This window comes from Impatiens glandulifera, chromosome 1, assembly GCF_907164915.1.
Source record: "Impatiens glandulifera chromosome 1, dImpGla2.1, whole genome shotgun sequence".
NCBI classification, from domain to species: Eukaryota; Viridiplantae; Streptophyta; class Magnoliopsida; order Ericales; family Balsaminaceae; genus Impatiens; species Impatiens glandulifera.
Window position 1 is genome coordinate 39,228,510 of NC_061862.1, and position 56,610 is coordinate 39,285,119.

General features: G+C 31.5%; 5 protein-coding genes across 6 annotated transcripts; 1 reads left to right on the plus strand and 4 right to left on the minus strand.

Moving 5' to 3' along the window:
- Window positions 1-21,135: 21,135 nt before the first annotated feature.
- Window positions 21,136-22,304, minus strand: LOC124921303 (probable methyltransferase At1g27930). The gene is made up of 2 exons (XM_047461939.1): window positions 21,741-22,304; window positions 21,136-21,654 (listed from the first exon to the last, which is right to left on the minus strand). Exons 1-2 carry the CDS (start codon window positions 22,166-22,168, stop codon window positions 21,228-21,230), a joined length of 855 nt encoding a protein of 284 aa, XP_047317895.1. The 5' UTR covers window positions 22,169-22,304; the 3' UTR covers window positions 21,136-21,227.
- A 1,567-nt stretch (window positions 22,305-23,871) lies between these two features.
- LOC124921191 (squamosa promoter-binding-like protein 2) lies at window positions 23,872-27,481 on the minus strand. The gene is made up of 5 exons (XM_047461817.1): window positions 27,352-27,481; window positions 25,632-26,325; window positions 25,239-25,375; window positions 24,410-24,667; window positions 23,872-24,260 (listed from the first exon to the last, which is right to left on the minus strand). The coding sequence occupies exons 2-5, from the start codon at window positions 26,306-26,308 to the stop codon at window positions 23,971-23,973; spliced, it is 1,362 nt and encodes a 453-aa protein (XP_047317773.1). The 5' UTR covers window positions 26,309-26,325; window positions 27,352-27,481; the 3' UTR covers window positions 23,872-23,970.
- A 5,777-nt stretch (window positions 27,482-33,258) lies between these two features.
- On the plus strand, window positions 33,259-33,618 carry LOC124921092. The gene has a single exon (XM_047461700.1). The coding sequence runs from the start codon at window positions 33,333-33,335 to the stop codon at window positions 33,540-33,542; it is 210 nt and encodes a 69-aa protein (XP_047317656.1). The 5' UTR covers window positions 33,259-33,332; the 3' UTR covers window positions 33,543-33,618.
- An 11-nt stretch (window positions 33,619-33,629) lies between these two features.
- Window positions 33,630-34,835, minus strand: LOC124921091. The gene is made up of 2 exons (XM_047461699.1): window positions 34,251-34,835; window positions 33,630-34,000 (listed from the first exon to the last, which is right to left on the minus strand). Exons 1-2 carry the CDS (start codon window positions 34,645-34,647, stop codon window positions 33,984-33,986), a joined length of 414 nt encoding a protein of 137 aa, XP_047317655.1. The 5' UTR covers window positions 34,648-34,835; the 3' UTR covers window positions 33,630-33,983.
- Window positions 34,836-38,562: 3,727 nt separating this feature from the next.
- LOC124925776 (MADS-box protein FLOWERING LOCUS C-like) lies at window positions 38,563-53,829 on the minus strand. 2 transcript variants are annotated; one of them, XM_047465871.1, is made up of 8 exons: window positions 53,701-53,829; window positions 53,386-53,596; window positions 40,385-40,463; window positions 39,795-39,859; window positions 39,610-39,709; window positions 39,422-39,463; window positions 39,020-39,061; window positions 38,563-38,917 (listed from the first exon to the last, which is right to left on the minus strand). In XM_047465871.1, the coding sequence occupies exons 2-8, from the start codon at window positions 53,568-53,570 to the stop codon at window positions 38,855-38,857; spliced, it is 576 nt and encodes a 191-aa protein (XP_047321827.1). In that variant the 5' UTR covers window positions 53,571-53,596; window positions 53,701-53,829; the 3' UTR covers window positions 38,563-38,854. The 2 variants fall into 2 exon arrangements, with proteins under 2 accessions (XP_047321827.1, XP_047321836.1); XM_047465880.1 differs by having other exon boundaries at window positions 53,691-53,790.
- Window positions 53,830-56,610: the final 2,781 nt, after the last annotated feature.

Below are 56,610 nucleotides of genomic sequence, written 5' to 3' on the forward strand. Positions count from 1 at the left end.
TGTCTTTCTTCTTTTCATTTATTCTTTCCGGCGATTTTTTTCTCTTCTCTGGCGATTTTTCTCTCCGGCGGCGGCATCCCCGACTTCTTCAACTTTATTCATCTTCTTTCTTTCGATCGAAAATGGTAGGTCTTCTCCTTCGGGTATTTCCGTTCACTTCACTGTCTGCATTCGTGAATATCTTTTCTCTTTTTCAGGCTGGTGGTCCAGGTACATCTCCATGCAAGACTCCAAAATCTCCAAGGACAAGGTAAATAACATCTCCTTTAGAATCCTAAAACATTTTGATGATTTGAAGACCGTTTAGGTTTTTGCGGTTATGGGTTAGGGTTAGGGTTAGGGTTATGGATTTTGATGATTCTGCCGATTCTAATGATTTTAACGATAGAAATGGTTGATTATTTTGTGTTTATTTGCTTCTATGTGATGATTTATGTGATTTTTGATATGTTTGGCTGTTATGGGTCCCGAAAGTGTTGTTTCGGGGACCCGAAAGTATGATTACATAGTCCAGAAATTTGATTTTGATATGTTATTTGAATGAATGGTCCCGAAAGTGTGGTTTCGGGACCCGAAAGTGTTGTTTCGGGACCCCAAAATTGAATTTTGATATGTGAGGCTGTTATGAGTCCCGAAATGGGTGGTTTCGGGACCCGAAAGTGTGGTTTCGGGACCCGAAATGGGTGGTTTCGGCACCCGAAATGGGTGGTTTCGGGACCCATAAATCTGATTTTGTAATGTTTGGCTGTTATGGGTCCCGAAAGTGTGGTTTCGGGACCCGAAATGGGTGGTTTCAGGACCCATAAATCTGATTTTGTAATGTTTGGCTGTTATGGGTCCCGAAAGTGTGGTTTCAGGACCCGAAATGGGTGGTTTCGGGACCCATAAATTTGATTTTGTAATGTTTGGCTGTTAAGGGTCCCGAAAGTGTGGTTTCGGGACTCGAAATGGGTGGTTTCGGGACCCGAAATGTTGTTTCGGGACCCGAAATAAGGTGTTTCGGGACCCGAAATTTTGATTTTTAACTTGTTTTCTCTTGGTTTTTAACTTGCTTTAACTTTGTTTCTCTTAGATTATCTGTTTCATGTTTTTTAAATGTTTATCTTTTGTTTTTGTAGGGCAAATAAACGTAAAAAGAATGCCCAAGAAGCAGCATCTCCCAAAGCAGTTCACAAATCCCCAAAAGCTCCCAAATTAGTTCCGAAATCCCCCAGAGCAGCAGCTCCCAAAGCAGGCCCCACACAACCTTTTTTTAACTAGGACATCTTCTTTTGGCCTTTTCAATCTTCTGCAACTACTGTCTAATGATCAAAAGGAGGCTGTGAAGTCAATAGGCTTTGGCCATCTACTTTCATTATCACTTTCAAAATGCCCCGGGGAGATATCTCGTTATCTAGTGAGGCAGTTTGACTGTGATAAATGTTCTTTCACTCTAGAGAATGGCGAGGAAGTGAAAATCGAAGAAGAAGATGTTGAAATGGTATTAGGTCTCCCCAGAGGGGAGTTGGACATTGTAGAATATCAGAATAACGAGACTGATGACAAGCTGAAGGCATTTAGGACTCGATGGGGTAACCCTATTAATGACGCTCCTTTAGTGACTGCTATGCCGACGAAAATGATTGAGAACAAAGCTGCTGACAACAATTTTAAGATAGACTTCGTATTATTTGTTGTCAGCTGCTTTCTCTGGTGTGATCACCTAGGTCAACTATCAAGGTACTATCATTTTTGTTATTTCATTTGCATGACAACTTATATGACATGTTAATAAATCCTCAAATATGTTTTTTCCCCTTGCAGGTATAGAATTCTGAAATCTATTTCAGATGTTCATAATATCAAGAAGTTCAATTGGTGCAAATTTGTACTTGAAGGATTAGTTCAATCATGCGCAAAAGTGAAGGAGAATGAAAAACAACATTTCCAAGGACCACAGACGTTCCTTATTGTAAGTTATCCGTTAATTAATTTCTCTGTTTGCAAAAATAATTGGTTTTAATTAACATATGTTTGTTTTCAGTTGTGCTACGTGTATAGGGTGAGCAACCCACAACTGGGAGGAGTTAATGACCGTCGATTTCCAATACTGTCATGTTGGAATGACACGACTTTGAAGTTTATACTGGATACGGAGTTTGAAAAGGGAGGATTCGGACGCGGAAGCGTTTTGGGACGAATTCCACTACCGGGGATGTGGGGGGAGAACGATGAGGAGGATAATGATGTGGGGGATAATGATGTGGGGGATAATGATGAGGAGGATATGAATGAGGGGGTGTCTGAGACCCCAAAGGCGGCGGCGGCAGCAACAGCAGCAGAACCTAGGAATAGGTCACCACCTCGGATGAGGCCACCAATGAGGAGGTCAGAACCAACGCAATCAACACCTATGAATCAAGGCCTACCACCTATGAATATAACACCTATTAACACGGCAGGTCCGGACGTTGATAAACTGACTTTTACAAAGAATTTGGCGTGGATTGCTAAATGTACGTTGTTTATTGAAAAAGCCACGAGAAGACTGGAAGCTTTAACTTCAGGCTGGGATGCAACGCCAATGTATGACAACGCCATCCACGTAATTTATAGAGCAATGGACAGGAATAAACCTTTTAGGGATACCATGCACAGATACTTCAAAGATCGAACACCCACTGAGGATGATGGGGTAAACGATCAGGACGCTCACACTAAGGGGGCTCACACTGAGGGGGCTCACACTGAGCGTGCTCACAGTGAGGGGGCTCAAACTGAGCGTGCTCACAGTGAGGGGGCTCAAACTGAGGTGGCTCACACTGAGGTGGGTGTTCTCGAAGAGGAAGATGAAGATGAAGTACCTGAAAAAGATGGATCTCCAAAAAAAAGAAGGAGAAATCCAGTGCGACATATGAAAATTCCAGCACGCCTTAAATCTCCATACATGACGCAGAACAAGCCGACGAAGATCATCCAGCCTGCCCCTCAAACTCATGATGTCGTGGGAAAAGAATTGGTTGCTTCCAAAAAACCGAAGAAATATCCCATACATATGATGGAACTTCCAGCACGCCTTAATTCTCAATATATGAAGAAGAACAAGCAAAGAAATCTAGAGTTCTATCATTATGTCAATATTGAATACCGAGATGAAGTCGTTGTGGGATTCATTTATGCGGTTGATTCGAATGCCAGGTAAATCAATATTTCATAGTTTCTTAAATCATGTTTGTTTGGCTGAATTAATGGTCTCGAAAGTGTGGTTTCGGGACCCGAAAAGGGTGGTTTCGGGACCCGAAATCTTGTTTCGGGACCCGAAAAGGATGGTTTCGGGACCCGAAATCTGGTTTCGGGACCCGAAAATGGTAGTTTCGGGACCCGAAATAAGGTGTTTCGGGACCCGAAAATGGTAGTTTCGGGACCCGAAATAAGGTATTTCGGGACCCGAAAAGGGTTGTTTCAGGACCCGAAAGTTTGATTTTTAACTTGTTTTCTTCTTTATCTGGTTTCAGCAAGGAAGTATTCTATGTATCTGAGCTTACCAATATCAACATAGAGCAATTTCAATCAATGAAAAATGAATGCCATGTTGAAAGTGGGATAATTGATGCGTGGGCAAACATGATCACTCTTCACTGCAAATCAACTTCCGACTCGAAAATAGTTTTTTCGACAGTCGTTTCTGTAAGTCTCTATATCTTTCATTGTTGTTTAAACCAATTATCTCTTATTCTGATGTTGATTTCATTTGCAGGACTTTTGGAGAATGAAAGACCTTTTCATTGAAAGATTGGTTGAAGAAATGAGAATTTTCGAATTAACTCCCGAACACATGAAAACTGCTAAGCTGGTAAGTCCTTTTTTATATTATCTGATTTTTGATTATATGTGTCATCTGAATCTTGGTGATATTCTTGCAGATATTTTTCCCAATTTTATATGAAAATCACTATTATGTGGTTGTCATCAATATGCGAAACCAAGCAATTGAAGTCATCGACAACCTCCCACTGGACCCAGATATTGAATGGGATGATAAATATGTCACAACTCGGCAACTGGTAACGTTGAAGTCTTTTTTACACATAATGTATTGACTTTTTTGAAAGTGTTTATTAACTTCTTTGGTAAAACAGGTACAGAACGTTGTGGACTACTTCCAAACTATCGACCAAGGGATCGCGGATAAAATTGCTCAATTCCCGTTCAATGTTTTGAAATTACCTTGGCAAGACAGTTCAAATAAAACGGATTGTGGAATATACTGTATGAGACATATTCATTCGTACACGGGCGATACAACAAATTGGAATTGTGGTATAACGATAGAAAATGTAAGTTACATATTTTCACATTTCATTTGTTTTACAAATCTTTAATAACCGCTGAATTATAATTTCCTACAGGCAAGGAGAATGCTTGAAGCATTGCGAGTCAAATACACTGCAATGATCATCCGTTCAAACTTAAACAAAAATATCAAGAACATCTTACAGAAGTTTGTAGACATTTTAAAAGCAGAATGTCCTGAAACATATAAGTTGTATGATAACAGCAACTCTTAAATAATTTAGTACATTTTTTGTCTTCAATTATAATCATGTATAAACTAAGTTAAAACCCAAGTATAAACTAAGTTAAAACAAGTTAAAAACCAAGTATAAAGTAAGTTAAAACCCAAGTATAAACTAAGTTAAAACAAGTTAAAAACCAAGTATAAAGTAAGGTACAACCCAAGTATAAACTAAGTTAAAACAAGTTAAAAACCAAGTATAAAATAAGTGGTTTCGGGACCCGAAATGGGTGGTTTCGGGACCTGAAAGGTTGTTTCGGGGCCCGAAATAAGGTGTTTCGGGGCCCGAAATAAGGTGTTTCGGGACCCGAAATATGTGGTTTCGGGACCCGAAATATGTGGTTTCGGGACCCGAAATAAGGTGTTTCAGGACCCGAAATATGTGGTTTCGGGACCCGAAATAAGGTGTTTCGGGACCCGAAAGTTGGTTTCGGGACCTGAAATATGTGGTTTCGGAACCCGAAAGGTCGTTTCAGGACCCGAAATAAGGTGTTTCGGGACCCGAAATTTAGATTTTTAACTTGTTTTCTCTTGGTTTTTAGCTTGCTTTAACTTGGTTAGACTATCTTCGTTAGAAATGAAAGGACAAGAATGATAAAAATGTAAAAATATTCAAAGTTATAACATGATCAAAATAAGTATTATCTTCGTTGAATGTTATCACCACACGCATGATCTTCGACATATACTTGAGAGGACAAAAGTGATGTGAAGGATAATTGAGTTGAAAGTGGATCATTCCATTGTTGTTGTTGTGTTGAATCCAAAACTGTAGATGTTGTGGCCGTATTTCCCTTCTTTTTTGATCTCGAAGTCTTGGGGATTTTTTCAATTAAAGATTGTTTCCTCTTTGTTGGTGGTCGTCCTCGACTTCTAACTTTCTTAGGAGAGTGTATCAAAATGGATGTAGCGGGAGATTGAAATGGAGATGGAGATGGAGATGCTTCTGTGTGCTTTGGTCTTTAGATGCTTCAGTGCTTCCATGATTAAGTGACATAAACTGTTCCATCAAGCCTTTTATTCCGTTCATCCAAAAAGAACAAGTTATTTCCGATTTTACTCCAACTTGTTGAACCTCTTGCATCAATCGAGTTAGACTATTGTGACGTTTTTTTTCTTCCACGGACATATCTGAATCATAAATGTTGGTGATATTTTGATACCCACGCTTAATATCTTTACGCCACCGGTCCATTATATAATACATTGGTACCTCATTCACCCTCATTTTTTTCAACACAGCCATGATATGTCTACACAAAATACCTCTGAACTCAAACAATCGACATTCACATTTCACATTGCAATCCTTTTCGGTGTAATGTACTTTGTAAGAAACATCTCTTAGATGTTCTCCATGAACCCCCAACATGATTTCCTCAACTCTAAATATAGAAACTGAACCTTCCTCTTCAATGGCTGAGATGTCGCACAACATCAAACCTCTAACTTCTACTTGAACCAATCTAAATATATCTGGAGTGTATAAGTTTTGGTATTGCCTTTCGAAGGCAAATCCACTAACAGTTGGTATCAAAGAATTAAACGATTGAAAATCCAATTTCTTTTCTCTCTCGATATTTCTCAACAGAGCCCTATCATATTGCTCGACAAATTGTTTGAGGGATGTTTTGGACTGCACGTAGTCATCAAAAAAGGCGTTCATACTTTCACTCCGTTGAGATGTTGACATACCGGCCCAAAATTTGTCTTTGACATAAACAGGTATCCATTTAGATCTTTCCAAATACAAAGATTTCAACCAAACATTATCTTCCAACTGATAATCTTCAATTAGTCTATTCCAATCCTCTTCGCATTGTTGAATATTTATGGAATTGTATACAATGTTTTTCAGCCTCTTCTTTATTAGATGGTATTCAGTATGGCTTCCAAGTTTTATAGGAAGTTTCTTCATTATATGCCACAAACAAAATCAATGATGCGTTTTAGGAAATACCTTCTCAATTGCAATCGCCATGGATCGACATTGGTCTGTGATTATGGCATTGGGAGGTCTATCATGCATACATTCCAACCAAGTTCTAAACAACCATGTGAAAGAATCTGAATCTTCACTTGACAATAACCCACATCCAAGCAAAATGGATTGACCATGATGATTAACACCAACAAACGGAGCGAAAGGCATGTCATAGCGATTTGTCAAATATGTTGTATCGAAAGAGATAACATCATGAAAATCTTCAAAGGCAGCCCTGCACCTACCATCTGCCCAAAACACGTTTTTAATTCGGGATTCCTCGTCCAAATCAATAAGGTAGAAGAAGTTTGAGTTCCTGGTTTGCATTCTTAAGAAATAATTAGTGAGTGCTTCAGCATCCCCAATCCCTAACCTCAACCGTCGTGCTTCTGTAACGTAATTTCTACATGTCCTCTCATCGAAAGACATGTTTTCATACCCTCCAGCTTCAACTACAAGTGATTGAAATGTTTTGGCCACAGTTATTCCAGCTTCATCGTTTGTATCCAATCTTCTCTTTACATTTCCGTCAATTACTTTGTAGGATCTAACATGACGTATTCTCTTAGGGCTTAAAGAATGGTTGTGCTCAAGAGAAATACTTGTTATCACATATTCCCCTTCATTTCGAACAACAACATTAATCTTTGCTTTACAATCTGTCTTCGTTATTGGTCTAGGCTGATGAAACTTGTTTTTTGACTTCGATTCTTTCATAAACTCTTGGCACAACCAACGCTGAAGTATTTCCTCTTACCACCTACATTTTTGCTCCCTAATTTGGTAATGCCGAATCCCGTTAAGTGGGCATATGATGTGTAGAATTCAAGAAGTTGTTCTTCGGAGGAAAATGTCATTCCAACACTAGGAATGTGACTGCAAAAATTAAGTGAAACCGTAAGAAAAAAGTCCATAAACCACACATTTCGGGTCCCGAAACCACCCATTTCGGGTCCCGAAACCACCTTTCGGGTCCCGAAACAACCTATTTCGGGAAATAAAAGGACCCTTTCGGGTCCCGAAACAACCCATTTCGGGAAATAAAAGGACCCTTTCGGGTCCCGAAACAACCCATTTAGGGACAAGGAAGGACCCTTTTGGGTCCCGAAACAACCCATTTCGGGACAAGGAAGGACCCTTTCGGGTCCCAAAACTAACCATTTCGGGACAAGGAAGGACCCTTTCGGATCCCGAAACCAACCATTTCGGGACAAGGAAGGACCCTTTCGGGTCCCGAAACCAACCATTTCGGGACAAGGAAGGACCCTTTCTTGTCCCGAAACCAACCATTTCGGGACAAAGAAGGACCCTTTCTTGTCCCGAAACCAACCATTTCGGGACAAGGAAGGACCCTTTCTTGTCCCGAAACCAACCATTTCGGGACAAGGAAAGACCCTTTCTTGTCCCGAAACCAACCATTTCGGGACAAGGAAGGACCCTTTCTTGTCCCGAAACCAACCATTTCGGGACAAGGAAGGATCCTTTCTTGTCCTGAAACCAACCATTTCGGGACAAGGAAGGACCCTTTCTTGTCCCGAAACCACTAGATCTGTTCAGGGTACCTTTCGGGTTCAATAGGGGTGGATCTGTTCAGGTTAAGTTCTTCATCTACTGGGTTGTTCAAGTTCGGTGCTTCGGTTTCCTGAAAATTCAAACAGTTTAAATCCATAAATACTTATGTAAAATGTAAACCCTAGATCTGTAAAATCTAAACCCTAGATCTATAAAATCAAAACCCTAATCTATTCAAAAAAAAATAAAGATCCTTAAAAAGGATACCATGGAGAAGTAAATGCTGCCGTAGAAAGAAATAAATGCAGCCGGAGAAGAGAAATAAGTGCAGTCGGAGCCGGAGAAGAGAAATAAATGATGCGTTTCAGAGAGAGAAAGAAATGCAGAAATATGAAACCCTATTGGGTGAAAGAGGATATGCAGAAATGTAGAATTTTTTTTTTCTTTTTCTCTCTCCTAGCTGGCAAGGCCACGTAGGATTCGTGGCCTTGCTTTCGCTAACCCTTCGTTGGGTTTATCATTTCCCTTTAAGGTTATACTTTCTGAATTATTCATCATTTTAAGAAAAGAGACCAAACTAATTAATCATGATTTTGGAAGAGTATTATCTAGGAAAAATAAATGTATTTTAGATGATAATATATATGAGATGAAATTCTATTTGATAAGAAGACTAAGATTTGGGAACATAAATAAATTCCAACTACCAAACTAATCAACATAGTTAATTTTTTTTCAAACACATTTAATTAATTTTTACTTTTATTTATGATGGAAAAAATTGGAATATTAAATTTTTGCATAAATTTTCAATAACTATATATTGTCATAAATTTTATCAATCAATTAGCGAGTGTTCACATTGGTCTAATCATGAACAATATAAATATAACGTTAATTTTGATTATCTAGCTAGAATCTAATCAAGCATGAGAATAATTTGAAAAAAAAAAAATTTGATATTTGGAAAAGAATTTGAAATCACCAAAATAAAAAAGTTTATGTCCAAAATCTTTATTGGAGTAGTGACATAAAAAATTAATCTTTCAAAAAATAAATGTTACCACTAAGATGATGTGCAATGTAAAAATTCACATTAAATAACTAAACACGTTCTCCTTGATCCTTGATTGTGATTTTATCAAAAATATTTAACATATATCAACTATTAAAACAAGTATCTTCACAATAATAATTATTGGAATTTTTAAGGTCACTAATATATCAAATAATTGTGCAAATGTCATATTTAATATAAGTCAAAATAATGTGATTTAATGTGATTAAGTTTATGGTTTATAGGTGTATTTATCATGAATATAAAGTTAGGATACTTAAGTGAAATTTTTAATTTTATGAAAGAGCTGAATTATAAATAACATAACTATAATAACTAATTTAATGTTAGTTATATATAACGGTAATGATCCCCATTTAAAATAGGGTCAATTCTCCTTTGCGTCTCATCAACATAGAGAACCTATTATCGTACTCATCAAATGGAAGAACCATTCCATATAAGGAAAGTTCAAGGAAATCGATTAAAGAAAGGTACACTTTCGCATCATTCATATTTTAATTTCTTACATATTAAATTATGATATAATTATGATAATTCTAACCATTGATATAAAACCGTCCTAATTAATGTTGTTAGAATATATACAATCGACTTAATATATATATATATATATTTTGACAATTTCAAATCATATCAATAATATTATTATGAATAAATATATTGATTTTGATAATAATATTAAGAATATATATTTTATATTTGAAATTTTAAATCGAATTATATATATAAATATATTGATATATCTTTATTAGATTATATGAGTTTTGATAATTTCAAACCATAAGACCACCCACTGAGTGTCAAATAAGGTATCAAATGAGTGTTAAAATAATATCAAATGGTGCAGCAGAGTATCAAAATTAAGTGTTAAAATATGGGTATCAAATTTTGATACGGGACCAAATTTGATGTGGCTCAATCACAGCGTGCCAAGTGGCAGCGCTGGTGGTTACTTTTTTGTTTTTGTTTTCTTTTTTAAATACACTTTTGCATAATAATTGATCAAAAAAAAATATATATCATTATTTTTTATTTTTCGAGATCTATAAATAGAGACTTGGTTTGTGTCATTTAGACACCAAATTTTTTTTGAAATTTTCCACCATATTACCATCCTTGTTTGTATCATCTTTTTTTTGAAATCTTCAAACTCTTTCATGGATACTTCACAAAACTACAACTTCTTTCCAAATTACTTCCCAAATCAAGCTCAAAACCCAAATATACAACATTCGAACCAAAACATTGAACGTCCGGAAGATCCCATGAATACCGGAATCCATCATTGTTTGTTTTCTTCTTCGTTTTAAATAATATTTGTATGTTTGATTTACCAAGTGATGAATAATATTGTTTGTGGTTAAAAAAATGAAATTATGTATAAATAATGTGGAAGTGAGAGAAAGTGAAAAAGTAATTTTAATACCTTAAATAATATTCTGCTATAAGATATGCTAAAAAGTGGGTGTTAAAATAGGTGTTAAGGTGACGTGACAAGGTATTAAATGAAAAAATTTGATATCCTGCTGTGGATAGTCTAATATTAGAAATATATATTGATTTTGATAATCAATGAAGAATATATATATCTTAGATTATTATGAAAATTTTAATAAGAAAGATATATCTTTCATTAAGATTCATGTATTCTGAATTTAGATTAAATTTTATGATATTATATGATTACAATATATTAAGAGATATTTAAGTAATTATCGGTTATATATCATCAAAATTAGATTAAGGTTATATATCTTTCATTAAGATATATTTCTAGATTTATGGATATTTTAATAATATATATGCATGAAATTAATATTTATGAAATTTATATGCATGCCATTGATAATAAAAGCATGTTATTATGTTATTAGGAATATATACATTTGATGTTATTATGTTATTAGGAATATATACATATTAATTTGGATCCAAATTCCCAATTCTTTCGGTTTAGGAAATTTAAGTAAATATCTCAATTAATAATATGAAATTTCAGGATTGATGTTTAAATTGAGTACAGTTTAAATTGAGGAAATTGAAGATATTGTTCACTATATATTTTGAAGATTAATTAATTGATCTCTTTAAGTATTGTTAAGGAGGAATTTTACAATTTATAATATTATTTGATATAATATATATTATAAATTTAAAGAGATAATTAGGGAATAATTTTATTATTAGGTATATATAAATCAATATATTATATATATATATATATATATATATATATATATATAATGAATTATATCATTTATTTTAAGATTAAAAGATTAAGGTTAATGATTATTAATAAATTAATTAATAATTGAATTTCAGCCATAAAATATGATTAAGGTTAATGATTATTAATAAATTAAATAATAATTGGATTTCCGCCCTAAAAATATTTGAAATTTGATCAAATAAATCTTGAAGATTTATTATTTAATTTAATTATTATGAGATATTACAAATTTCAAATTCAAGAAGTAAGATTTGATATACGCTATAATTTTATTTTTTTTATAATAAAATAAATTATATGTTTTTGGAAAATTATATATTATTGATTTAGGTTATATACAATAATATAACATTTAAATTTAAAATAGTTATATTATTGTTCATTATTTGAATTGTATTGATTGATACAAATAATCATAAAGTGACAATGTTTGTTGAAATTAATTAAAGACAATTTTGAATTGTAGTATGAAATAATTAATGTGATTATATTATTTGGCCCAAAGGTTGATAATTAATTGACAGAATTACATTAATTTAATACTTGTGATGATAAATATGTAATAATTATAAAGTCTTATTTATGTGAATAATTAATCCATCCAAAGATAAGATTGATTATTTGACATGTCTTATTATTAATGTTTGATCATTACACCAAAATACTATTAACAATTAATATTACTGTTCAAGACTTGATATTAATGTTGCATTAAGTATTTTGAGATTGGATAAATCATTATTTAAATTTAGTTGTTACTTAAGTTTATAATAATTGTGAACAACTATTTTATTGAATATTCTAAGGGATTAAGGTCTGTATTTTTTATTATGTCAAGTTAAAGATAATTTCTTTTTAAACGAGACTGCAATTTTTTTTTGAGAATATTGAGTTTGAAGGGAGAAATGATTTTGTCTTTAAAAATGATTTAGATCAATAATTCCTATTGTGGAAGATTTGATTTATATCTCAGGTGTTTTTGACATTGATAAGGATTTTATTAATATTGATGATAATGTTCAAAAATCAAGAGTAACAAAACAATTTTGATCAAATTCATTAAGTACAAACTCAAGAACCTCAAAATCAAGTGTCTTTATGACAATCTAGTTTAATTGATTTACTCTTTAAGAACAATTTATGGTACTCGTTGCATATTTTGATATGGAGCTTCACCATAATAGATGTTAAGGGATTTTTCAATAGAGACAGTGAAAAACAATTTAGTGCAACTAGAAACTTTGTGTCGAGAGACCAAATTAATATGGTTTGAAAATTAAAGAAATTTATCTATGGACTTAAAGAAAGTGTCTCATTAGTGGTACCATAAATTTTACAAAGTAACAATTCTCTTTTTTGGTTTTGAGGTGAATTTAATTGATTATTTGTGTATCACAAGTTCAGTGGGAGTAAACGCCTATTCATGGTTTATATATGGGTGACATTTTGTTTGTCACAGACTTTGCTTGACACTAAGTAGCCCAATAGTTATGAAATATTTGAAATGAATTAAGAATTAAATGCTCACATATAGGAAGTTGGATAGTCTTGAGATCATTGAATATTCTGACTCCGATATTACGGGATACCAAAATAGTATGAAATCTACTTCGGGTAATATTTTTCGCTAGCTAGTTTTGCCGTTTCTTGAAAAAGTGTCAAACAAACACTTATGGCGTCATCCACTATTGCAGCGAAATTTATGACATGTTACTAAACATCAAATGAAGTGATATTGACATAAAGTTTATTGTTATGAAAGAAATGATACAAAGTTGATAAATTTCTATAAAATATTTATGTACAAACTCTATGGTTATGAACCTCTTGATAATGGGTTTATCGTCCAGTCTCTTTCATAAGAATATTGCTCGTATGAGTGTCGTAGAGATCGATAATCTCTAACTTTAGTGGAAGTTTATAGTTTGGTTGTCTTTCAGTTTAGTTATTTTATGGATGTTTATGAGGTTTTTTATTCTGATCAGAAATTAAGTATTATTCAGTTCATTACACTTTGTATAATTATGTTTAAAATATAATCTCACTAAAGTCAAGTAGGACCAGTTGAAAATTTACATGAAAATATCACCTTGCATGGAATTTTCATTCCTCACATTCATGATATGATTTGTCAATTAATTGTATTGATTTATGTGATCATTGTTGGATCTAGTTGTGCTTAAATACAACGACGAACTCTTTGGTCCTATATTGATATAATTAATTGATAAAATTGTTTATACAACATATGATTAAGATGACATTAAACTTCATGCGCATTATGGTTGATACATTTATTTTTTGTACATACGTGACCCAGTGGGAGATTGTTGTAACTTTTAGGATCACTAGTATAATAAATATTTGTGCAAATTTTATATTTAATATAAGTCAAAATAATGTGATCTAATGTGATTAAGTTTATGGTTTATGGGTGAATTTATCATGAATATAAAGTAAGGATACCTAAGTGGCATTTCTAATTTTATGAAAGGACTGAATTAGAAATAACCTAACTATAATAACTAACTTAATGTTAGTTATATGTAACGTTAATGGTCCCCATTTGAAGTACGGTCAATTCTCCTTTGCGTCAGAGAAAGAAAATCTATTGTCGTACTAATCAAATGGAAGAACCATTCTATATAAGGAAAGTTCAAGGAAAGAGATTAAAGAATCATTCAATCCACGAAGATTCACGATTCATCAAATTAAGATACGCTTCCGCCGCATTCAGATTTAATTTCTCACACATTAAATTAGGATCTAATTAAGATAATTCTAATCGTGTTCACATTGGTCTAATCATGAACAATATAACGTTAATTCTGGTTATCTAGTTAGAATCTAATCAAGCATGAGAATAATTTGGAAAAAAAATTGATAATTGGAAAAAAAATTGAAACCTTAAGTGTTCAACAAAATAAAAAAGTTTATGTTAAAAAATATTTATTGGAGCAATGACATAAAAAATTAATTTTTCAAAAAAATAAATGTTACCACTAAGAAGATGATGTGCAATCAATGTAAAAATACACATTAAATAACTAAACACGTTCTCCTTGATTGAAATTTTATCAAAAGTATTTAACATATATCAAATATTCAAATCAAGTATCTTGACAATAATAATATCAATCTGCCTTCAGAGGACTGTAAACGAATTAGAACCTTAAATCGATACGGCCTCAACCCTTAACATGAACTGATACTTTAAAATTTAGCTATGTTAGAAAAATAGCTAAATTATGGAAATATGGAGATATGGAAGGCAAACATAATTTTACCTTCAATAATCAAAATATGGATATGAACTGAATTATTACAATCATCGCACAAAGATTCTGAGCATATGGCCATACTAACCTCAAAGAAAATCTTCAAAAAGGAAGTGGATTAGAAGAAGCAAAAAAAAAAAAAACAAATTTACCAAAACCAAATCATTGCACATGTGGATGCGGTCATCAATAAGAGTACGGAGAAAAGTTATGTCACAGTGATATTTTCCAACAAAGTAGAGAAATGGTTATAGATGACAAAATCTATTAAGAGTGTTCATGTCATAATGGTTGAAATGGAGGTTTAAGACTAACAACAAAAATGGCAGAGAGGAATTACATCGATGTTATCATATTTTCTGATTGACTATTATAAATCTCAAAACGTAAAGTAATTGAACTCCTACTAAAAGGTGAGACCATAAAATTAGACATTCTATGATGTCTAGAAATTAACAAGGGTTTCAAAATAGCTTGAACTAAAAAGAACTCAACTCTATGCACATTGCATTGCAATGAAATACAAATAAATTGATTCACTGATAATTTGAAATGATCTTAACCTTCAACACATACAAAGCCTACTTCTCACCCACCATAGATTTTTTTTTGATGAATTTGAGCGAGTTATTTACTAATCTAATCATTAACAATCGAACTGAATCAAGATAACTCGACGGATAAAATATATTTTAGGGATAAAATATATTTTAGGGACGGCGTTTATATGAATAAAGTATTTGAGAGTCTTATTAATTTTTTTTTTTATTATTTCTCCCTTACACATATGTTTATTTTAAGAATTTTGATACATTTTTTTTTATTCTTTATCAATTGTGAACTATTATTATATTTTCTTATATGTAATATATTTCACTTTTAAAAATAAAATAAATAAATGAATAAATTAGCAACTCTGAGAATCTGTTTTCACCATTTCAACTTTAGGCCTGGTTAGTTTCAGGTTATTTAAATAACTTAGAGGGTGAAAACAATGATAATGGGTGATGATTTTAAGAAAATTATATTGTTTTTTTTTTATAAAAAGACCTAAAGGGTATTCATATATATAAATAAAATAAATAATAATAATTTTAAATATATATATGATATTTTAGTATTTTGGTTAATGAATTGATTGATTTGATGGATGAAAGAGGGAGTGATTTGATAATTGATTTTGTTGGGTTATTTGAAAAACCTGAATATGAACAAGGCCTTAGAGCATCTCTAGCGCATGACATGTGCCCGCATCGGACAACGTGGAAAAGGGTAAGTCATTGTTTTTTTTAATTTTTTGCATTATAGGTAAAAGCAAAAGGAAGGCAGTGCCCTCTATGCCGGTCATGTCCAACTCTGATATTTTATATAATATAATATACTCTATAATATAGGAATATTAGTTATATATTTAATTATATTATTTTTTCCTACTATTTTTTTAAATAACATTAAATAAATATATATATTCTAAAATTTTATTACAAACAAGGAATATTAATTATATATTTAATTATAAAAATATTTTAATATATTTTAAATTATAAAAATATTTTATATTTTATTATAATATAGAAATATTAGTTATATTTTCTATTAATTTCATAATGTTCGTCAAAATGTTTAAAATTTTATGTATTTTATTGTACTTGCATTATTCTTGTAATATTTTTAATATTATAATATATTTTAAATAATAAAAATATTTTATATTTTCTATTAATTACATTCACATATTTCAAGAGGTGAAATTCTCAAATTTTCTTATAATATAGAAATATTAATTATAATAGTATAAATTAGTTATTTATTTAAAATAGTATAAATAAAATTCACATTTAAATTAGTTAGATAAAAGGGCTGGCAGAATTGGAGTGTTTTGTCCAGGTATAACATGTGCCCGCTTTTTGCTGAGGTAGAAGATTGATTTGACAAAATAAGAGGGCAGAGGTCTTGTGAAGATTGATTTGACAAAATAAGAGGGCAGGAGTCTTGTGCGCTGCTGATGCTCTTAGAAACCTTCCAACTTTAGAGAGACATTCATCTCCTTTAAATTTGAATCCTATTCAAACTAACACTCTAAATATGTAAAATTTTACAAATTTTTCCATTCTAAAATATTGCCCCATTTGAAAATTACTTCTACATATATTTAGAAATTAAACTTAATTATTTGAATTCAATTCTCAACCCCTTTTGGAAATATTTAGTTTCTAAATTTCAAATTTAAGTGTTTAAACACAAATTTATACATCCTTTTTATGATTAATAATGTTTTTTTTCCTAAATATTAATTTATTATTAAAGTAATAATTTAATACTATTAGTTATATAAATAATTATTTATATTTTAAGAGAAATTTTCAACAGCCAAAGTTTATGATGCCATTTGAGTTTGGTAGGGATTTGAGTTATATAAATTTATTTAAATAATTTTGAATTTTATTAAGATAAGTTGAGTTATTTAGTTTAAAGATTTAAAGGTATATATATAATTTTTCTTTAGCATTCTAGACTCCAATTAACCTCTTTGTTTTTTTTTTCTTTCTTCAAACAAGTCCACATACTTCAGCCCAAATTCTTAAGCTCGTCAATATCTTCTTTTACAGCTCAATAAATTTACACAACAGTGATGAACCATTTCATTTTCAGCCTGTCATATTTATTGGGTGACTTAATTTGATAACTCAATCTTCAAGCAAAACCATGTATTTTGTTTTCTTTAATAGCCTCATCAAACAAGCACCTGTTCTTTTACTAGTCATCTATGCGGTCCACTTCATCCCAGTCATGTACCAACAATCTTCTAAACTTCTATTATAAGCCTCGAACCCAAATACTATTAACCGCGAAGAAATATACTATAAATACTTCCGATCAATCCACTTGCCATCACAATCCAAGCTCAAAAGGTACTCATGAGGTTAATAAACTATAAATACCTTAATGTGTACATTTTTGAGTATTTGAGTTATGTTGGATTAGTGGATTTGCTCGGAGTATTTATAGTCTATTTTCTCACTAATAACGGTACCAGGGTTTGGACATTACATCTATAAATTCAGACATTATAAAAAAAAAACAGCCTCTCCACTGGTTTAGTTATTTCTTCAAATGTGATTTAGTATTTCTTCAAATGTGATTTAGTATTTCTTCAAATGTTGGTTTAGTATTTCATCAAATGCCTAATTTATAAACTCATAATGCATTAATCATTTCCTCATTTGCTTCCAAAACTAATGCATAATTCTTGTATAACAAGGAATTCTATATAAACATATCCTGATCTTTTCCATTTATCTGAAAATATTGAATATTTAATGATTCTGAAAATAGTATTAATATAATGGGAATTGATGTGATTTAACTTTATATTATTATATAATTCTGAAAAGAGTATTAATATAATGGAAATTGATGTGATTTAACTCTATTAGATGATCCAACCGAAATCAATGAAAATGGTCAGACAGATTTTTTAATAAAACCTACTAAACAAAATAAGAAACTCAAAGAACTAACGAGAAATCCACTAAACAATAAAACATCTAATTGAGTTTAAGAAATTAATAGTTTGATAATAAAAGATATTTGTGAAATAAATCAATAAAATAAACCCAAAAACATTTACATCTTTCTTTCCTTCCACTATTATTAGTTGTTTCCTCTCAATAAACTCCTAATTCAGTCTTGCGTTTAAATAACGAGGAGCGATAGAAAAACGAAATTTGGGAGGGGGAATAGGAGGGAATGACGTGTCACCACATCACTGACTGGAAAAATGATAAACGGTGAGAAGAAAGAGAAAAAATATGTTATTTTTTCAGCGAATCAAATTGCTTACGTTATTTTCTCTTAAATTATGTTTCAAATTCTCTCTCCAAATCATTTCTCTTAATTAATTATCAATGTTTTTGTTACACAAATAAAAGTATGTAAAATATAATTTGAAATATATAGATATATATTTTTTACAAACTAGCCCGCGTATTTGTTGCTTTCATAGAAGCACGAGCAACCAACAATACCCGCACTACATCTATGATATCGCATCCACTTGTTGCTTCATGTAAATGTTATCCCATTAAGATTACAATTTGATTGATAAATGAAATTATTTTACTTTAATTAGTGGTGACAACTTTGATATAATATCAATTGATCAATCATATGTTTAAAATCGATAGGTATAACTTACTGTTGAACCGTTAACCGTTATTAACATTAATAACATATCGTAACCTTCTTTTTATAGTATTTTAATTAATAGCATGATTTACTAAAAGTTCAACAATATCTACTTGTCTGCAATAAAGTATAGTAGCACAATTTAATAAAAAAGGAAAAAGAAAATCAACAATTTAATAAAAAAAGGAAAAAGAAAATTAAAACAGTATATTGTAAATATAATGTTATTAGAGCAAATTAAATAAAACAAACCTACATCAGACGCAATACGAAGAGGGGTCTCACCCATTGCATTTTTATCGTGTAAGTTAGCACCCTTCTTTAGAAGTAACTACATGATTTAGATAAATTATTATATTGTGTTCAATTCAATGGTTACAACAAATTTTAAGGATACTTATTTTATATTTTACTTACCTCAACACATGACTGAGAGCTATATTTACAAGTAACTTGAAGGATTCAACTTGAAGAGCAGTTTTTTTTTATCTTCATAGAAAGGTTTATCTATACTGGAATTATCTATAGTTAAAACAAAACCATTAGTAAATAAAATTCAAGACTACCCTATTAGAGTTCTATACTGGAATTATCTATAGTTAAAACAAAACCATTAGTAAATAAAATTCAAGACTACCCTATTAGAGTGGTCCAATGGAAATAATCAACCTAACAGATTAATAGGTCACATGTTAATCTCTCTATATGGTATATTATTATGGAAAAAAACTCACTTAGACGTATGTACTTGTACAACTAACTCACTTAGACGTATGTACTAATAAAAGATCATGTACTATCAAAAATTGGCTCATTTAGTCTCTTTTATTAACTTTTTTTTGATTCATGGTTAACTTTTATTTTTAAATTTATATATTTATTAATTAAATATTAATATATTTTTTCTAAATGAATCCTTTATTTTATTATTTTTATAATTATTTATTTTTTTTATATGAGTATTTATTATTAATTATTTTAATTTTATTTTATATATATATATATGAACATTCATCCTTACTTATTTTAACTTTTTTTTTTCTTTTTTATATTTTTTCTTATATTCATATTGATTATTAATAATTTTAAAATTGTTTGGTCTTAATGATTGAATATAACAATGAAAATTCTTTCAACAAAATCCTTAAGCACAAAATTAAAAATTAAAAATTGGATAATAATAAAAACTCATTCATCAAACACCAAAAGAGTAATAATCAAATATTAGACAAAACAATGCACCTTATTACTACTATAAATTTATAAATCGTGAATAAAAATTAAATAAAAAATTATTAATTTCATTTTTGTTTATATTTAATTAAATATTACAATAAAACATAAAATTCATAAATAAGTTGTTAAATATTTTCAAAAATGAGAATTTAAGAAATATAAAAAATAAAAACTAATAAAAAAAGGAAGATGACATATAAAAGAATAAAAAAAAAATAAGAAGAATAAATAAAAAATTAATATTAAAATAATAATAAAAAATTAAGAATAAAATAAATTCCCTGATTTAATTAATAAAAAAGAAGGAGAGAGAAAATATATTAATATTTAATTAATAAATATATAAATTTAAAAATAAAAATTAATTATAGTTAATAAATTAATAAAAGAGGCTAAATGAGCCAATTTTTGATAGTACATATTTTTGTTTAAATGATATTTTATTAGTACATACGTCTAAGTGAGCTAGTTGTAAAAGTACATACGTTTAAGTGAACTTTTTTCCTATTATTATTATTAAATTATTGGGACAACACGAAAAAGATTGACATCTTGATGAGTCTCAAATGCTTCATTTAATTCTTAGAGGTGTGGAGAAATAATGTTATTATCTTCATTTAATTCTTAGAGGTGTGGAGAAATAATGTTATTATCGTGTCAACCGCCATCAAATTCCTTAGTTTTGATTGAGTTCAAATGATTTATTTAATATTCAAATGGAATTCGAACTCATGTAATACATGATTGACTTGTCTAGCCAAACAATATATAATATAATATTTTTATTAATTTTCATATCAAATTTAAAAATTAATATTAAAAACAAACATATCATAGTTATACCAAAACCTTAATCTTTAAAATAATGTGAATTTAAAATAATTAGTTCAAGTTTGTTAGACAAACACTACTTTCTAGATAAATTGTCTAGAGCTCGAGATTTAAGAAAAATCCTAAACCTAAACAACATAAAATTAATATTTATATCCAAAAACAAATAATTAAAACCCAAATTTCTCCAACACACTTACTCTTTTTCTATATATTTCATATTCTCACTTCACCAAAACCAAACTAAATATCATTGTTTTTTTTATTATAAGAGGAAGAAATAACAAATAAGAATAATAAAAACAAGAATTTCAAAATAGAATATATCAAACTCAGCAAAACGACGAGCTTTTTCCACCGCCGGTGGTATTATTCGCCGGCGGTATCGCAAAATGCCAAAGCCTTCCAGTCGCATTCACCAAATACTTCTTACACAAGAACTCTTCCGCATACATCTTCTCCACCTTCCTCTCAACATCATGAAGAAAAACATCAGTAATCCCCGGTCCTTTCCGATTCCTCGCCATCACCGCCGCCGAATAAATAGCTCCCATCCTCCCCGGCGCCTCCGCAAAATACCCTCTCGGAGCATCAATCATTATCAGATCCCATTCCGTATCATAGATCTCATCTGGTAAACCCGTAAGTGCTAACTTACACTTGTTATTCCCTCTCAATTCTGACTTTTCCGGTGAACATTCCGGTTCTGTTTTGTACCATGAATATAACTCATCCGCCTGCGATAGCTTCGTTCGGTATCTGTATATATATATATATTTATTATCACCATTCATCATCAACACCAATTCAATTCAATTCAATATAATCTAATATATAGTATGTACCTGACGGTATGGGCGCGGAGATCGGGGGCTTTTTGGAGGACAGTTTTGACCCATTGAGGATCTTCTTCGAGGAAGACAGTGTTACCTCCGGCATTGAAAGCGGACCACATTAGAGAATCATGGCCTAACCCAAAAACAAGGAAATTACAGGGAGATCGTTTTTGGAGGACGTCGAAGGAGATTCCGATCTCGGCGAAGGATTGCTGTGGGACGACGGCGGAGGTGGCGTAGTGAAGGAGGGCTTTGAGATGGAGATCAGGAGAGAGTGATTGTGTGTTGGATGATGATTTTGGGGTGCGGAAACTGGTTAAGGTTGGTCTGTCTGGCATGGTGCGAGTGACGGAGAGGAGTAATATTCCTCCGATTAAACCTGCCAGAAGGAGACACAGGAAGAGTGGTTTCTGTAGGATGACATGTCTCCCTTTCATCGATCGATTATCTTATCGATCTGGAATGAATGAATGAATGAATCAAAGATTGATGATGATGAAGATGAGAGAAATTTTCAGAGATTATGCTTTTCTGTTTTGGAGAGGAAAGGAAAAACTAACTTGATTCATAGATAGTGTGAGTTTTCTTCTAGAAGTTAGTAACTTCATTAATTAATCAAACTAATTATTATTATTTTTTAAATTATTGTAAAAAAAAATTTATTATTTTGAGGGAGACTTTTATAATGGTAATTAGAATATAGAAAATGAGAATTATTTTATAAAAAATGATTTGACTGAAATGAAATGAAATGATTTCTTCTTTTAGGTAAAGTTTGACACTTTCTAATTTTCTAAATTTAATTTTCCACTGCTGCCCGTAATTGCCTCCCAATTTATGTATTGAAACTTTCCAACATAACAATATTGACTGGGACTACAGATCTGGTGCTAATTTAACTCCTTAAAAGTCTAGTCTTCTTCCTTCATTTCCTTTACACCATTATTCAATCTTAATTATTTGAAAATAATTGAATTGAGATTTCTAATTAATAATAGGTTAATTCGATTTTTGGATGATTTAATTGTTAAGAAGATAAGAAATATGATTGTGATAAAGAATATATATAAATAATCAAATAACTTAAGATCAATCAAGATCTAAGTGTTTTCTAAATATCATCATTATTAAACAAATAAAAGAAAAAAGTGGCTCAAATCTCAATTTACCATTCATCTTGTCAGATGTCAATTTTTTTGATAATTTTATTTATAGTAAAAATTAGAATATAAATAATTCTTTAATTGATCCCCTTCATGTTTTTATTCAATTTTATATTACTTATTGCTGACACTATAAAGTGTTTTTATTTTTAGTGTGGATGGATGCATAAATATTAATTAAATTTTGTTTCATTCTATTACAACTAATCATATTTAATCTTTAGCAAATATTTTTATTATTATTATAAATCTATTTATTTTATTTTTTTGGTTACAAAAATAGTAAGCTAGCATGACCTCTTTTTAAGTTAAAATATTTCTTTTATGTGAAATTTGATATTTGAACTATATTAACAAATAATAATGTTCTGTGTTTTTTTTTCTATGATTGTAAATCTATTATTATTGTCTACATTTTGAACTTTATTATTTGTGTGAAGAATATTGTTAAAGTGGTCAATTGTCTCAAATTCGATCTATTTCAATTAAGAACACAATTAAAATCATGGAAAAATATATATAATTAAAAATGGCATATTTGATTTGTATGGTGTCGGCAATCGGCATGGCCTAATAATATGTGTATTCATTTGGTCCCTCTTAATGAATTTGGTCGTGGGCTTGCCTTTACCCACTCCAGATCTAGAATCTAGATCACACATTCAAGAATAGGCCGGCCCGTCTTCTGGGTAACAACGTCAATTAAAAAACTATATATTTTTCGATAATTTTATTATTTTAATAATAAGAGGAATAACATTCGGTCTCTTAAAACTACTCTTATCAATTATTGGGGTATAAATTGAAACGAAAAAAAGCTCTAAGATAAAACCAATAGCACACTTTTGTTCTCGTTGAGAATTTTGAGTTTTGGGCATCTTCATGGTAACTTTTCTTAATTTTTAGGTTATTAAATATTATGTAAACATTTAATTTGTGTTTTAAAACAATAAATACATATTAAATAACTTCTTCACTTTAAAGCACTCAATTAAGGTAGTTTCTTTATCCATATAAAAAAAGTAAGGTGAAACAAAAACAAAGTCTAAACATGCTTAAGCATTACAACAGTCAGCTTAGTTCAAAATACTAGTATAGAAATAAGGCTCAGTTTCATAGTACACTGGTTTGAAGAGCTGCATTTCCTGAAGATCATCTGCAGGCTGCCATTGCTGCTCTGATGATGGACCTTGAGGTAAACTGATACTACTGTAACAATGGATTCCAGTTTGATTACCATCATGATTGCGATGACAATCAAAACCGATACTTGTCGAATAATTGTTAGTTGACAGAAGAGAGAGAGCACCATCCATATTTTTCGATGTTGTGTCCAAATTACAAGACTCATCACCTTCTTCCTGACCTGTACATGTAAATAAATAACTAAATACTATTGCATTTCGGATAACTAGAGATATTGATGGTGTAATCATAATAACAAGAATACATTTTGAAATTAATCTGGAATAACCCAAATCAGAATATAAGACTTCACTAGCAAGAAAAACCAACCTTGATAAAAGACCTCGGCTTTGTCTACCTTATACTGTAAATGTCTATTCTGCCCTTGGACACTGATAGAAGAAGGCGCTAATCCATTGTCTGGCCATGTTGGATGTTCTTCTGTGACAACAGTTTTTTCAGTTTGTAATTCATATCCTTTTGTAAGTGTAAAATTGGAATTCCATCCCCTTTCCCATAGAAGTTCTTCGGATGTTTTTCCAACAAGAGGGACATTGTTCAATGCAAAACTTATCTGCTGACTTTCACCTGCACATATAAACAGCTTTTTTCAAATTAAAGATAAATTCTCATTAAGAAGCTGAATCTCTAAGTAGAGCATTTATTAGGCAGTATCATGAAAAGGACTAGAATTAGATATCATAAAGTGGATGTTAAGGAAACATAATCAAGGAAACAAGCCAAATCCGTAATCTTGGAACTCTTTATTGTATAAAGAAAACAAATTTTACCGAATGCTATGAAACTTAACAACATGGATGTCAAAAACTTGAGGAAACATTTCAATATTGTTTTTATCAAAGCATAACAGCGTTGTCTGCATCATCTAGGAATCAATCAAATCGTTAACACCCATCTTAGATCATGGCCCATTTAGAAACAGTCTGTGTTTGGACGAGAAAATGTCATTTGGATGTTGATTTAGATGAGATAATGTTATGCAACATAACTTAATTAGACATATAATCATGATCCAGAGAGTGTTTCCAAATGGGATTATATTTAAGATTTCCTAGTTGTCAGTAAAAACTGTCACGACAATCCACAAATAGACATTTTAAATTGAGATTAACATGAGAAAGAAATGTAAGCATAATACTTAAAAATGATGATGATAGCCTTGTTGACTTGAAGCCTATTGCATCTTGATGTGGTTTACGGCGCCTAGCATTATGGTCAGAAAGCCTTCTACGGCAGCTTCGCTTCTTTTCATCAAACTCCGACAAGCCATGGAACCTACAAATCATATCAAGTACAATGTTTTATTAAAACCCCAACATTTAAAGAAAGAGGTACAGGATCAATGACCTCAACATTATTTGTAAGTGGCATTTAAAGAGATGTCAGTTCTAGACAATACATTAAACAATAATCAGAAAGAGGTGAAACCAGTACAGAAAACCTTGACTATACAGTCTCAAGAAAATGCATGGTAAACATTTTGACAACCCTAGATTCACTGCTCCCAATGCAAGTCCTGGTACAAACATACCTGCTACATTGTTGGCAAAAGCGTCGTTCTACACCGCCTACAACCACTTTTGGACATTTTGAATGATTTTCACAGACCCTATGCTTGCGATGATATTCTTTGGCAGAAGATAGTTCAAGATTACAACCTTCGACTTTGCAGCGTGAAGATATCACATTCTGACAAAATGATTTGATTTTCTTTGAAGTAGTGGTTGATGAGACAGGAGATATCTGATTAGATAAATTCTTGGAACTGCTGTACATAGAATTGTTCTCAAAGTATGTCCTCTTACCAAGTCTCAGCCCAATAAGAGGTTCAGCAGAGGCAACTGAAGCATCAAGGGATGGAGAAGTTTCCGTTAGATCAGTCCCGGAAAATTGTTCTTTTCTGTTAAAGTCTCCAGGAAAGTCATGATATGTCTCGAAACTGATTTTTGTTGCCTTCGTGTCTTCCTTTAACGAAGAATCAGTTGAAACAGATAATGAACTTTTTACTGAGGAGCCATATGCATTATCTGATCCTGTAGCGGTAACTCCCCCTGAAAGGTTAAATGATCCTGCATCAATCTCCGAATCCACATCAAGACCCCAGTCTGACAGTTGCTTCTTAGGACTTCCAATGGTATTTGGGTTGAACATGACAAGGTTTTCCCAGTCCCATTTCCAAGCACAGTCCATGGAAGTACTAGTTTGCATTAAATTCTCACTTATATCTGCAATCATTGCATCCAGAACCCATTTACCAAACGAATGACAGCTTGGAAGATCCACAAAAATCCAGAACTATCATAAGTAAATTGAACCATAGACCAATGGTATGATATGTATGGAAAAATGTCAACTAAAATGTCAAACTGAAGATTTTAGGGAATAAATCATTATCCCTGAAATAATATGCTCTCTAATTGTACTGATGGAAGATAAACAGCAATTGAAAATTTTGATTTCTTTTATTCCATATTACATTTTCCTTATTTATCATAATCTCTTTGTATAAATCACACCCCTTTGTACACAGTTACATATATATCGAATAAACAGACTTTTGTCTACTACATACTCTCCTCCTCTTCCTTGATACTAAACCTCAATATGTATTAAACAGAAGAACTAGTGCCTTATAAGGCAACAAATTTTAATGCTTCATATTCAATCAATGTTTAGCAAGCACTACTGTGGTGTCACTGCTTCAATCAAATGCTCTAAGCAGAAATCTAACTACAAAACCAAATCCACACTAATCAGCTATATGTCTTCCCCTGCTAATTAAACACCATTGATCAATTCAGTGTAAACAGAAAATGATTGGAAAACTAGTTGCAGTTGGTTTTGTCATTTTGAGTCAACTTTTTATCGAATTTCATCACTCTTCAAACGTGAAACGGTTGAATAAAGGTAGGCACAAGTAAAAGGAAATATTAAGCATCTAATCGTGTTATTCAGTATCAAAGTCGAGGTAATTAAGAACTTCGCTAGCAGTTGTTTATAGTTGTACGAAATCGGAAATATAAACAACTTCTTCTTCCACATATGACATATATAAGTGCATATCATTAAATAAGAAACTGATTACTCTAAACAGTGAACGATTTCCTGCTATTGCGACCTTATGAAAGTGACGAACAATGATTGTGAGCAGGAAAAACAACTTTGCATCTCCATTTTAGAGAAAGGTAAAGGAAAACAATCAGAAATCAATACGATAAACGGTGTTCGTTTGCAATTGAATCGGAGCTTACCGATTGAAATCGAATCAGTGAACAATATCGTATGAAGAAGTGAAGAAATTGGTGGATTTCAACTTTACCAAATGGAGAAGGTTTTAGAGAGGGAACGTGAGCTGTTTTTCACTTAATAGTCCACTGCCACTGGTACAAATATGGAAAGTGGGATTAACCCATAATTATAAATAAATAGATCAACTTTTTAAATGGAACAAAATATTAATAACATTAAATATACTTAATCAAGTTTAAAAATTACAGATAAAAAAAATAGTAATAGCTAACAATTGATACATAGATAATGATTAGATTGATTGAAGATGTAGCTAGAACTTAATAAAAACAATTGAATTGAAACTATTAAACACGATACGATCCATCAGTTTAGTATAATTTAGACATGGAACAAAATTGATCAAAAAGATTTTTTAATTGAGTAAATGGAATTCAAAATAAATATTCGAATCACTCACTCAACAAGTCTTTAATCACGTGTTATTAGAAGGTTTAATTAAGATAAAAGACAATAATGCTAAAATAATAAAATTTTAGCTACAAAATAAAACATCCCAGTTTTATTTTCACCAAAATATTATAGTTTTAAATATAGAATCATGATTGACTGTGAAGGATCTTTGAAAAAATCCTTTACACAAATAAAAATAAAATTGGTAATAAAAATATTCAAAACAAAAAACACTATAAAGTGTAAAGTGTAGTAGTTGACCCAAATAAATAAATAAATATATATATATATATATATATTTATATATTTATATATATATATATATATATATTGTTCAGTTTTTTATCTACCTAGTTAGGTTGGAATTATTTAAATAACTCAACCTATTCAAGCATATTTTCACTCTTCCTCTAATCAATCACATCACTCAATTCATTACCCAAAATACTAAAATATCATTTATTTTAAATTACTATTTATTATTTTAATATTATATATCAATACCCTTTAAGTAATTTTACCAAAAATATTCTCATCTCTTCAAAATCATCACCAATCATTACTCATTTTACCCCTTTAGGTTATTACAATAACCCCAATCCGAACCAGGCCTAAGTTTTTTTCTTATTGATTTGATGGGTTAATCAAAGTTTGACCGTAAGTTGTGGTGAAGCTTTTGATAAGGGGATAAGACTTTGTTTCACAATATGCATTTCATCCATATCCTATATTAATGTATAGTAGTCCTTTTGATTATGTCAAAGCCTTTATATTTAATCTTCAAACTAAAATGGAGAAAATAATTATACTATAGACTATATAATTGCCCACATATAAAATCATGTTACAATAATTGTGGTATTGTTATTATTAAAGTAAAATGACAATGAAAGCTCAACTAGTCTTTTATCATAAATTTATATCGGAGAGAAAAATTATTAATATATATATAACTTTGTGTGAAACAAAGGGAAAAAAAACTAACAATAACATGGATAATAAAGGGAAATTTGACTAAACGGGCACGAAGATTGCCTTATTTGACCTGGTGGCAAGATATAATTTTTATTGCGTTCGTGGTCTTTTTTTTTTTTGACGAAATTGCTCTTGTAGCGAAACGCTAAGTGACTTAGCGTTTCGCTAAGTGGATTAGGTTTAGTATAAATACTCTAATTTTTTCATTTCTTTCATTTTCTTTCTCTCTCTTCTTTTGTTTTCTCTTTCACGGCGGCGGCGACGGCGGCGACGGAGGCGGTGGTCCTTATGCAGATACAGATTTATGTTCTTATTTACCTAATCTTTATTTCACCCTAACCTAAATCGATTTTTGTTTTTATTATACGATCTTCATTTTTTTCAAATCCTAACCCTAAACCTATTGTTATATAAAATAATCTGTTCTTATTTGGTTCATATTGGTTTATATTTGGTATTTGGTTCATATTAGTTTATATTTGTGGTTCATATTGATTCATATATGTCGATGATGATATTTGCAGATAATCTCGGATCATATGGGTTCTGTTTCAGGGAAGTTTCGCTAAGTGCTTAGCGTTTACTCCACCTGGCTTTAGAGGTGTTTGAATATATGAAAGACAGAGATTTTGACATAGATGATAGATCCTGCATAGTTTATTTACTTGCACTGAAGAAATGCAATCAAACCGATCGTTTGTTCGACTTCTTTCATCGGATGATGTCGGCTAAGGTAAACATTACAGTTTATTCATTGACAATTGTAATGGATAGGATATGTAAGCATGGAAAAGTTTCTAAAGCTCGGGATTTATTGATTGTGATGATGGGAAGAGGATTGAAGGCGAATATATACACATATAACACATTGTTGGAGAATGTATTTGCGGGAATATTGAAGAGGGTTTGAGATTGTTTGGGGAATTGAGATTGAAAGGTGTTGATAGGAGTTTGGTGAGTTATACTGCGATGATTTCGGGTTTGTCGAAGGTGGGAAGATCGGATGAGGCATTTGAATTGTTTGATGAGATGAAAGAAGTTGGTTTAGTTCCTGATGATACTGTGTATTTTCACTTGTGGGAAGTCTTCATGGGGGTGATTAAATTTTTATTTGAATGGTTGAATCTTCATGCTAATGATGTTGTTCATTATTAGTTTGTTAGTTGAATAAAATAGAGAGGTTCTTCTTATTTGTGTTGTTTAATCTTTCAACTATTGTAGAGAACCAAATCTTAAACTTTCAATCAATTTTTATAACAAAATATTGGTAACACATCTTATGAATTATGATGAATGGACCTTGGTTGGGTAAGAATACAAACTGATCCGAGCTATCCAACTATCCAATCTGAATTGAACTTTTGATCCTTTGGTTCAAGTCCGTGATATGACTTGGATTCAATTCCATATTTAAGACATTCATGATGGAGTATAATCGAAATTTGAAAAAAAAAATCACACATTTTTTGAATAGTTTTTATAAGAACATTACTTCAAATATGGGGGTTCACTTACATAAATTTGAATCTTGAAATGCCTCTTTAGATCTTGTTTTATCTTAACAGTATAAAGAACTAGAACTTCACTTCTATCAATGAATAAAAGAGCTCTGCATAAATGAAATTGTACCAAGAACAGATAGTCTTATCAAACATATTATTCTTTTTTACCACATGAACTAAAAAATTACAATTACAACTGTGAACTACATAATATATGTTTTCATATATACAAAATCTATTACCAATTAAAAAACAAACTTTTGAAGAGATTACTATATTTTTTCCCAGTAACTGAAATGAGAATAAGTAAAAAATAGCCTCTCCAATTAGTCTAGAATCCTTTCCTATATGACCAAGTTAGCATATGCATCAAGTCCTTGGCTGCTCCCGTTTTGCTTTAGCTTCTTAAAAGGAATAATATTTTACTGGAAGGTGGATCGTTCTAGAGTGCTGGAAAATCGCCTTCCTAATGGATTGCCTTATCCACTAGTATGCATAAGTAGCAAACCTGCAACCAGCTTGAGGCTTGAATTTCTCAACACTTTTCAGAAGACCCATGCTCCCTTCCTGCAACAAAAGACTCAGTTTAAATTGGCAAAAACTCCCATGCAAAAATGCCTTTCAAACTTCTTTTTTCTTATTGAGATGTATGCACACATGTATGTGAGTGTGTGGTGTGGGTCATGAAATTTTGGTATACTTTTGTCTAAAGTTTACATTTGTTATGTTTCCCAAAATCACAAAAATCTGAATTATGATCCTGAAATAATCTTAGTAAACTGAAGCAAAAAATCACATTATAATGTGTATTAGATTCCAAAGAATATCTTATACCAAAAAAAATAAAAAAATCACTTCCAATTAGAAATACATGCGGTTATGAATGAAAATGCAAGGCTTGAGAAATTATCTGATTGTTGGGAACAATATGCAGTTAGGATTGAAACTTGAATACCTGTATTTGATCAAAGAAGTCGTCTTCATCTTTTCGAGTCAAAAGTTTCTTAGTTTCCGGGCCCCACAAGAACATCCTCACAGGGTCGTTAAGGTCAAATGATGCACGGGTTTTCCTTGAATTCTCATTCAATGGGTTGGAAATTTCCCCAACTGTAACATTATATTTTGACCCATTCTCATAAATAAGCACTTAGCGAAACTTTCCTGAAACAGAACCCATATGATCCGAGATTATCTGCAAATATCATCATCGATATATATGAACCAATATGAACCAAATACCAAATATAAACCAATATGAACCAAATAAGAACAGGTTATTTTATATAACAATAGGTTTAGGGTTAGGGTTTGAAAAAAATGAAGATCGTATAATAAAAATAAAAATCGATTTAGGTTAAGGTGAAATAAAGATTAGGTAAATAAGAACATAAATTTGTATCTGCATAAGGACCACCGCCTCCGTCGCCGTCGTCGCCGCCGTCGTGAAAGAGAAAACAAAAGAAGAGAGAGAAAGAAAATGAAAGAAATGAAAAAATTAGAGTATTTATACTAAACCTAATCCACTTAGCGAAACGCTAAGTCACTTAGCGTTTCGCTACAAGGGCAATTTCGTCAAAAATAAAATAAAAATACCACGAACGCAATAAAAATTATATTTTGCCACCAGGTCAAATAAGGCAATCTTCGTGCCCATTTAGTCAAATTTCCCTATTTTCCGTGGTTATTGCATTATATATATAAAATATTTTAGATCCACACTTGGTGTGAGAGAATCAAATATGACATTAATAAAAAAAATTATTTATTTAGTTTAACATAACTAACAAGATTATATATCTCACTTTAATTGAAAATAACAGTATAGGAAAGAAATTGTATAGTAAAAGTTAGGATCAAATTATCAAATTGGGACTCATTAGTGTTGGTAAATTGAAATTTCAAACTTTTTTATTTTATAATTTAAAACTCCTTATTGTTAAAATTATATAAAATAATTAACGGTTTTAAAAGTCGTTAACTTATTATCTAAATGTCATTTATAAATAAATAAAAATAAAAAATATTGAAGGGATGATATATTGTTTCCTCCCTTGCCTCGACATGTTCCACTACAAAAAAAAAAAATGATTGTTTTTTTTTAATTAAGAGAATGAATGTGATTTTTTTTTATTGGTAGTATAAGTTTAGGACTCTAATTTAAGTACCATATTTAATATTTGATGACGATTTAAAGCTGTTAGATCAAAGTCGGTCATGCAGTAAGCCTATCAAACTCATCAAAAGGTAATTCATTTATTAAAAAAATATACAAGTTTTAATTAAATTTACTATTTCCTTAATAAAAAGTGTTTAGTAGTGTGATTTAATATGAAAGACAAACAATTTAATTGGTGATAGAATCAAATCTTACTTTTAAAAAAAACAATTTTAAAAACTAAAATTGAATAACCAAAATATTTGTTTTGCGTGGACCAGGGTGGGACAACCAATTTTTCGGTAAATCTCATTAAGACAAAACCTCGTCACCCGTAAAATTAACACTAAAAAGTTTCAAATTATAAAGTTTTAAAAAAAATTCAAAATTCCAATTAACCCAATAAAAAGCTAATATATATATGAATTCCGAAATAACTAATTATTTAATAAATAATATATTAATTAATTATAACATTTGAATAATTAATTAAAATATTTTTTATTAAAAAAAAGCATCATTTTCAATAAATTTAAATAAAACAAGTTGTAAGTGAGAAGGTGGGGAATCTTGAAAGAAGCAACGGACACGTCGTCGTATACAACATAAGAGTTGAAAGCTAAAAGGATAACGTCTCTTTTTTTCTTTCCTTTTTCCTTTCTTGCTGATAACTGAACTGGCGGTGGGGTTTGGCATCTCAGGCACGTTGATTGATACGATGCCCATATTCGTCTCTTTCTTTCTTTCTTTCTTCCTTACGCCACACAATCCCAAGTAAAGGAAACGGGAACCCAACAGTTTATATATATAACAAAACTAGCTACACCGAAAATACTACTTACTTACTACACACATATACCAAGAAATTTTACAGACAGACAGACAGACAAAGAGAAATATGGCTGACTGGGGACCGGTGGTGATCGCGGTGGTGTTGTTTGTGCTTCTGTCGCCGGGGCTGCTGTTTCAGATACCGGGAAGGAACAGGGTCGTGGATTTCGGGAATATGCAGACCAGCGGCATGTCTATTCTAGTTCACACCATCATCTATTTTGGCCTTGTCACTATCTTCCTTATTGCCATCGGAGTTCACATCTACGCATCCTAGCCTAGCTAGCTAGCTAATTCTATCTTGGCCCTAATTCCCATTCATTCTTAATATATATGTTTGTGTTTTTACTCTATTATCAAGACAAGTGACAACAAGAATCTTATTATTTAATAAAAGATAATTGTGTAAAACATGAAGCAACAACAATCCTTCTTCTTGGAACAGAACAAAACAGATACAAATTAATAGTACATATATCAAACTAGGTATATATATATATATATATATGTTGTTTGTTGGGCATATCAAAAAAGAGCCAAGAAATATGATACAAGTGAATCTTAAAACTCATGTGTGTAAGAAAAGAAAGAACAAATACCAACCCATTTCACTAATAATAATAATAATAATAAAGAATAACTCACATGTGAAAGAATTTCTCTCCATAGATCTTGCTTTTGATTTTCTCCATGTTCTATTTCTATGCTCAAAACCACTTCAATACATCTTCCACTCTGCAATTCGAGGAGGAATCAAAAACAAACATCAATTAACAACATTCATTCATTCATTCATAGATATCCTCACTCAATGAACTAGCTAGGCCATTTAACATCAAAACAAGAATCAATCTAACTCCTCTCATTTGGGTATTGAAGAAGACAACATCAAAAGAAAGAATGAAACTTTATAGATATACTTGAGGATCCAATTTCAATTAACATGTCAGTCGAGAACAAGAGAGATTAATAGTTAGCTACTTACCAGGAACTTCCTTGGTGGTCGGAAAAGGAGGAGGCGGCGGCAAAAAATGAGAACAAATAGCGGATCCAAGAATGGATAAAGAAGAAACAACTCCAACGACATAGAGAACAGCAAGTAAACCTACAACCCAGGGCATTAACATGAAACCGATGATGAACGTGACGGATCCGCATAACATGAGCGCCAAAGATACACCCAGAAGCAAGGAGGCGAATCCGGCGGCCGACATAGGAGGCATGGAATTAAGAGGAAGAGGACGGTTAATGGACGAGGGAGAGTAGTGATCGGAGAAGGAGATTGGCGTTGGCGTTGGCGTTGGGGGATAGCGAAGGAGGTTGAGAATCAAAGTAGAAAGGTCGTAGAAAGACCCAGACTGGCGCTCGTCGCGTCTCGTCATGACTGAACTTGATGATTTAGGACTAGCTAGCTAGGATTCTAGGAAGAAGAAGAAGAAGATTCCATGGATGGATTGGTTTATGGGTTTTGCTAAAATCGAGGCAATTGGATAATCTATACTATTATCTATCTATTTACCTGCCAAAAGAGTCGGTCCCTTTCCTTCTTCTCCTCTCTATTCTCGTTTTCTTATTTCTGCATCAATATCTAGAGTCTCTAAGGACTAGATTGAGGAATGGTTTTTTTTGGACTGGATTGAGGAATCGTTTTTTTTTAGGTTTTTTTTAAAAATATTTGTGAGTAAAAATTTGAAAAAAATTAGATTTTAAAATTTAAAGACTAATTTATCTTTTTACTTTATAGGATATAGTGTAAGTTAGGAAGCATGGATACGGGTGCGCAATGCGAGGATACGCCGATTCGACAAAATTTAAAAAACAAGAATTCGGGTGCGGGGATACGTCATATAAAATATAATTATATAATTATATAAATTATAAGTACACAAAGTTACAATCTGACTTCCATATTGCCAATAGTCTTAATCATCTTGTAAAAACATTGCTTCAAACTCCGACTCATCTAGTGAAAGGCTAGATATTTCAAGTTCTTCGGCACCATCAAGCGGATCAAATCAGTCACCTCCTACATCCCACAACCTTGATTGCCCTTGCTTGTAATGTTCATTTGTTTTTGAAAGAAGCCTAAGATTGTTGTGCACAAAAACTAAATTTTCCGCTCGTTTTGGTAGTATCTTATTCTTTCGAATTGAGTGAATAAAAGAATATGTGCTCCAATTTCGCTCACAACAAAAAGAAGAACAAGGTTGGCAAAATAGTTTCAAAGCTATTTTTTGGAGATTTGGTGTTGAAGCTCCACGAACAATCCACCACATTCGTGGTTCCATAATGCTTCTTTCTTCCACGGAATCGGGACAACCAAAAATATCCATTTGCCCCGAAAAGCGAGCAAATTCAATATTTACCGATGTTCTTGCTTCACTTGATGGAAAGTATCGTTTGAGGCACTTATTTCTTTCTTCCGATAGCTTAATATCAAGATGAGGAGAAATACGAATTCTTTCTCACACAGAAGAAGAAGAAGAAGAACTAGCCTGATAGTGGAAGAATGGTAGTGGAAGACAGGCAGCCGAGAGAGAAGCACCGTAGAAATTAGGTTTTTTAATTTGGGGGCTGGGGGCTCATAGTCATATTAAATATTTGGGGGGTTTTTTAATTTGGGTTTTTTTTAATATTTTGGAACTCATATTTACTGAATATGTCATTCCCGCACCCCTATTCTTGCACCCCCGCACCCCTCACCTTCGATTCTGGGATACGCCACGTGGCGCACCCCGTACGCACTCTCAGCCGCACCCCGCACCCTCGCACCCCCGAAGCACCCGGTGCGCAGTGCGCTACAGAAACGAAGCATCCATACTTCCTAGGGTGTAAGTAAGAGAATGATGGTTTAGATAGATGATAAAATTAAAGGGTAGTTTTGATATTTAAATGATAAAATTATTTGATTTAATGGTTGATAAGATGTTTGAGTTTTTGGATAAAAAGTGAGTTGTATTCCTAAAACCCCTTCATTAAACGAACTCTAAGGTAAGTTTGAATCATCAGAATTTATTTAACTTATACTCATCAATTTATAGTTTGAATTTAGATAGAGGAGAAAATACACGTAGAAAAGAAAATTATGCAAAATATATTAATTTTTTATTAAAATTATTATAACATATTATTACAAACACTTAAATTCAAACACTTCAAACACACCCACGGTTAGAAACTTCATTAATTAGAGATGAAATCTACTGTTTTAAAATTTATGTTTCACTTGGACCACCTTTATAAAAATTTTTTCTTTTTTTTTCATTATTTTTGACTTATTCTTTAAAATAATTAATTTTTGTGAAAGTGGTATATATAATAAAATATATAATTTGAAATAGCATATTTGAACTCATTCATCATCCTATCAAATTAATAGTTTAAATATGGATGGTGAAAATAAATGAAGGACATTTGAAGATGGTATGATCTTGGATTTTATCTAAGTTTTGTATAATTTTTTTATTATTTAAAAAAAAAAAAATAATGATCATTTTATTTTTTAAATAGATAAAATTAAAAGAGATAATATATTAAATAAATGATAATTTTATATTTTGATAGTTACAAATAAAGTGAAATGAAGAAAAATATTATATTTGTATAAAAATTTCAAAAGAAATCAATATCCATTAATTATTAATATTTTTTTTAAATAACTCATTACAAACTCTATTAGGTAGGGATTTAGAGTTTAGGATTTAGAGTTTAAGGTTTAGAGTTTAGGGTTTAGGGTTATGTGAGTTTAAAAGTATTTGAGTCAGTTGAATATATATTCAAATGATTTAGTGCATGTACTAAATAGGTTTATTTGGTTTATTTTGGTTAAAGTGGTAAAAAAACTTGTATGAAATATGAATACGTTTATTTGGGTATAATGGGTTTTGGGACATTTAATTCCCACTGTTGTTAAAAATTATGGAGCGTGTCAATGGGTAATAGAGTTTAATAATTTAAAATTTAGAAAAAATTGGTAAGAGTAAAATGATATTTTAAATAGAGATATAAAGTGATTGAAATGATTGAAGTGATGGAGAGGAGGAGAGAGAAAAATCAAATTTAATCTTAAAAAAACAAAAACAAATAGGACAGCCCTTAGCTAAGTGGATTAAAATTATTATTATTTATTTATTTATGTTTAGTGAATGGATAATTTTTATTTCTCAATCATATACCCTTATCCATATGAAAGTGTGGACTTTCGGACAAGATATAACAATTTGAAAAAAAAAAAAAAAAGAATTATTATTTTCTACTTTGTTATTTGATTATTTTTTTGTACATTTCAAAATATTACTCCACTAACTTATTTTTATGTAAACAAAACTTTTTCTTAAAAAATCATAAATAACCCATATCAAACAAGCTGGAAAAAGTTAAAAGAATAAAATATTAATTTGATAAAAAAATAAATAAATTAAAAGGCAGGTAAGAAGTAGTGGTTAACTAAGAGCGACGTGTTCATTTGTGGGTGGTTGGGGAATCGGTGGTGCAGACTGCAGATAAACTAACCCCTTTTATTTCTTACTATTCTTCTCCCTAGTCCTTCCACTAAAAAATTGAATTTTTTATTACATTTCAAAATATTACACAATAAATTTCAATAACTATAATTAATTTAATATTTAAAGTATAATATTAGCTTAAAAAAAATACTAGTGATTATTCTTAATTAATTTATAGGATATTGAATAAATAATTGCGTTTACAAATTATATAGAATATGTATAAATTATATGTATGTTATTATTATTTAAATTAATAAGAAATGCTATAAATTATATATATTTATATTTTAAAATATAATAAATATAAGTATAAACATACAATTTTGTTATTTCATTTCAAGTAAATATAGTAAGCTAAATTTTATTTATTAAAATAATATAAAAATTCATAATTTTATTATTATTAGAAAAGTTTCATTTGATAAATAAGTTAAAAACTCATTAATCTTTTTTAAGATCTCTATACTCTTTAAAATTTGCTTTTATCATTGGTGAACTATTTAAGTTATGCTTTCGTTGAACTTAAACGACTCTTATTTATATAATTTGCAATGAACATTTAAAAATATATATATATTTTAATATTAAAATTAATAAAAAAAAAATTAATTATTAAAATCAAAGTTCACACGAATTAAATTCACACTTAAAACACTTTAAATGGTAATGAACATTACTACTTCCAATTCTAAGTTTTTTTCTGAAAGTTGAAACCGATTCTCAAGCCGACCATTATCCGCAACATTCAAATAAATTTGGGGTTGAACAAAGGTAATCATTAGGTATTTGAAAGGGGAGATAATCTAATATTCTTGATGTCCATCATCATATAAGGTAATTTGGTATCTCTACATCTCTTATACTACATGATTAAGTCATATACTTTATCAACTGGATTGTCTCTAAATTGACCAAATCATTATCAATTTGATTTGAGAGACACATTTATACATATATATGGTAAAATAATAATTTGATCACACAAACAATGGTCAAAATGTGCAAAAAACTAGCACAGCAATGGAATTGAGACCATAGTTATTAAGGATATTGAAGGACAAACCGAGCAAGCATCCACAATTCAAAGCCATTTCAGCATTTCCTCTTGTGAAGAACAGTTCATTTCGGCATTCATCTCAGCAGCCTGCAGCAAGTTCCCAAGCATCATGCATATTCTACATATAATCTTGCATGACAGTTCTAACAGAGTATTATTATTAAAAAGTCTTTGATTTTGAATACTTACTTCCTTCATAAGAATCTCCTTCTCTTCTCTTAGCAATCTTTCCTGTTCACAACAACATTTGAAAAGAGGTGTCAGAATACATGGTTATGTGAAATGGTATAAAGTAAGGCCTTGGTTATTTGAAAATGACCATTTGAATCATCATGTGAATTTGGATAGTGAGTTATTTGAAGTTTATCTCAAATCATCCACATCAAACAAGATAACAACTATAACTCAGAATGCATAACTTTATATCTCAAGTGCTTGTGGCAGCAGAAATACAGGGCTGGATGAATATTTTTTGTAAACTTCAGGTTAATAATCATAAATAAATTAAATACCCTTTTGATACAATACTAATACAGGTTAAAGATCATAATTAAACTTCTTTCTAAAATCAACATGAGACTAATATCATACCTTTTCACGAAGAATCATAACGGATTCCGCCATTAGTTTTGTCTGTGCATGAAAATGAATAAGAACTTAATCAGAAATTCTGAACAGCAACAAAAAACAGTTAAATAATGCAGGTTATAGGAGAAAATAAAGTTGATTGTATATATAAATGCATAACTACAAAAGAAATGACTAAGAGGATCAGTGACCTTTCTCAATCTTATTTCCAATAGAGCTGACCTCAGGTTTTCCTCTAATTGTCCCAGATCAGTAATACTGAGTTCCTCCATGATTTTTTCCCCAAGATGACTGTAGAGAATTAAAGTATATAGTTTTTCTCATCAAACACATATTTTGCGCTTTATACATTAGAACATTTCCAAATGACCGTTACCTTCCAATTACTTCCAAGAGTTCTGCATATGTCCAAGTTCTTGCATCTTTTCTAGATGCCATATTCTACACAAAATAAACATTCTCTTATGTTCATAGAAAGTACAAATAAATTGGATAAAATTTTTAAATCCGAAACACAACATGTGGAAAATGTTTTGTTGAAGGTCAATATCATATATCGACCACATTAGAAGGTGGATTTATAAGCAGAAAATACCATACCAGAAAAATGAAAAATTGGAGAAAAGTTCTCTGTGGAGTCCTAACACTTCAAAATAAATTCACTATGTTAAGGCCAAGATGCTATTTCATTAACAGTTTGATTCATTTCTAATTCCCATGGTGACAATAGTTTTCAGAACTAGTAGGCTGTGTTTTATTGTGGTTAATATTCATTTTGTATTCCATTCTTTGATAGGCCTAAGATTAAAGGATCAGATTATGCTTTCTATACCCTAGGAGACTAAGGGATTTGACTATTGTTTATCTTTGACATTACAAATAGAAGATTTCCTGAAAGAAGAGTATCACAATAAAATATCATATTTTAATGTCAAAGATTAGTAGTCACAAACAAACAAAATTTACCTCAGCCTCATAAAACCGATCAGCAGATTTTTCTTTTCCTTCAGATAACCCTTTGTATCGCTGAATGATCTGTGTCAAACTGAACCAAAATGACTAGTTACTAATTCTATAATTTATGCGTTAGTAAAACATATTAGCAGGTTTAATCAGAATTACTCCCAATCATTCGTAGTTTAAGCTAAACATCATATAACAGGATAAATTTGTCAAGACACAACATCCTCACAAGGGCATAAATCAGTCTTAAGTGTTCACTGGTTACAAGGAAAAGAATGGTCACCATATCCAGAACAAGAGTATCACAATTGTCTATACATGAAAACAGAGAACAATCAACTTAAGAAAACCAATTACAATATGCAGAAGCAATTTCATTTAAAAGGAATATTGACACACAATCTGTTCAGTTACAATATCAAAGTAGCTAAGTAGTACATCTAGAGAACCATAAAGGATCAGACCAATTAGTAAAGGAACTTGAAACCAGATGTCTGCAAAACTGTCCAAGCTAACAAAATTCTTTGGATAGTGTTTTCAGACTATCAATGGTGAGTACTCCACTCTGAATTCCCACTTTTGGATAGTGTTTTTTTTATAACTTTATAAAAGCTAGACTTAGCTAATGGGTTAAGGTGCTTGAGTTCCATTCCATTGCCCTTGGATCTTCTTTATCAGAACAATAAAACTCGAGTTCCAACTCTTTTCCAAAGAGCTGTTGAGTTGTACTTGTAAGATCCCAAAAGTCTGTATCTTTAATATATCTAGGCTGGGGGCTTTATCTATAAAAAGAGAAGTAAGCCATATTTAATAGAAAATACACTAAACATAGGGAAAATTAATAAAACAGTCAAACAAGTAACTTTAATTATTTACAAGAAATTTTCAATGGGAATTCATATCTCAAAGTGTACATAAGTAAAGAAAATATAGATTAAAACAATACTATTTGTCACCTCAATTGTCATTAATAAACAAATCTGTTTTGTTTACCTTAGACAGTAATAAGTAATAAAATATTTTACACTTTTTTTTTTTCCTTTTTCCTTTTTCCTTTTTCCTTTTTCCTTTTTCCTTTTTCTCATTCTTGATTTTCTTCTTTCTAGGACTTTCTAGGATTTGGGAATGAACTTTGTGTTCATATGTTTTACTTTTCTTTATTTTCTTTTATAAAAAATATATATATTTTAGATTTGAGCGTTCTTGAGTTTTTTCTCTGACGGTTTCGTCATTTAAAAAAACTGCCACTGTCATTTTATATTTCGTCCGAATCTGGCTGTATTCGTGTTTCGACATATTTCTATCCAAAAAATTATTATTTTTCACTTTCATCCAGCGACATTCCGGCGATTCAAAACCAACTCGCTGTAATCAAATATTCAGCGACACTCCGACGATTCAAAGTCAGCTCGCTGTCATCAACATTCCGGCGATTCAAAATCACTCGCTGAAGTGAAAGAATGTCATCAACACTTCATCCCCTCGACAACATCTTCTCCGCAACTCACTTTGGCGGCACAATCAACTTCAGCTGCCCCAAAGCGTTTAACGCTCACTTAGGCACATGTAATCCAAAAGATTGGATTGTTGATTCAAGGACATCAGAGCACATTACGGGAAACCTATCTCTACTATATGATTTTTATATACAAAATCATTTATCCACTTTTTTGTGTGGCTAACGGCGCATCCGCAAAAGTTCTAGGAACCGGATCAGCTTACGTAACACCTAAGCTTTGTTTAAAAATTGTTCTCTATGTTCCAAATCTTGATTGTAATCTATAGTCAATTAGACAAGATTTGTCATGATTTAAAATGTCTTACCAAATTATATCCGAATAGTTGTGAATTTTAGGATAGAGAACGGGGAGAATGATTGGAAATGCTAAGTTGTGTTCAGGACTCTACATTTTACAACATTATCCGCATATAGAGAAGGTTTCAGGTTATTCAACTTCTCTCTCAAATAAACGTGCTAAAATAATGTTGTGACATCGTAGACTTGGACATCCTAGCTTTTTATATTTGGCTAAAATACTTCCGAACTTATTTATCAATGAAACTACCACTTCTTTTCATTGTGACACTTGTCAATTTGACAAACATACTCGATTATCTTACCCAAGCGTTGCATATAAACCATCTAAACCATTCTCATTAATTTATAGTGACGTGTGGGGACCTACCCGCACTAAAACTTTAAATGGTAAACGTTGATTTTGTGATCTTTATCGACGATCACACTCGCCTTACTTGGCTCTTTCTAATGAAGGAAAAATCTAAGGTTTATCAAATTTTTAAAGACTTTTTCATCTTAATCCAAAATCAATTCCAATCATCCATCCAAGCCTTCAAAATCGATAACGGACGTGAATTCTTTTCTTCAAACCTCGGCGACTTCCTAAATTCAAAGGGCATCATTCACTTAAGCTCTTGTGTTGATACTCCCCAACAAAATGGCGTAGCCGAAAGAAAAAACTGTCATCTACTCGAGGTAACTCGATCTCTTTTAATCGATTCAAATGCACCCAAAATATATTGGGGAGATGTTATATCTACCGATGTCCACTTCATTAACCGTATGCCATCATGCATTCTTCAATTCTAAAGTCCAATTGAAACTCTTTTAAAATTATTTCCCAATTCTAAAATTGCATCCAAACACACTCCCCGTAAAAATAATTGGATGCATCTCTTTTTTCCATACTCATAACCACAATCGGGAAAAACTCGACCCTCGAGCCAAAAAATGTATCTTTGTAAGGTACTCACAAAATCAGAAAGGATACAAATGCTATTGTCATCACTCTAAAAAGACTTTCTACTCCATGAATGTCTCATTCTTTGAAGATCAACCCTTCTACCACCATGTTGAGGGGGAGAATCTCAACAATCTTCAACATGATGGTCCTCCCCAAAACATCATCCCTCGTACCTTCATACATGTACCTGAAAACACAATATCATCTTCAATAGAAGTTACATCCGAACCTACAACCATTTCTTCACCAGCATCAAATACAGTCATACCTGAATCTGTAATTGAAACCACAATATCATCTCCAATCAAAGTGACAACCAAACCCACAACCACTTCTTCACCAACCCCACATCCATCTCCTTCAGAAAAAGAGCTAAAAGTCTACATTTGAGGTATGCCAGTTAATCATGATATTCCTTCTATTGACTTACACATTACTCTCAAGAAAGGTGTCAAGTCATGCACAAATCACTCGATCTCGAAATTTGTTTCATACAAATGTTTATCGGAGTCATACCGGGCATGCATTGCCGACTACGACAATGTGAAAATACTTACATCCATTCATGAAGACTTCGAACAACCAGAATGGAAACGTTCCGTTAATGAGGAAATTGAGGCACTTATAAAAAAGCATACATGGTCCCACTGTGAGTTTCCAAAAGCGAAGAAACCCATCGAATATAATTGGATCTTCAAGACGAAACATAACTCAGACGGATCGATTGAAAGGTACAAAGCACGTCTAGTCGCCAAAGGATTTTTCCAATCATATATGATAGATTACTTAGAAACCTTTGCGCCCGTTGCCAAACTCAACACCATCCGAATACTTCTATTTTTAGCGGCTAACAAAGATTGAGAACTACACCAACTCGACGTAAAAAATGATTTTCTAAATGGAGACCTTGAAAAAAAAGTCTACATGAACGTGCCTCCTGGTATTAGTGTTTCACCTAACGAAGTTTGTCGCCTCCTAGTATTAGTGCTTCACCTAACGAAGTTTGTCGCCTCCATAAATCTCTTTATGGTCTCAAACAATCATCAAGGCATGGTTCAAAAAATTCTCAATCTCCATATTCAAGAATGACTTCTCTCAATGCCAAGCCGACCACACTATGTTTGTCAAGATTGCTCCGAATAAAAAGACCACAATCCTCATTGTCTACGTTGATGACATCATTATAACCGGAGACGATGAAACAGAGATTCAAAATTTAAAAGAGTTCATTAGTAGCCGATTTGTCACCAAAAGATCTCGAACCCCTCAAATTTTTTCTAGAAATGGAACTTGTCCGATAAAAAAAAGGGATCTTCTTATCTCAAAGGAAATACACCATATACCTTTTAAAGGAAACCGACATGCTTGGATGTAAGTCTGCCGATACCCCCATGGATTCGGTCCACAAACTTGGAAATAACAACGATGATACTCCAACCGACAAAGGTAGATACCAGCAATTCGTGGGGCGACTCCTGTACTTATCTCACATTCGTCCCGACATTGGTTTTGAAGTGAGCGTTGTTAGCCAATTCATGAATCGTCCATCCGAATATCATATAAACGCATTTTTCAGAATTCTAAGGTACCTAAAAGGTTTTTCGGGAAAAAGGCATTTTATTCACTAGTAAAGACGACAAGTCAATTCGTGTGTTCACCGATGCCGATTGGGTCGGGGACATTACCGACAGAAAATCTACCTCTAGATATTGTTCATTTGTATCGGACAACCTCGTCACATGGAGAAGCAAAAAACAATTTGTTGTCGCTCAGAGTAGTGCCGAAACTGAGAATCGTTCTCTTGCACTTGAAATTTGTGAAGGAATTTGGATACGCCGCATCCTTGAAGAGTTAGGATTGCCTCCAGATGGACCTATTCAAATGATGCGTGACAACCAAACTGCAATTTGCAAAGAATCCGGTTCATCATGATAGGATCAAACACATTGAAATTGATCGTCACTTTATTTCAGAGAACGTCAATAAATGCTCTATTACACCCATCTACGTTACATCTCGCAATCAGATGGCTGACATACTCACCAAAACTCTTCCCAAGCCGAATTTCGAGAAACTATGTGGCAAGTTGGGCACGTTCAATATCTACTACCCAACTTGAGGGATAGTGTAGTATTATCTCTTTATCTTCCTTGAAAATTGATACAATTTACTTGCACTCAACACTTTATTTTGCTTATACTCTACACATTACTTGTTGTCAGTCCTTACTTTATTTACACTCAATGTCTTTTGTATATCACACATCTCTCATTTAACCACAAGTAATATTTGAATAACATATTCACTCTTTACTCTCAAAAGCTCATTTCTCTACAAAGGTTATTGAAAATTAAAAAGAAGTAAAGAGACCTGAAAGGTGATGGTTAAAGTAAGAATATAAGGTAAGAGAAGAAGAAAATGATTAGTACAAGGTTAAGGAGAGGAAATAAGGGTGTGAAAAATAAAAACAATAATGAAACAAAGGTGTGAACAAAATTGTTTGAAAAATGGACTATAAGGAATGGTTATTTAGAAACTCCTATACTAACATTAAAAACTTAACAATAAAAAAATCCAAACCAATTACTAAATCTTTACCGTTCAATCATGCATTATTTAATTTGACTCACTATATTTCATATTTTGAAACAAACCAGCTCATTTAAAATAGTCGATATCTAAGAAAACAAATTTTCAATTACTTTTTTATTCGATAATGTATAGTTAAGAGTTCTACTAATTCTTATAAATACATAAAGGATGATAACATTATTAATTTAATAAAATATCAATTTAATATTTATTTTCAAAAACTCAATCAAATAATCTTAATTTATTTTTACACCATCAATTCTAAAATCAAATTGATTTAAATCACTGTCCCTTGAAGGTTACTCACAAATAAGTATGAAATTTACAAATTCCTATTTTTGTTAACATTTGTATCAAAATTAGTTGAACTTGCTTGCACATAGTTAAATTGACAAATTCTAGTCCAACTCAAAATTTTCTTTTAAAGCATAGTGCAAAATCATGCTCAAAATTTGGAGTCATAGTTTAAGATTAGTATGGTTTTAATAATTAATTTATTAAAAAATAATAAATGTATATATATAAAATTAAACAACATATAAGAGATATATAAGAGATTTGATGATAAATAAAAAGAGAAGAAGAGAGGACAAATGTAGTTTTTTTTTAGCTTAAATGATAATTAAATTTTATATTTTAATAATTAATTTTGTAAAGCATCAAAATAAAATACTTACTTCCAAATAAATTAATTTTTAATAACGCTAAATCTATAAATTTGTAACTAGCTAATGAACCAATTTTTAATAATATATATTCAATAGTTTTTTCAAATTATTCTATAATAAATGCTTCAATAATTTTCATAGTACTTTGGAGAGACACTTGTTTTATGTCCAAAATAGGATCATGAACTCTTTCTAAAGCTAGAACTCTATCTTCAGGCCCAAGGTCTACTAAATGCATATTTCTCAGCTAAACTTTATTCCAGGGAGAATACAAATGATATTCAAGTATAACCAAGAAAACTTACATATTTATTCTACACTCATTTCTCCAATAAATTAAATCAAGTTTGATATTTAATTCAAAAATTAACAATCTTTATTATAGAGTATTAAAGTAATAATTAAAATACAAATTTCTCTATAATTTAGATAAAGATTGTGATTCAATACTAGTTATAAAATAGTTTTATAACTCCTTTTAAATTTTAAATTTTAAGACTAACTAATAACAATTTGGATAAATGTGTTTTAAGAGAATAGATCAAGAGGTAAATAAAATAAAGTTCAATCTAACCCTTCCCTTCTATTTAAGAGTGGGGTACCAAGCTTAAACCTAATACTAATACAATTTATTTTGATATTTCTCTTTCCAACTTACATGAGATTTATTAGAATTTGGATATTTTACTCTTTTTGAGATTTTCATGAGATTTTTAATAGAAAAGAAAGCTAGAATGATTCACTTCTATTGAAATTCACTTAGTGATGACAGACTAGCAAACTTAGTGAAAGTTCTTGCACAAATTACAGTTCACCCGAAATCTAACAATAGTTTCATTCTACCATGCCCCTTTGGAAGGAAGTGTGAAAAACAGAAATCCCTTATATGATTTTTTTTTTGTGTGGAAAGCAATCCACAGAAAAGTTTTAACTATTGTAAAACTTAAAAGGAGGGGGATCATTTGGCCAATAGGTGTTGCTTATGTAAAAAGAACGATAAAACTATAGATCACATTTTTCTCCATTGCAACCTTACCAGATACATGTCGCCGCAGAACATTCTCAAATTTTAATAAAGACGGTTGAAAGCCTATACCCCTCATCAAGAGAAAAGTTTTGAAGTTGAAAAAATCAAAGGCATTATGCTTCATGTTTTTGTTTCTATTCGTAGAAAAATTATAAAATAGACGACTCTCAAAAAAATGTAGACAATTATTGGTTGAACCTCGTTATATCTTGTGTTCATTACTTTTATCCTAGTTTAATTTTAGAATTAATAATATAAACAATAACTAGTTTTATCCTATTTTGATTTTAGAATTGATAATATACTATTTTATTGAGTTCTTTAAGAGAAATATTGAAATAATATTATTAATTGAATCTTTAATATTTACAATAGTTTATATAGAAAAGTTAACTAATATGAAAAAACTTAAAAATTAATTAATATATAAAGTCTAATTAACCGGAGATAAAAATTTCTCTTATTTGTTTAATATTTTATCATCTCCTTCAAACGAAAAAGTGAGACACAAACCTTGAGTTTGCTATGTAAAATAACAAATCGATGAAAAATCAAGACTTTTGGTGAAAATATTATTCCCTTGATCTTCAATAAGAATGTACTGAATGAATAGTTGTTTACGAGCAACTTTTTCTCGAACAAAGTGAAACTCGAAATTAACTAAGTGGAGATTGAATCCAACAAAGATTAGTAACTGTATATACAATAGCACGATATTCAAATTCAGTACTAGAGCAAACAACTACTTATTATTTCTTAGAATTCCAAGAAATGAGGTTGTCACCTAGAAAAATATAAAATACAGTTCGACAACGACGACGATCATCAAGACATCCTGCCTAGTTAGCATCAGAGTATGCAACAAGAGGGAATTGAATTGTGAAATTGGACGAAGAAATATCCCATGACGAGGAGTATGACAAAGGTTTCGAATAATACGTTTAACCGTCCCTGATGAGAAGATATGAAAGTGTACATGAATTGACAAACTCGATTGACAACAAAGGCTAACTAATGACGAGTGAGTGTAAGATATTGTAGACCCCTATTATACTCCGATAGAGAAAAGAATCAGATAAAAGATCATCATCATGTTTAGAAAGAGATGAGCCAACAAAGACAAGAGTGTGTAATGCTTCACATATCAACATAATATCGTCAACATACTTGGATTGACAAAGAAATAAACCATTTTTGGTACGAGTAACTTTTATTTCAAGAAAGTAATGTAATTGACTTAAATCATTAACAGGGAATAATTAATTTAATTTAAATATATTTTTTTTGTTAAAAATGATTTAGAATTTTTTGTGAGAATAATATCATCCACATATACTAAAAAGTATGCGATTATTTGAGGCACATGATACACACAGATTTTGATTTTATGAAATCAAGAGATAGTAGAACAGTCTGGCACGAGTAGACTGTTTAAGACTGTAGATTGCTTTGTGAAGTTTGCCTATATGATTAGGAAAATTTGGATGAAAAAAAAGGGTGGTTGTGCCATGTAAACTTCTTCTTGTAGAGACTCATTAAGAAATGAGTTATTAATATCAAATTGATGAATGAACCATTAATAAGATATTGTCAAAAAAGAATAACATGGATAGTAGTGGATTTTGCCATATGACTGAATGTTTTTTCATAATCAATACTTTATTGTTGATGGAACCCTTTAACCACAATACGTGCTTTATGTCGATCAATAAACCATCAATTTTATGAGTTTGAAAACCCATTTACATTCAACAAGATTATAAGATGGTATACAAGGAATAAGAGACCATATTTTGTTTCAGTATATTCATTTGTCATGGCAAGACGCCATTGCGGATCCTTATTATAGTTTTAGTAAAACATGTAAGTGTTGTAGCGGAAGAAGTAACAATGAGAGATGTTGAGGACATGGATTGTGTTTTGTTGCGTGTGATCATCTGATGAGTAGAAAATTTAGGTGCAGTAATTGTTGTGATAATTGGTTGTGTTGAAAGAACGATAATAGTAGTAAAAGAATATTATATAGTGTTTGGTGATGTTGTAGAGGTCGAAGAGGGTGATGGTGGAGATGATAAAGTGATATGAGGTAATAATATAGTATTACTGAATTAAGTATAATTGTTAGAAGAGATGTTTCATTATCTTCAGGTGATTTAGACAAGTGAACAAGGTATTGGAAAAGTGAGTTTGTCAAAAGTGACATGTCGAAAGTCCAGACAAAATATGAAGACACTTATAACCTTTGTGAGATAAACTGTAACAAAAGGAACCGCATTCGGTAGTATAAAAATCGAGTTTGTATTTATTGTACGATCGTGTGTCTAGAATGGTGAACGTTGATGTAATGTCGGAGTAGGAAGACGATTGATAATATATGTGACCGTTTCAAAAGCTTCACTCCAATAATGTAGTGACATAGATGAATGAGCCAATAAAGTGAGACTAGTTTCTGTAATGTGATGAATTTTCGTTCAGTAATATTGTTTTGCTCACTAGTATGTGGGAAAGATAAGAGATAATGTAAAATACCATGATGATCCGTTGGTGATTTCAAACTTCTATATTCTTATCTCCAATCAGTTGGTAATATTTTGAATTAGTTGGTAATATTTTGATTTTTCGACTAAACAAATTTTCAACAAGTCGAAGAAAGTTATAAATGTATTCAAAACATCAAACTTTTTCTTTAGCGAATATATTTTCTTTAGCGAATATATCCGTGTGAATTTGCTAAATCATCCACAAAATGTACGAAATAACGACAACTAGTAGACGAAAATTCAAGAGCAACTTCCCTAATAACTTCCCAAATATCTGAATGAATTAGGTCTAAAGGAGCCATAAATGTAAATTTAGAAGCCGAAAAATGTAGTTGATGTGTTTTCTCATATTGACATGATCCACTAAAAGAAATAATATTACTACTTGAAACTGGTAATTTAAAGTGTGATATAACTAAAGATGTAATAACACTAGAAAGATGTTCAAGTCGTGAATATCAAATTTAAGTCGGAGATCGAAAACTAATAAATATTTGTTTATTAGAACATGTCGAAAAAGAACTTTCAATATAGTAAATATAATAAAGTATGTCATTGAGTAATCCCCTAAAAAGCATTGTCTCTTTAATAAGACAAAGATTCGAGTGAAATTCAAAAAACACGTTATTATCTGATGAAAATCTCGCGATACTCATCAATTTTTTAATAATCCGAAACATTTAAGATATTACGTAAGTAGATAGATTTTTGTTGATATAAAATTTTAGTGGTATAGTTGGATTACATATATAAAGAGCACGTGCGTGTAGATTATTCAGATAAGAAATAATAATGTTGGTAGCACCTAAATTTGGACATCAAGTGGGAACTACAATAGTAGACGATGAAACTAACATTGTCATATGATTTGTAGAAACTAACATTGTCATATGTTATTGTACATTACATATTTGACAAAGTGAATTATAAAAACAACTTTCAGAGCGATGACAAAATTTATGACAAAAATTACATTACAAACGACTATTGTCTCGGTTTTGTCTTTGATTCATTCTGCCTCCATATCCATAAATATAAGCAACATTCGTTGAAACGTCCGAGGGCGAAATATTTTCATAATGAAATTTTCTTTTCTTGAATATGAGTCATTGTTCATGATTTACAAGGATGTTTGTCATCTCAGTAAACGATAGATTTTGTTCGAAAGTTATAGCACATATCATCGACTTGAATTCGTCTCTAAACCCGTTGAGTAGAGTTAATTGCAAATCTTGATCAGAAACATATTATCCGACAGCGATATGTGCATAGACGGGTTTCTAATATGTTGAATGAAGTTAAGAAGAGAGTCATTATATTTATGTGCGTTTAAGAGTTGACTCCATAACTGAAATAGTCTGCTCTTTGATTGAAAAACTAGAACTTCTCTAGGGTTTCCCAAAGTTTTTGCGCCCAAGATGATTTTGAGACTTGTTGACGAATCTCGCCAGTCAATGTTGAAAAGAGTCATTCAAGTACCATATAATCTTGGGTATGATCTTAAATACGTTATTGTTTAAATTTTAAATTATTAATTTGAATTGTATTCTTTTGATCATCTGTTTTTTAATAAATTTGTGAAGAATTTTAAGATTCCCTTTACTATATCTATAAAATTATAACCTATCATGATTTGAAGAGTAACTTGTGATTTCCAATAAATATAATTGTTTTTATTAGTAGTAGAACTGAGAAGTGATATTGTTCATCTATTGAAATCGCTTTCAGGAAATTTTCTTTATAAGTTCTGATACTAAGTTTAATTTTAGAATTAATAATATAAACAAGAACTATTAAATTTTTAAAAAGAAAGATTGAAATAATATTATTAATTGAATGTTTAATATTTACACTAATTTATTTGTTTATAATAATAAGTTAACTAATATGAAAAACTTAAAAACTATTTATTATATAAAGCCTAATTAATATTTGTTATTAATCCTTTATGACTTTCTTAACCTAGAGTAGTAAAATGTTCCATTAAATCTATTTATTCTATATTTTTTCTACCATTCTTTTTCTATGCATTAATGCAACCCAGCCGTCAGTGGAGCAACCACCGTGTCCACTTTGGTTCATTGCAAATCACACAGCCCAAAGTCTACCCAAAAATATTTATAGCTCATTCTGATTTTGGTCTAAATATTAACACAGAAGTTTTGACATCACTTCCACATTCTCACATAAATGTTTCAAAAGTTATGTTTGAGTGTCCTTGTTTAAGTTGAAATTTACCTCCTAATTTTATAGAACATTAAACCAAAACACATTTTATAGCAATTAATAACAATTTATAGCAATGGTTGAGGGTTGTCTTCCCAACAATTTCGTTTATACTTTTTTTTATAAAGTTTTCTTTATTAAATTAGTTTTCTTCTAGTAATTTTATCATTTTCAAAATAGATGAAGAAATTTCCATTCTCTTTAAATTTTTATCTTCTTCATTCATACTCTAATGTAAATAGAAATGCCTTCAACATTGATGGGTTCAACATTTATACCATTTAGAGAAAAAAAACTAAAAGTTAATATTTGTTGTTGTGTTCAGATTTTTAATGTTCATTATTGTATCCTACAAACCTCAATGAGTATTATAACCATCATTTTGAACACAATACATAAATAAAAAATATTTGTCATATACATATCTAACAAATTTATTTCATTGAACTCATACTTATTATAAAGGATCATCTAAGCTAAGCCTATATATGCCTACAAAATATTTACAAACTGTCCTTTCATAAGTCAATGCACAATTATCTGGCTTATGGATAATCAAACAGACAAATTCTCTTCCAATTGATCTTGCTTCTTTTCTGGAATTCCCTAAGGGCAAGTCCAAAATCATACTATACATGTTCGGGTCTTTGAACTAAAAGATTAATCTAATCAAGGCAGTAACAACTGTTGCAACTGGTATTAACTCTGTTAACCATTAGTATGCTGGAAGAATCTAGCGAAACTTGAAGGGCAGCAAGACAAACATAAGGGTGTGAGTCAGTTTCAAGGAGTAACTATAAAGAGCGGGAATTTAGTGTTATAAATGGTGTCGGGAATGATGTAGCAACACGTGATTGGACTTAAATCTAATAAGAAAGAGAAGTTTCATTTTCATATCATTCCCGACACCATGACACCAAATTCCCTCTATTCTATGTTTGTTATATTCTCCTTTATTTCCTGTTATTTCAGCTATAGGTTAATCCGAATAAGAACGTGTTTGTCAAATCGATAAATGAAAGGAAACACTAATCCAAGGTGAAAGTTGTTGTAAGGTAAGTAACGCGTCGATTTAATTAACCTAAGCCCTAAGAAACGAGAAGAAAAGAGTTTCGAATATGCAAAAAGTAAACGGGAAAGACAAATAGATGTGAAATTTGAAGCGAGAACATGTGAGATAGAAAAGAACCTGTCGCAATTGCAGAATTCGTAGAGCCGGCCTCTTGCGGAGAAGATGATTAAGGCGATATCAGCTTCGCAGAGGACGGAAAGCTCACGAGCCTTCTTGATAAGTCCGTTTCGCCTTTTGGAAAAAGTGACTAGACGACTGCTCTTGTCCTCGATTCGCTTCATCTCCAACTTTTTCCGCCCCATTTCGAATCGGCGTCTCCTTACGGAACCTGGAAAAAAGAAACAGAAGGAAGACGATAATGTCGGCCTTTAACAACGCATGCAGTAATCTTAAGTAAGGGATGAAATTCTGAGTTGATTAACCATGAATTACCGCAGCATAGCGCTTCTGATCTTATTTCATCGGCAGGCGGCTCCACTCGTTTAAGTCGGTTGTAACCTGGCTGTGCTCTTGTGACCGTCCTTCATAAGAGATGATGATGATGATTGAAAAAGGTGTTTTGTATGGATCAAGATTGAGATGAAAATTAATAATAATAATTAATAAGCAAATAAAATCATTTTATTCATATTAATTGTTTTATTGAATAAATAAATATTTATAATATAATATTATTAATTGTTTAATATATAATTTTGTATCTCAATTCTAAATTATTTGTTTTTATAAACTCAATGTTCTAGAAGAAACTAGACAAACTCAATTTTTTTAATGTTCTAGATGGTTACTTTCCTCAAAAGAGAAGGGATCAAGAGCTTATTTGAGAAATTTGATGAAATAACTTTCATAACAAGGATATTTTAAAAAATAACAGAGGAATTAATATTTTACAAAATTGACTTTTGTTCCTGACAAAAGACTAAATTATCTCATAACAAAATATTTTCTTTTTTCCCTTCGATTCCCTTCATTTCTCTTATTTCTCTCTTCTTCTTCCCCGATTGTTCGTATCATTCCCATCTTCTTTCACTCTTCTTCTACCCCGATTGTTGGTATTCTTCCCCTCTTCTTTCTCTCTTCTTCTCTCCCGATCAACGAAGCCGATCAACGAACCCGATCGATGAAGCAACTCCCCGATCAACGCAGACAACAACTCTCAGCGATCCCAACAACTCTAAACGCCAGAACGCCAGCGACGACGTCATCATCATTTTAAGTAAGTTTTTCCATCGTTTTCCTCTTGCATGCATGCTAAGTAGAAATAGTTTTAGGGTTTAGGTTTAAAGTTTTATTTGGGAAGAATTGATTTGTGAATGTTGAATGGTTTGAAAGGGTTGGAATATGTATATTACGTTTGCGCAAATGCATTTTGCGTCTACGAAGATGAATTTTGCATCTGCGTAAATTACATTTTGCGTCGGCGCAAATTGCGCAGACGCAAAATTTATCTTCGCGGACGCAAAATGCAATTTGCGCCGACGCAAAATGAAGTTTTCTTGTGTTTTCATTAGTCTAACATAATGTTTCTTTGTAGATAGAAACAACCAAAACCAAATCCATTATTGAGAAGTTTCATGGCCGTGTTTCATGGAAATCCGTTAGTACCTTCTTGTCAAAGATAAAGGAGAAGTTTAATAACCTTGATCTTATGGATAGTGCTTTGCAGACTCAATTCTAGCATATATTGAAAACCCGACTGTATTTTTCTCAGGAAAAATAATCCATCAGATGTTGATGAGGAAAAATAGCTCAAATTTGAAGGAGATATGTTTCCCAGTCAATGGTCAGGAGCTTGGGCATGAAGGAATATGCCTTGGTGACATGCCTCAACTTTGGCAGATTTCCTGTGGTGGAAAACAGGCACGTTGAAAAATGTTCACCCTTGTCCACAAATATTTTGGGGGTAAAACGATTGTTAGAGTGAATGAGGTTCAAACAAGTTTTTTTCGATGCTCTAATAAGGAGGATGCATGGAAGATGGGGCTCATATACCTGATTTACCAGTATCTTTTCGCATTTGATAATATGAGAATGGTAAGTTTGGAAATCTTCAGCATGGTGGAAGACATGGAGATGTTCCTTCAATTTTCATTGAGAAATGTGTCATTCAGTGCAACCTTGAAGAGTATTGACAAAGACATGAAACATCTCCAAGAAGTTTATCTGGACAAGAGGGAAACCTGCAAGAGGAAAAACGATTGTGATGTCATTTTGACTTGGGAAATATCTTGTTGCTCACATATGTCATTTTGACTTGGGAAGACATCTTGTTGCTTAAATAAGTCATTTTCCTGGTCAAATATCATGAATATGTCATGATTACATCTTGGAACCACATTTCCTGGTATTTTGCTTTCTTGAGTTGAAGGTAGTGACTTCTCTACTAAAGAGACACACGGTGGAGTACGATGATGGTGGAGTGAAGTCGAATTTTTTTTAAATAGAACGTCACATCCCTATCTAGCTTCATATCAGCAAGAGGAGCATTCATTATACTCATATTATACTTCACTTTTACCACTAAATCATATCTTAATTTGTCCACACCAATAGCATCATAGACGATGTCAGCTAATTCGACATATGTAGCATTTCAGGGTAAATTAATACCTTGACATTAACTTGAGACAAAAGAACTAACACCACCATCATCAATTTTCCACTCTCCATCATAGAGGACAAAAACACTCACAAAGTGATCTGTAATTGATAAAAATTCACAGAAGCGAGTGGAAAGTGTACTAACAGTTTGCAAAGTGCAGTTTCCGACGACACAAAGTGCATCTTGCTCTGACACAAAGTGTAGTTTGCGCTGGCACAAAGTCCGCAAAGAGAAGTTTGAGCGATGCAAAGTGCAGAAAAGTGAGCAAAGTGCAGTTTGCGCTGATTCAATGTGCATCTTGCGCCGACGCAGATTACACTTTACGTCGGCGCAAGATGCACTCTGCGTTCCCAATTGATTAATAACAATTGTTTTCAGCTATAACCAATCAATACCAAACTTACCCATCGCCGTATGTTGAAGATCTAGCTTGATGGAGTCGTTGGGGGCTACAGTTTGGTGTAGATGCTATAGTCGTCGGGGGGATAGCAGACATCGGGAGGGGAAGTAGAAGAAGTGGACGTCCGACGTTGCTTTTCTTGGACGTCTCGTTGTCGGGATCCCGTCGCGCTGAGGGAGAAGATGAGAGAAAGTAGATAGTATAAGAGAAGGGCCGAAGAAAAAGAAGAAGACATTTTTTAGGAGGTAATTGGGTCTTTTTCTAGGGACAAAAGGTCAATTTTAAAAAAAAAAAAAAAAAAAAAAAATTAATAATTCCCTGTTATTTTTAAAAATAAATT

Coding starts and splice junctions, on each gene's coding strand:
- LOC124921092 (XM_047461700.1), top strand. CDS start 33,333: ATGGCTGACTGGGGACCGGTGGTGATCGCGGTGGTGTTGTTTGTGCTT.
- LOC124921303 (XM_047461939.1), bottom strand. CDS start 22,168: ATGAAAGGGAGACATGTCATCCTACAGAAACCACTCTTCCTGTGTCTC. Junction 21,655..21,740: donor CTCCGCGCCCATACCGTCAG/GTACATACTATA, acceptor ATATATATACAG/ATACCGAACGAAGCTATCGC.
- LOC124921191 (XM_047461817.1), bottom strand. CDS start 26,308: ATGCAAACTAGTACTTCCATGGACTGTGCTTGGAAATGGGACTGGGAA. Junction 25,376..25,631: donor TTTTGCCAACAATGTAGCAG/GTATGTTTGTAC, acceptor TATGATTTGTAG/GTTCCATGGCTTGTCGGAGT. Junction 24,668..25,238: donor GCTATCATCATCATTTTTAA/GTATTATGCTTA, acceptor TTATATGTGCAG/GTGAAAGTCAGCAGATAAGT.
- LOC124925776 (XM_047465871.1), bottom strand. CDS start 53,570: ATGGGGCGGAAAAAGTTGGAGATGAAGCGAATCGAGGACAAGAGCAGT. Junction 39,710..39,794: donor CTCTTGGAAGTAATTGGAAG/GTAACGGTCATT, acceptor AATTCTCTACAG/TCATCTTGGGGAAAAAATCA. Junction 39,062..39,421: donor TTATGATTCTTCGTGAAAAG/GTATGATATTAG, acceptor TGTTGTGAACAG/GAAAGATTGCTAAGAGAAGA.
- LOC124921091 (XM_047461699.1), bottom strand. CDS start 34,647: ATGACGAGACGCGACGAGCGCCAGTCTGGGTCTTTCTACGACCTTTCT.